We start from the raw sequence: 72,089 nt of genomic DNA on the forward strand, positions 1-72,089 counted from the left end.
CTTTTACTGCATGGTGGAACGCAGTTTGCTTTAATCACCGACTTGACACTAATTTTGTTTCTCCTATCTCCTTAGCAATCAAACGTGATCTCTTATGGCTTCCCCTCACTGACTATCTATCCACAGTTGCTAAACCTCCTCCACCACTTCCGATTCGTACTGTTGAAGTTTGTAAACCTCCATGAATGCATTACCTTAATTTATTCGTTTAATATACTATCTGTTACAGCTAGTATTTTATCATATTTTTTATCCATTCTCATATTTTCAGATATCTCCTCATTCCCCTATGTTCCTCATATTCATTATTTATTTTTTCATATTTTATGCTTCAGTTTCCCCAACGTAATTCACTATTATGTAAGATTGGTCTCATTTTTTCATAACTCTTGATTGTTTCTTCATTTTCTGTCTTTGTTTCTTTATATTTCAATAAACTTCAAACTTAAAAAAAAAAAAAAGGTGCACTTTTGTGACTTTCTTTAGATTTGTCCCCTAATTAGGTCTGGATTTTACCAAGATCTTTTTATTAAAATTCTATTTCTTTCTTTAGCCATCTATTGGTTAACTTCAATGTGAATGATTGCAATCTGCTCTTCATAAGAAGCATATCAGCATTTGAGACCCAGAAATATTTTTTCCAATGTTTGTTATAATGGTGAGGGCTCAGCAGCTCCCACAACAATACAGTTTTACAAAAACCATGTCAAAATATTGACAAAACCTAAAAACTGACCACCAATGTCAACTTATTGGCTTTGTCAATGCTTGTTTATTTTTTAATGTTTCCCATAATCTTGTTGAAACTGGTTGCACTGAATGAATGAATTTTTTTGGGGGAAATGCTAGCATACATCTACATATTTTATTAAATGATGCTTCAAAGAAAGTGTACCTAAAATGTCATAGTAGTTTAGCAAAAAAAGGTTTTCCTAGTATCTAATCATACAGCATTCTGGGAGAATTCTGCATAACCTCATATTGTTAAACTTTGCAAATGTGTGTACACATTGTTTGTTACTGGAACCACTGATAGAAGTGCAGCAGAATCTTACAACATTTATTTAGAATTTCTCACCCTAATGATAAAGGCTTTGCATTAATGAACCATGAATAAAAGTTCAAACTGCATTAACACATCAACACAAATATTACCTCAACCGCAGACAATACCCATCCCTGCTCCATAATGTGGCACGGTAAGTTGACAGCCAAAGGGTTTGTGTTGCAGGGGATTTGGACTACTTGTCCCATGGAAAAAATACAATTGAAAACTTGTTGTCCTTGACTCCGAACAATATGTCCTGGGCATTTTATTTTTTATTTATTTGAAGAGTTTTATATAGCGCTGGCTAGACCCAGAGGTATCAGAGCGCTTTACATGAGAAACGGTTGTACAAAGCTACATACATTACCATAGCATAAAATAAAACAGAAAAAGTCACTTGGAGTGTAGAGGATGGTTGGGGTAGGGGGATTGAGACAGGGTGCAGTATCAAAATAACAGACAAAGACAGGCAAACAACAATGGAAAAAAGAAAATTGAGGGACCCACAAAATCAAAGTCCACATGCCCAATAGTCCAAAGTGGGTCACGGAATTTAATCGTCCAGTGCCAGACTGTCTATCTGTGCCCGAGCACATAGTGCCAATATCGGCCCACTCACCAGCCCTCCCGCAGCAACATACATGTAGCATAAATAAGCAGACAAGACAACTTTTTGTTGGGAGAAAATTGCTGCAGGTTTATTAGCATACACATATTCGAACATGGTGGGTTATCTTACAGGCGATCCAAAGGCAAGCCGCCCCTCGCGGCCTACCACCTGATGGGCCAACTTGCATCGTGGCCTTAGCCAATTGTTGCTTAGCGGTTGTGGTGAGGGGATAGCCACTCCAAATTCCGGTGAACCATCGGTCCACCCTCTTGCTCACGCCCCCCCCGACGAGGGGCGGAGCGTTCAAGCGACCCCCGGTTGTACGGGTTTCCAACCGCCCGTAGGATAGATGGGGCGCCATCGTACCCCAGGGTCCACCGCACAGACTTCCTGGGGATATTAGGCCTCAGCACCCTTTGTGCTCCTGAAGAGGGTACCCCTGAGAACCTTTCCGCCTCTGGATCGCCCTGTAACTCCGCCTGCAACATAAATAAAAAAATTAGAACATATTTTCCCCGACCCTGAAAGCGCCGGGTACGCGGTAGGGAGCGAAACGGGGACAGGGTGAGGGGACAAAGAGGCCGCCAGGTGGGCAGGGGAGGAATATATACCTCTCCCTGCCCCCCACCCCGGCCGGAAGTGACGAGCAGGACCATAACAGGGGTAATGGAACACTGGGCTGCCCCGTGTGCCATCTTGTGGCACTAAGGGGGCCGCACTCTTATGAGTGTCCCCTGTGGGGATGAGTCGGTTGGGCCGCATAGTGCCAATATTGGCCCACTCACCAGCCCTCCCGCAGAAACATAGATGTAGCATAAATAAGCAGACAAGACAAATTTTTGTTGGGAGAAAATTGCTGCAGGTTTAATAGCATACACATATGCCAACATGGTGAGTTATCTTACAGGCGATCCAAAGGCAAGCCGCCCCTCGTGGCCTACCACCTGATGGGCCAACTTGCATCGTGGCCTTAGCCAATCGTTGCTTAGCGGTTGTGGTGAGGGGATAGCCACTCCCACTTCTGGTGAACCATCGGTCCACCCTCTTGCTCACGCCCCCCCTACGAGGGGCGGAGCACTCAAGCGACCCCCGGTTGTACAGGTTTCCAACCGCCCGTAGGATAGACGGGGCGCCGTCGCACCCCAGGGTCCACCGCACAGACTTCCTGGGGATATTAGGCCTCAGCACACTTTGTGCTCCTGAAGAGGGTACCCCTGAGTACCTTTCCGCCTCTGGATTGCCCTGTAACTCCGCCACAGCCTTGGGTGTGGCGAATGTCGCAGCCAGGGCCCCCCACCAAGGCCGGCATTCCTACTTACATCCTGCTATTCCTAGGGCCTCTCCAAAACCAGCAAGAACAGGTCCATGCTTATACTGGGCAGAAGTACCACATTGTCTTCCAAACACCCCTAGCATTTGGAGTGTAGCCCCCCAAGTCTAATGACGCCCAGTCTCCTCTGCCCATGGAATTTACGCATAGCCCAGAGGAACTTTCTGCGTGCTGGCTCCATCGCCTCCCCAGCCGAGCGCCTTGACTACAGAGCCGGGAGGGATTTCCGACCACTGAATTTCACCTGTCCCCCACTGTTAGCTAATTCCCACCGTATGCTCTTTGTGGTCTTCTTTTCTGGTGTAAAACTACGCCACAATGACCAGACAAATTCATAGTTATCAAATTATCCCTGGTGCACACAGCAAGGTGTCACAACAGGTTTGACGGAATAAGTGTATTATGCCCGTCCTTAGACACTGCACCATTTTGTGAAGTGTCAACCTACGCAGCCTACCCTGCTTGCTGAACCTTCGACTAGGCACATATGCCCGGACCCTGCTATCCGCTTGTGACCCTAGATACATACACCAGAATGGTGTCGAACTTCAAAACTGTGGGTCACAAGTTTCCCTTATTGGTCTTTATGGTGGATCCGCTGGTACCCATCTGGGATAGAGTAAATTCTGTGACACGCACTTCAGTCCTATAATGCCCTTGCCCGTCCCTCAAAGACACCTACAGCCCGCTGCCCCCCGCAGCTCAGGCGAGGGTTTTTTTGGCCCAGTACACCCCAGTCTGAGTTTCTAACATTATCAACTCTACAGGCTCCAGCTATTGTGATTGGCTACCCCTGTCCAGGCAAGACCTGACAGAGGCCAAATCCCCCCCCCCTTAGGTGACTATCTTGCCATGGGTTATGTGCCCTAAGCACGGGTGTCCACGCATACTTGCCGTGAAACAAGAGGGTAAACCCACGAATTAATACTTGCCAGATTAATCCCTGCCCCCATGCTCCCCTCAGCATGTTGCACCCCAACCCACAAAATAGCTGGCCGCTTCCGCCAGAGCCTGGCTATAGGACGGGACTTATTGTCTGTCTTGGTGATCTTGAGGATCCATCTCATGGTGCATGCTTGCAACCCTAAACATATTACATTAGTTGGACCTCCCACTGTCTGGCCGCTAACTTCTCCGTCATGAGTATAAGGCCAGTTTGTGTTTAGCTTAGGCACGTCCCTTCTAACACTGTGTACAGAATCTCCTCGTGTTTATCACTTGTACTATTCGTCCCCCTTTGCCTGGCACTCATTGGACCCTATGAAGCTTTTAACAAGCACCCTATACAACTGTATATACGTGTTGTGCAGCTAGGGGAACTGTTACTTCATCACTCGTACTTCCTGGTGTGTGAAAACTGCAAGATGAAACCTTACTTTAGTACCTGAATAACCATCAACTAAATTACTGTCTAGGTGAAAGCTTACCAGTGGACTTGGCCAAGGGCCCTCCACTGCGTGTCAACCCAAGTTGTTGAATTTTTGACTGTTCGAATTTGCCTGCCCACATCCGGACCCTACAAGTAAAATAAGTAAAACAATTGCCTACATGGCCAAAAACACCAACCAGTGTCCAGAGAAATAGACAAGTTAGGTCTTATTGTATCAGCCAGACCCGGAGCGGAGCCAGACTAGAAGGTACTAGTGGGGTCAGACCGGAGGATGTATGTGTGGCTAAATCAGGCACAAAATTCTCTGCAAATTGATCCCGCATCACCATAGTGCCAATGTGCCTGAGTATAAGAAACTGGTGATGCTGTGATGCAACTTATGTGAATGTCACAGCGTGGGCCAAAAAGTCGCACTTACGGAAGTCTAAACTTGACAATACCTTTGCTCCTGATCACCTGGACAGGCCCTCTCCCCTGCTGTGTGCCAACACTATAGTGTGTCACAAGTACTGACCTACAGATAACTTCTGGAAAAGACCCCTGGGCACCCCCCTAATGATTACCATACCAGTCTTCTGCCAATCTACCCGTGTGGTTATCCCTCCTGTCATCTATGAGTTGAGGCCAGTAGTTGAATAGGAAAATGAGCAAAACTGAGCTGAAGTGTAAGGAGTCATGGAAATTGCAAAACCGCTACACTTAACACTGCTTCTACTTCTCCCCTACAAGAAGTCTGAACTGAGTTGCCGCCTTGCCCCCCAAGAGCACTTAACCAGGAACAGCATTCAGGCTCTTGGCCCGGAGCACGCCCTGGCAATTCCTGCTTCCGTTCCCACCTGTCCTTCTAAGAGTGGTGCCTGTGTACTTGATCTGATTGTCCTGAAATTAGAAAAAGGTTACACTCCAATCCTGGACGTGCTGACCCAGGAACCCACACACTGGCCCCAGTGTGTTCTTCCCCTGTATCTGCTCCAAGCCCTGGCAGGCCGGTGCGTGGTTTGACCATTATAGAATGAAACCCGTGCGTTTCTGGAAGAGAGAACAAATCCATGAAAACAGCCCCTAACCAGCACTGACCGGTAAGCCTATTGCTACTTGATCGCAAGGATCAGAGCCCTTTACTTGCGCACCAGTTGCTGTACAAAAGAACACATTCCATTATTGCACACGGAATGCATGAAATGCCCAGACCCACCATTTGTTAAAAAGAAAACACATTTCAATTTTGTCACAGGGGATGCAAGATTTGCCCACACTCTGCCATTGCTTACCGAGCGAACACCCCAATTAATTTCCTAGTAAATCAACAAATTGCCCAGACTCATCAGTTGTTTTAAAAGAGAAAACATCCCGTTATTGCACAGGAACCACCTGCTCTGCTCTGATTCACTAGTTGACTACCAATGATTACTTCAATGGGGCGTAACTTGCGTGCCCCTTAACAGGGACAGTAATGACTCCTGGGGAGAACCTGGGGTCCCAGACCCTAGCTCACTGCCCCCCCCCAGTGTGCATTACCCTTATACCTGTTGATAGTCCAGGTGGCTCACCATGTGGGTCGGGCGGTTCTCCAGCGCGGTTCATGCATGTGAGACATAAAACCTCCATTAGAAGCCCTGCCCCCCTCAAATACCAAATATATTCTCTGCAATGAGCCAGGGGCTAACAATGCCCCCCACGCTCCCAAGGCCAAGCCTGTTTGTCAGCTACGAGAACTAGTTTGTCCATATTACATTCTCGGAAGGAGTTGGGTGGGGCAAACACTTGCGTAGCACCGGAGGCAGTAGTGTAGTATTGTGTCTTGAAAATAAGTCCATTATTCAAATGCTAAGTCTGATGATGACCATTGCACTTTGGTGTGTGTGATTTAGAATCACATCTTTAACTCGTCCCCTTACCATTCTACCTAGGAACACCTCCTCATCCCAGGCCTTCAAGCTGACCTCAAAGTTTTTCTCATTTAACGACACTTACAAATGCCAAACATGCCCTCACTAATATCTAAAGGAAGACCTTTTATTATAGCAAGTTCTATTCTCCTTGACAATGGACGTATGGCAAAAGGAGGGGAAGTGGAGTATCAATTATGATCCAATAGGGCTGTGATAACCACTCAAGGGAGATGAGTGGAAGGTCCAGCCACAGTCGTAGCCCTGAGAGTGATGGACAGCAAAAGGAGGCTGGGCTGTTCCTAAAAGAGGAAGAAGGGGACGGTCACTAAGGCGAAAGGGGTAGTGCTCAATGGAGAGCTAACCCTGGGTATCCATTATGTTGGATATAATGGCCTCACACACCCTTGCGAGTGTCATGCTTCATCATAGGCAATGCTCCTCGTTGGGTAGGCGGTGCAACACCCAACGGGCACACCTCAAAGAGGGGCTCTTTATCGGAGATCTTTTATCCAACTGCCTATGGGTGAAGTGTGGGTGAGGGGCCAGGACAAGGTAGACAGTGTGGGTGGGAATAAAATGAGGCACAAGGTACCGGAAAACAATTTTATTCTGGTGGTCCTCGGCCGCAATTAAAATCAGGATTAGTCTGTACTCGCTGGAACTTAAGTTTCCAAGAGCGGGACAGTACTAAAGGGTGAAAAGTCAATCAATCAATCAATCAAAGCATTTATAAAGCGCACTACTCACCCGGTGGGTCTCAAGGCGCTAGGGGAGGGGGGGTCCGCTACTGCTCGAACAGCCAGGTCTTGAGCTGCTTCCTGAAGGCGAGGTGGTCCTGGGTCAGGCGGAAGTGGGTCGGGAGGGAGTTCCAAGTCTTGGCGGCCAGGTAGGAGAAGGACCTTCCCCCTCTGGTGGCTCTTCGGATGCGGGGGACGGCGGCGAGGGCGTGGCTGGTCGATCGAAGCTGGCGTGTGGGAGTGTAGAAGTTGAGGCGGCTGTTGAGGTATCTTGGGCCTTGGTTGTGCAGGGCTTTGTGTGCGTGGGTGAGGAGACGGAAGGTGATTCTCTTGTTGACCGGGAGCCAGTGCTGGTCTCTCAGGTGTCCGGAAATGTGGCTGCGCCGGGGGATGTCCAGGATGAGACGTGCTGAGGCATTCTGGATCCGCTGGAGTCTCTTCTGGAGTTTGGCGGTGGTACCGGCGTAGAGGGAATTGCCGTAGTCCAGATGGCTGGTGACGAGGGCCTGGGTGACCATCTTCCTGGTCTTGGTGGGGATCCAATGGAAGATCTTGCGTAGCATGCGCAGGATGTTGAAGCACGACGAGGAGACGGCGTTGATTTGTCTGGTCATGGAGAGGGAGGAGTCCAGGATGAAGCCCAGGTTGCGTGCGTGGTCTGTTGGTTTGGGTGCGCTGCCCAGGGCGGGGGGCCACCAGGAGTCGTCCCAGGCGGAGGGTGAAGATCCCAGGATGAGGACTTCCGTCTTGTCCGAGTTCAGTTTCAGGCGGCTGTTCATCATCCACTTGGCTACGTCTGTCATCCCTTTGTGTAGGTTGGCTCTGGCAGTGTCGGGGTCGTTGGTGAGGGAGAGGATCAGCTGGATCAGCAGTTTGGTCAACATGTTTCTCGCTTGAAGTTCATTGACATGCGATTCTTCGGGACCTAAAATAAATCTACTATCTACATTAACATGACCTATGGAAAGTGTCAGTTTACATAAAGCACACAAGTTGTACTACCTGTTTAACACCTGCTCTTGCCTAGTATCAATAGTTAACAGGTGTCAACAGTACCCGGCAGGTTTGACATCAGGGGAGAACCGTAGTGGAACAAGTTCATTCAGCCTGTGTCCGCGTGTGATGCCTACCCATCGCTGCTGGGTCCGGATAGTCAATGGACGTGTCTTCCCAGAGTGTTCTTGTGGTTAGAGAGTGCCAAATATTGCATTATTATCCTTCTACCTCTTTTAGGTACTCTTTTGAAACATGCACACGTCACCTATATCTTGTAACACACTGTTTGCTACCTCTTACATCGTGTTTGCTTCCGGTACTTGCACAAGTGTCACCATTGCTTACGTAACATTTTTTCTTGTGTTTGACTGTCTGCCATATATTGTATTCTTATACCTCTACTTGTACTTTGTACGCTTTGTAACTTGCACTCATGTCACTTTCTCCTCCTGGAAGGCACTGTTACCTCCTTCTTGTATTATTTGCCCGTGTTTGTCACTATGCTTCATGTAACTTAGCGTTTGCTTTCGTAAGGTGTTCACTTATATTGCTCCCATGTATCCGTTCTGTTTCTATTGTGAAGCACCTGAGACCTTAGGGTAAAGTCCGCACTAAATAAAGGCAACATTTACAGTGGGAACGCCAGCAAGAAGATTGCTGCCAATGAGGTGTGTTGCCAGAAGTGACCTTTCCATGATTTCAGAGTGACAGTGTCATCGACTCGAGAGACACTTTCTCGTTAGGAAGCCCGAGAGAAGGCGGGAAAAACTCATGTAGCCATCAGACAATGCCCCAATTGGAGAACAAAACCCTTCCGGCAATGTACCACCGCTAAAAAGCACCATCAGGGGAGGGCCCTCATGCCTTTAAGGTTGCAGGGTTCTCAACTCCCTCACTCTATTTATAAAACGCTATTAAACTGAACCCAGTGCTGACCTGGAAGACTGCCAAAACAAAGCTTTATCGCCCCGGCCTATCACGGACATGAACATTCCAGCCGAATTACAGCTCAGTATCTAGGGCAGCATCTGAGAAGTAGGTCCATGCGAAGTGACGGACTAATGAACCAGTGAGGTAAGTACCGGCCAAATGGAGTGAGAAGCGCTACCTCAAAACAAGAACAGCCACGCCCCTGGCCGAGCTGCCAACACTCATACCCCCCAGCTCCCAGGTCTCTGCAAGCTGCCAAGCACCCTCTGTCCCCCGTGTCCACCCCACACCTGGAAAACACAGGAGATGTGTTGATGTTTGCATTCACCTCAACAGACTCAAACTAAACGTGCACGGATACCAAGTCCCACTTAATTACAGATAAAACCAAGTGTGAAAAAATCCAAACAGCATAACATTACACATAAACACATGGCATAAAAGTGAACATTGTGAAATGGTTGCACCAGGATGAAAGCTGAGATGTTTGTCAGACTTATTAGTCACGACCTGACGTGCCTGTTACACACTCGCACAACTCTGCAGGAGCGTACAGTTCCTCTGTCTGAAGGAGCGGGACCTGTGTGTCTACTCGCCCCTATTCTCCGTGGTGAACTCAGTGCTGATTCACAGGAAGTTCAGGGGAGACCCTGGCACTCAATCCTGCTGCTCTCCATGCTGGCTCCCTGCAAGGGTGCCGTGGTCCACGTGTGAGACTGCCCCTTTTGGGCGCTGCATTCGGAGAAGCCGGGACACGCTGACACCAAGTTTGCTGTGAGGGACAGACAGGGCCATGTAATTGCCTAACATAAACTCTCCTAGTGGCGCCGCAACAGTGCACGGGACCCTCCTCCACACAGTGTAGACAAGTAAGCTTCCACTCCACTCATGTCAGCGGTGAAAGCGGTGGTCGGAATGATTGTGCATAGGCGAATCAGACTGCAGTATACACGTTCCTATAAAACACATATTAAACCTCAGTCAATACAATTACCATCCCCTACCCCTTGGAACGAGGATAGTGAAACACCGGGAATAGAACCCTTCATTGAACTGAGAGTCCGCGCTCTATCCCCAGGCCAAAATGACTCGAGACAATCATTGCCTCCTGTGTGCACTGATGGATGATCGATCTCCCGTCTAACCCCCTGGTGCACTGCCCCTCGAGGAGACCCTGGGCCAGCCCTCCTTCTAACAGTCTTGAATTCATGCTTACAGCACTCCCAGCATGATATCAACACTCCCTTTATAGCCGTTGTAAAGCGCTGCCCTTACGGGCCAAAAGACGCTGTACCCGATGCCTCGCCCCCCCGGAGAGGGCCGCAACATAGCCGACAAATAAGGTTTGCAAAAGGGCTAAATAATAGAGTTAACCCTCAGATAAAATGCTACCATAGCGGGCCACAAAGCACCTAAGCATGACACCTAGCCCCCCCCAGCAAAGGCCGCAACATCGCCTCCTGGGAGAAGAAGAGACCGTAAATCAGCATATGAAACAAGGTGCCGCCCACCGCAAAAGACACGCGCTACGGTACGGGCCTCCAGGTGCTGTAGAAATGACCTAACCCTTTAGCGAGCGCCCAGCGCATAGGTGCATGCGGTGTTGAACAGTCTGAGAGTTGTCCTTAATTGAAAAGCCCTACCCTGATTGCACCCTGTCCCCGAGGCTCCTGAACGGAGGGTGGGCCAGGGATAACAATCGTCCCTTCGTGGCCCGAAAGTACCCGCTATGTATACCGGGGCCTGTTGTACGCCACAAGACACACTCTCTGCGGCCGCTCGAGAGACTTGGCGGGGGGGGGGTACCCATTGCCCTAAAACTTCCTACTCCCCTACCTGTGCCTGTTGTCGCTGCTTGTCTAGATAAAAGAGCGCTACTGTAATCAGCAGTGTGCAGCGCCATCACCCTTTGGTGCCATCCGGCTCATGACCGGGCGGATGGCTATCTAATATCCCACATGCCGCCATCGTTGGAAGAGCGAATGGGGGGGGGTCGGTGGTGGAAAGCACAGCCTTGCCACATACACACGACCCCGGGGCCCCACCTCCAAGTGATGGAAGTCAGGGCACAGAGAGAAAGGCCTGTACTATGTAGTTACCCCCACGGGGTACCGAGCGCGCTGAGGGATCAAAAGGAGAATGAAGGGCACTGATTGTCTCCCCAGCATTAAGGCCCAGACAAATAACATCGTTTGGAGATATCCAGGCCCAATGCACACTGTCCCTGAGTACCAGACCCAGTGCTGCGTGTCCCGTCTGCCCCACCACCGCTGGAGAAGAGGAGCGCCCAAGTCCCTGGCACCGGAGACTAGCGTGCAGGACAAGTGGGCCAAAAAACCACTTGTGTCCCCTGGGAACCCACGGCAGGCGCCCCCGCCGACCAGGGGCAGCTCGGAGAGATACCATTCACGCCCAAAGGGTGCTGCTCTCCCCCCACTCCCGGCTGCCTACAGCACTGGCCAGGCCGCCATGCCCATGCTCCAGCCAATGGGCACTCAGGCAAGGGGGGGCTTGGGGCATTGACGCACTCACAGTGCAATGTATACAGCAGCCATGTATACAGCAGCTCCCACGGGACACGTCCAAAATGGCGACAGTGTGAGGGGACAAAGAGCCCGCCAGGTGGGCAGGGGAGGAATATATACCTCTTCCCGCCCCCCACCCCGGCTGGAAGTGACGAGCAGGACCCTAACAGGGGTTGTGGAACACTGGGCTGCCCCGTGTGTCATCTTGTGGCACTAAGGGGGCCGCCCTCTTATGAGTGTCCCCTGCGGGGACGAGTCGGTCGGCCTACAGAGGGTAGTGGAAGGGGCAACACGGAAGGAGCGGATCAGGAGTCTAACTGTAGCAATCCTTAGTAGAAGGGCGGGTGAAGGGAAGTCCCGATGGGAGTGGTCCAATTGATGTTATGTAAAGGCAGAGGACACCAAGACGTGGACCGGCAACTTAGAGCAGACTTTGTAGCTGGTTGAGTCCATCAAGATTAGGGATCGGGACACAGACACATTAACCTCCAGCACAAAATGGAAGGGTTACAACACAACAGAAAGTCAGGGGAAGTCAGCTCGGGTGCAACAAGGCAGCAGCTCCGGAAGAAAGGGCAGCTTCAGCGGGGACCAGGAGGGCACATCTCCCCTCTGAAAGTCAAATCAAGCTCAGGTGTTGCACCACTTCGCCACGGAACTCACCGCTGCTGTGACCCAATCATGGGGGAAACAAAGACTCACGCGGTCCAGAGGCACCACAGGAGGCGAAGCAAAAAGTCCGGTAGCAGAACAAGCAGCAGTGGCCAAAACCCGGAAGGCAAGGGGATGGCCAGGTGGGTCAAACCTCAGCCCAACACAAATCGACAGCCATCCAGAGATCCGGACCAGGTAGTGACTGTGCCGAAACAGACTCCGTCATCAGTAGATCCTTGAAGAATAATCTGAAGGACGGGGAGGAAGGAGACAACATTGGAGAGACGAGGAGAACCATGCACAATGTCCGGCTGGGTAAGTGACGGCCAAGAGAAAAAACCAGAGCCAGTCTCCTCTATAGCCAAACAAAACAGCTGCACCGGGAATTGGCCATGTTGACCCGGACTCCATGGTCAGAAACACTAATCACGGTTTCTGGCCAAAGAACTCGATTTCAGTCGCGGGAGCTGGAGAAACGAGGACCGCCGTCAACATAATCCTAGGTGAGTAGAAGGGTCCAAGGAGTGGGCAGTTTCCAGGGGACCAGAGCCAAAAGGCAATCCCTGGCCGGGGAGCTCCCGGCCAGAGCTCCTCACCTGTCAGTCATCTTGAAATTAATCAGGCTTGGTGATGGAAATGTCTTTCCTTCATGATTTTCAGAGCCATGGTTTGGTGAGTTTAGAAACTAGTCTGGTGCTAACAATATTTTCTGTCTGCCTCACTCTGTTGTGCATGTAGTACAGTATCCTGGCTTTGGGAGGGGGTGACTGCAGGCTGTACGTCTTCCTGGCACTTATCTAATGTCAAGGTAAAATTAGATATGATATTCCTTGTCTATTTGTTTTTTACTACATGTGGGTGTCTGAGTCTCCTGTCTGTGAGTGCGCATCTGGGCCTGTTTTTTCTCGTACCTTGTGCATCCTATTGCTTCTTTTAGTAGCCTTTTGATTTCTTGACTTGGACCCACTTTATCTCCCTTATGCATGGGAGGTGGTGCTGTAGTTGGGGGAGGCCAACTACATTCAGGGGGTTCTCTACCTTGTCAGGTTCAAATGCTTGCCACAATTTTAAGGTTACTATTCTCTTTTTCAATTTTTTGCCTTTATACTCCCCATAAATATATGTTTGTAAACGCCCCAATTGACATGGGTCAAAGGATCCCTCTTCTGGCCAAGGACAAGGACTATGTTTTGTACCCATATACCATTCCTTACAATATTTCTTTAGCATATTTTGAACACCCTGAAACACTTTGATAATATGTTGCAAAGAAGTGTCAGACATATTTACCACATGTTTAAACATATACTGAATACCAGTGAAGTCATAACATATACAGTTGTTGTAAATAGCTTTATCTGTTTAGTCTGTTTTCTCTGTTTCTTATGTGGAACTTTAGTGTGTTCCTGATGTCATGATTCTACTTAGAATTGTTATGCTGGCAGTTGGTGCTTGGCCAGATGGTGATCTGCTTGTTTATTCTGTGCTGCGAATAAACTTGATATTTACAAGTTCTACCTGCGTGATTCATCTCTACAACTTTACTACATTTTGGCGACAAGGACTTCAACTCGTATCTGGCCATTATTCAGATGATCAGCAGCGCAGCGGCAAAAAGATATTTGGTGTTTACAGAATAAACAGAGCTATCACTACTAAAAGAACTCCGTGTGCAGCAGAAAGACATTTCTACTTTGTTCACCTGAAGGACTGACATCGCGCGTCTATTTCAGCAAAGGTGAGCGCTTTTGAAACATTGGCACTGAACGAGCTTGGTTTTGAATACATTACCCGCGTTGCTTGGTTACCGTTCAGTCATAAATAAAAAACGTTAGGCATCCTAGACTTCTTAATGTAATCTAATATTCACAACATTTTTGAAAATCTACTATCAGTGAATGAAAAACATATATATTATGGACTTTAAAAAAAACGCTAGAAATGATCATACTACTGTCACTGTTATTTTAGTGACACTTCCTTCCTGTTTGGTTACCAAGAACCAGGATGGATACAGCACTATTAAACTTTTTACTTAATGCAGACACTTTGACATTCTTAGCCACATCTAACTAATTGAAATTGTGCTTTGTGCACCTCCTGAGAACTTCAAGAGGGAAAGACTATTTTAAAATTGACAATCATCTGTTCGGATACTGTCTAAGGCTCACCTGCCATCCTGAAGGACGAAGATCCCCTACTCCCCCTCGGAGGCAGATTTTGTACTACACGGGTATCTGCATACCTGTTTGAGCGATCTTTAATAAGCAAAGGTGAGGTGGTGGGCTTGATCCTGGAGGTCTGGCAAGCTGACCGCAAGAAGTCTCCCATTTGGGGTGCCTATGTCAAGTGTGGTAATGTATTTCCCTCTGCCCAAGAAAAACCATGTCAGTCTTCTGTCATGGCTTTTTATGATCACCTTTATTCACCGCCGGGAGGCCTCCTGAAGTATTTCATGCAAACAAACATTCAGAAAGTCTTAAAGCATTTCTGATTGCGAATAGCTTATTTATATTTATTCTGACATATGATACTATAGTTGCCTCCTGACCCCATTCTGTTGCTCACCCAGAGCACATCTGCTGATCATAAAAGTCACACCATCTTGATTGTGCTGTGAGCAGTAGCGGCTCCTGGAGGGAGTGCTGCCGGGTGGTGGGTCAGGCAGGGGCAAGGTGGGGGGTAGTAAACTCTGACATACAGCCGTTCAGAGTTAAGTAAAGAAATATTTAAATAAAATGAATTACATTGTGCGCGCTGCAACACCAAATGTGTTGCAGCGTGAGCATTTTAATTTGTTTTATTTCTTTATTTCTTTATCTAACTCCGATCGGCCGTATGCCGGAGTTTACTACCCCCCACCCTGACCCTCCCCCGCCTGCTCCACCGCCCCACAGCACTCCCTCCCGGAGCTGCTACTGGCTGTGAGTTTCTTCTATTAATGTCTGAGCTATTCCCTGACTACAAAGGTCAGTAGGTTATTTCTTAGAACTGTTTGTGTTCTTTTACCAAAGATCACAAACCGCCCCCAACCCCCCGCCGACTAGCCCACATATTGAAACTCTGGTTTCAGTGCACATTTTACTGGTGTGTCTATTGCTGTCTTACATGTCTCTTTTATGTGAAATGGAGTCAGTTCACAATATGGAGTCACTAAAGGTATTTCTGTTTCCACAATCGTTAGAGACAGAACTGTATAAGAAACCAATGGCAAGAAATACCTTACTTTCTTGTACAAGTTACAATCCAAGATCTCTGAAAGACAAACTCCCTTTTGGACAATTCTTGCGACTGAGGCGCAACTACTCTGACTTTCAGAAGTATAAATCTCATGCCGAAATTCTATCCTTCCAACTTATCTCTTGTACATAAATCAGCAAAGAGAGCAAGAAACAACAATTACGATGCACTCTTAGAGGTCTGTCCACCAAGAGAGTCTATAGGGCATTTGGTTTGCGTATACACTTTCTGCAGTTTCTCTGGTATGATTAAGAAATCTGGCAACAAATATTGGCACATTTTCAACAAAGGAACTAGATCTATGCCCACTGTTTGCCTTCAAACGAAGTGCCAATTTGAAAGATAAGCTGATGCACACTAGGCCAAGACCCACCAATAGAACACACTTTGGGACCTGCCACCTATGAAAAGGCATTTCCCCTGGGGATACTATGGGGGGTTGTATGACGTTACAACGCAGGCCTTTACCCCGCATGCCATTACAACGCGGGGATTACAACGAAAGTCGTTACAACGACTTTCGCTGGAGGGCGCTGGATAGTGGAATAGTTTAATTTCCTATTCCAACTCCAGCCCACGTTGACAGTAGGGAAGGTGTTAGATAGAAAATTAAACTATTCCCTATCCAACAGCGCCCTCCAGCGAAAGTCGTTGTAACAACTTTCGTTGTAATCCTTGTGTTGTAATGGCATTGCGGGGTAATCCCCGCGTTGTCATGGTTGTTCTCCCTATGGGGTCTATGCCCAGATCTCACATTCCACACAGATTGACATGAGCACCACCCGAACCCTGGGAATAGAGACAGCACACAAATTGTACACAGTGAGAGATTGATTTACCTTATCTCCTGCGTTTATGGCATCAAGTACTTTGGAATGATGACACGTAAAGTTAAGACTCAGCTCAAGGAACACAGGTGCACGACCAGATGCAACAACCAAGCTACCAAACTGACTATGCATTTCATTGCGAAGGGTCATCCTGCAGATGACTTATGTTGGACAGTCCTTGACAAACATCATACTCCACCATTTGTCACCAATATTGCACATTATCCTTTTGTGAAGGAACACAAGTGGGTATACAGATTACATTGTGATGGGGATGGTTTGAATGATGACATCCCATGGTCTTCTATCCCCTAACTATTTGCGGCTGACCCATTGTGTGGAAGTTTCTTTCGTTTGACAATTCTTTTGACACTTGTGTTATCACCTTGCTCCTTCTTAGATCTTGCTAGATCACGTTTTCAGACTGACTTCAAATACTCTCACTGTTCCCTTAAAAACCATAGTAATCATTGGGTCAGCTGGGATTTTATCTCCTGCAACAATGTAACCCTAGATCGTATAACTCACCAGAATTTCTTATGGTGTTGTGACATATACAAGGTACACCACAACATTCGACAAAGCATCATCCATTACTTTATTTCATGCTACCTTGGGTCTGGTATGACAACACAAATACCCATACGTATGAGGGACCACATTACCTACTGGCATTTAGACTGTAACATCATGTAAAATTAATATAGCTTAAATGTGGATTTTTAAAGTGTTTAGTGTAGTTCAGTTTTGTATTAATAACGGACGCATTGGCGTATCTTCACCATGCCGCACGCAGGTATGAAAAAAATCATAGGTAATGCTATAAGCACAAAGACTACATTTCTCAGCACTGCCTGGACACTTCCTGTAACACGAATATTCTATCTCAGACTTCTGACTACGAATACTATGCCATATACATGGTGGTAAGATTTTGAAAATATCACCCAGCTCACATGCTCGTTAACCATATGCTAGTTTGTGAATGGACACACATGATACATTAAAGGCACGGCTACAGCTGCCCTTTGTTGAACTGATCGGATGCCTTCATAATGCCTTCAAAAAGATGCACAACCACTCACCTCGGGTTATGTCATCCACGCGGCATGGCTAGCTACAATAGGCCGATTCACAGAACTAATCTGACACAAAATCCTAAACGTACTACTTTTGGTGTTCACAGAAGGCACTTACAATTTATGGTATTCACAGAAATCACTTACAACTGGTCCACACTCGGGCCGTAATTTCTGCACCCGGAATGGAATTTCTGCACCCGGAGAGGAATTGCAGCACTCGGGCCGGAATCTCCGCCTCCGGGCCCGAATGCCCACATTTGGGTCTGATGATCATTTGAATTGCCTACCATCCTCCACCATGATCCAGCTGAATTCGATTAACACTAACTGCAAGACCAGCACCACAAACCACATAAAAGCAGCACACATTCAAGGAACAGGTTTGGCCACAGAGAGTTCCTGTTTTCATTTGCTGTTCATCGCTACTGTAAATCTTACAAAATGAGGAGGAAGAAGAACTTCACACCTGAGGAGACCACCATGATTGTAGAATTCTTTGTGAGGCACCCCAAACGCCTATATGGTCTCCCACCTTACTGCACCAGTGGCACAAAGTAGGCAGCTCTATGGAAGCATTTAGCCACTGCTGTCACTGCATTGGGGAGGATAGGCGCACAGTCCAGGACATCAAGAAGAAGTGGCAGGATGAAATTAAGAGGATGAAGGAGAAGTACTCCAGGATTGAGTTTAACACGATTCTCTCTACCCCCCCCCTAATCTGGAACCAACCTACGTCTCACTATACTTGAGGAGGACATCCTCACTATAATCCACCCCCGCCTGATCCATGGGCTGCCTGTGAGTGATGTCCGCAATGTGGTACCAGATAAATGGGATGGCAAGAACAAGTGTACAAAATGAATGTCTGTGTTGCACTTCCATTGTGAGTAAGGAAGTTGCCCAAAGTTCATATAAAAATATAGTCAGTCAGAGGCTCATGTGTTTCCCTCTGTTTGTTGGACCACAAGTCCCAGAATCCTTTGTATTAGAAATGGCAAATCCCTTTCCCACTATTCAAAACAAGGGTCCAGTACTGCAGCTGTATATACCTAACACTGTTAATTAACAATTGTCAAAGTGCCCCTTCCACTTATCCAGACGTGGCTGGGTCAGTCAGGAACGTAAGGGGGTGTGGTTGTATGGTGCAGATGAAAATAAACAGACAATAGAATAAGGAAAATAGTTACAAATTATCCTACAATTAACTCACCTTGGGCATGCCACAATCACAAAGCAGAAGGTGAGAGAACCCTTATTTTAAAACATTTCATTTCCATATTCTGTTGTCTATTTCCCACCCTGCTGTTGAAAAATAGAAACCTACTCAGGGGCCTCACTGATACACCTGGTCTTTTTAAACCAACAAAGAAGAGATTGGCACAGCAGTTGTAATATAAAATACATATTTATTAACCTCAGATGAGGGAGACTACGTCACACAGTACCCTCAGGAACTGCAGGAGGCATTCTAATGAGTACAGAAAACAGGGGCCTTATATATGCTTAGGTTACATTAGTCAGCATAAAAACAAGGGGACGTCCTGGCACATGTAAGCATGCAAAATGACTAAAATGGGCATACAAGTTTTGCTTGCTCAACAAAGTGGAAGGAGAGTCATTCTCCTTACATCAGCAAGAATAGCCTGACAGTTCTATACTAGGAGCAGGTGCATTCTACTAGCTAGGCCCCTCTGAGCATGTGCAAGGCTCTGGAATAGGGAAACAGCACATGGCTACCTAAAATGGCTGCCAAGTACAAAATGGCTTTCAGCTCATGCTAACAGATCCCTGCAATCTTCAACAGATAGTCCTTTTAGCATGAGGTAAAGATATTCCTATTATCCAGTAGGAACATAGAAAATATTTGCACATTAATTTTAATAAATGTATCAATATCTTAATTCATTGCTAGGTGGGCATTTTCCATTCTAAACATTTCATTAAGCGGGTACATATAAGGTATAAGTAGGAGTACAAAGGAAACAGAGCATCGGGTCATAATTAACATACAGATAGCAGGAGAGAATAATGACCACTATCACAAACAGAATTATCATTTTTTTCTAGTCCTAAGCAAATCCTAGAACCATCTAGCAAAAACATTTTCAGGGCTCCTGTGCATTTCAGTGACCATCCATTTCAATTTCAGAATAGCCAACAGCACATATCTAATAAAAACATTTTCAATTGACTTTTCCATTTTTCTTTTATGAGGCTAGAACATCAATTTAATACATTCAAGGAAAGGGCAAAGTCACATTTTTCAATTGCTCAGAAAAACTTTTTTCGTGCAGAATGAATACAAATAATGCAAATATCAAAGCAACTAAACAGATTATTACAAAAACAATCCTGCTCCAAGGGACCAGGAGGACCACACAGGGCCATAGCAATTAGGACGAAGAGCTGCAAAGGGCTGCTCCTCCTCAAAAATGGGACGACCAAAGGGGTACATTATTGACGAAAAAGAAGAAGTCCTTGGGGAAATTGAAGCCGCTGTACAACCAGCCAGAGGGGAGTCTTCTCCCTGTGTCCATTTGAGCCTCACAGGCAGGGTCTTTTTGTTTCCACGGTGGAGCTGCACAACTCGCAACTCAAGAATCACGGCCAAGTTTCAAGGAAAAAGTTTCTTCTTTCACGATAGGGCAGTCACCCACCAGGCAAATGCTCTCAGCGAACCTGTCCAATGTCTCAGGCAGTGCACCAATTTTCTTCACTTCAATCTAACAGGCACCAGAGACACAGCACCTTTACCCTAAACTCAAGTCCTTCCCTAACTCCTGTATTGCTCTGCTGGCGCACTGCTCATTCAGTGGGGCCACACATTTGCATCCAGTGTGCCCAGGCACCTCTTGACCAACAAAAAGCAAAGGCGCAAACTTGCATTCACTTTGGGACCAGGATTCAGAGGCCTGATGCTAGGATCATTTGAAGCAACCCTTGTTTCAAAAGGGGTCACCGTAAGCAAATCCTCCTTGCTGTTCTGGTCGGTCTGTGACTCTCAGCTGAGCATCAAAAACTTGACCACGATTTCTCCTTTCTGATGTATGACCCCATCTTTTTCCCAAGACAGTGGAAGGGGTACACACTTTTACATCCCAATGCTTCCGCTTTCACTGAGGTTCTTGCTGCCAGCAGTGCCTGTGCTGGTTACCTTCACTTTGGCTTTAAGCTGGACTGGTGCTGGCGCTGACTCCCCAGGCTGAATCTGATGTCCGGGCCCCTCTGGCAATTGTTGTAAGGCAGCAAATATCTATTGGTGGACAGAACAAAAGGTCTTTAGACAAGGCACAGAAATGGTCTATCAACAGAGAGGATAGTCTCGGAATACATCCTTGTCTTGGGACGCCCCCCATATATAAGCAAGGCACCCAAGAACCACTTTTTTCTCTGTCAGAGTAAAAAAAACAGCAACCAACAGTTTTGTACAGAGTTCCCCAGGGGAGAATCAAGAAAAAACTTTTTTTCTTTTTTTCTCAACCTCTCTTTTCTCTCACTCAAATAAAAAATGGGGGTTTAGTGCATGAGTGTAGACCCTCTTCAGAATGTAAGGATACCTCACACAGGCTCACGGCAGGACCACAACTGTTGTCCCAGCCGATGACCGTCCAGCGTCATCATTGGTATCCTGCTCCTACGGCAGGCTGGCGGTGCAATGCCCGTCGGGCAGCGAGTGAAGCTGCACTTTAGCGGAGATCTTCAATTCCGAGGCCAACGGGTGTGTGGGTGTGAGGGGCCTATAAGGGGTGCAATAGTGAGCGTAGTGGGGTGTTCTTAAAAAAAGTCAGTGGAGTCCTAAGTGGAGAAGGTTTTAATGGTCAGGCTCACTGCTTTATTAAAAAAGGTTAAGGGGAATTAAGGAGTGGAGAACAATGAGACCAAACCTTTATTCAACCCTTATTGTGACAACGGTCAACATGTTTCACGCCCTAAGGGCGATTCATCAGGACCTAGTGCTCATATGATTGCTAGCGTCCCCCGGTTTGGGAGGACACTGGTATACGACCTGTGTTTTGTCGTTCTCAAATGATTCCTTCAGAGGGACCTCCTGGAAAAATGAGAAAAAATATAAGCAAACAACCGATGATGTCAAGATAACGATTGACAGGGGTACATCATAATTGTGCCTATATCCTGGGTGTCAGAGCAAACGTGCCCAGTGGCTAACGTTGTTTTAAGGTGGTGACAGGGTCGGGTGGTGGTGAGAGTGAGAGATATTTAAAAATGTACCCAGATATATATACACATATCCACAGTGCGCTTGGGTGAGTCGCTCTGCATGATGATGCCATTCCGGAAATCTATAGCATGCATCTACGTGAAGGCGTCATATTCTCGCCTGTGTGAATAGTACACGGAAGTAGTGGCACATCCTCACTGAGTCAAGCGGTGAATGGCGCCAACAGTGAAGTGTTTCACGTGCATCTGTAAACCAAATATTGACCCACAGACGCTATTAAAAGCCACACAAACCAATAGAGGTAATTTGACACTCTGTTCCCAAGACAGTGGAAGGGGTACACACTTTTACATCCCAATGCTTCCGCTTTCACTGAGGTTCTTGCTGCCAGCAGTGCCTGTGCTGGTTACCTTCACTTTGGCTTTAAGCTGGACTGGTGCTGGCGCTGACTCCCCAGGCTGAATCTGATGTCCGGGCCCCTCTGGCAATTGTTGTAAGGCAGCAAATATCTATTGGTGGACAGAACAAAAGGTCTTTAGACAAGGCACAGAAATGGTCTATCAACAGAGAGGATAGTCTCGGAATACATCCTTGTCTTGGGACGCCCCCCATATATAAGCAAGGCACCCAAGAACCACTTTTTTCTCTGTCAGAGTAAAAAAAACAACAGCCTGGACCTTTTGGCAAGTATAAAAGGAACTCTTTGGTGAACTGACAAGAGTAATACATCACCCAATCCCAAGCAGCCAAGGAAGTCTATGTTCATTTAATAAATTCGGAAGAAAAGAGAAAATACAATACAGACATACTCCACATCCTTACATCTGTGTATTCCTAATCTGAAGACCCTCAAGAAAAAAGGAAATGTTCCACACTTTTACTCATAGATTTTACATTACTTGTACAGGACTGAAGACACTTCTAAAATGATTTATCGTAACAAAAGCACCTACATTGTACAGACCCTCCAGGATTTCGCGATTTCGCGATTTCGCGATTTGCCGCGAAATCGGCACTTTTGTAAAAATGCCACGATTTTTACGAAAGTGCCCGCGAAATCCTGGAGGGTCTGCCTGACAGTAACACTATAGTGCAGTGCAACTCCCCATTCCCACCCCCTTCCTGCGTCATCAAAGGGGAAGTGTTCCGCAGTGTCCTATGATGATTGAAATAGCAATGTCCTCCTCTGTTCGGATCTCCATGAAGTGTAGATATCTTAGGCGACTCAATACACTACGGTATCGTGCCACTATGCAATGAAGCCCATCAAATTATTTCATGCTCTAAACATGCTCTAGGCGCACCTTATATATTTTTTTTTTTTTTTTTTTTTAAAAGGCAGCTTGTCACCCTCTCATATGGCAGTACTCAAAAGTAAACTTCTACCCTTCAAAGTAACTCCAGTACAACCCTGACACTGAGGTGCAGTGCGACTCCCCCTCCCGCGTCATCGTGGGAGCAGTGCTGCGCAGTGTCCCTCGCATTCTGGTTGGGAAAGAAAAGGAAATGGCTCACCAGTCAGCGCCCCCCTCAAACTCTCGAGACTTCCAAATAGCCCATTTCTTCCCGAGAAAGCTTGAAGCTTTTATTGCTCGCCGGTGGGAGGAGCCTGTTTGCATGTTGACAGGCCACAACAAACGCTCACAAAAGCAGGGAGCAGTGGCACCGTGACCCCCTGCCTTTCAATAAACAGAATTTGAGAAAGGCAGTGTTGTTTTTTTTCTCTGCATGTTCTACAGCGGCTCCGTTTCAGCTGATTCAGGAAAAAAACAGCTGAAGAACTTCATTTTAAGCACGAGGGTCCGTCCAACGCAGAAATCGGGGCATACGGCCGGGAGTCAGAGGTGATTAATTCCTTACACTGTATTTAGTTAATTGCTTAAATAATGCTGCAGCTGTACTTTTTTCTTTGGATAAAAGCACATGGAAATATTTTTGACGTTTTGTTTAGTGCATGATTTATTATACTGTCATGTTTGCCAAGTTTCAGATTATTTATGTGTGACAGTTCCATGGTTTTAGTGTGCTTTTGTGTGTCATTCCATGCTTTTTGTGTGACACTATGAGTGAAACTTAATTGCGATAAAAACCAAGCAGAAAAATACACGACAAGATAAATATCAAAAAGGGCCTCACTTGGTGCCATATGAAGAGGTAGAAGTGCCAATTGCTTTTGATTCAAAAGTGCATGCACTGAGGTAGTGCTGGTAACTTGCTGCCAGGGTTGGATGGAGATGCAAAACAGGCCTGGGCACCCTAAAAAAGTGGCCCACATTTGCGGATTGCACCTTTGGCAGATGCACACAGTGCAGTTGATGAGTTTCATTTCAACCAACGCTTGCATTAACAGATCTTCTTGCTAAGTAGAAGCTGGTACACATGTTTGCATATATTTATCATGAACGTGCTGTAGCCCTACTAGCTCGTGACCACACCCTGGCACACATAATTATGCACGTGTGGTACTAGACACTGTTCACAGTCTGGGTGGAAAATCTACTCTACAACACTCTATGCCAACTCTATGCTACTCTACAATACTATTCCACTCACCACTACTCTAAGTAATTCTGCAGCGTGCCCAGTGTGCGGCGGGCCCTGGAGGGATTGCTTTTGGGGCATTTATTCATTAGTTTATGTCCTATATGCAGCCTTGAAGCCAAACAAAGTGTCTACATTGTAAATAAACAAAAAATACATAGCTTCATGTTGTTAAACAACTAAAAAAACGAAGATATCTGTGTTTGTTGTAGAAAAAAACGCCAAATAAAATGCCGCTAAATTGCCGCTAAATTTCCATATTTGTGCCGCTAAATTTCCATTTTTGTGCCGCTAAATTTGCTAATCCATGCCGCTATATCCTGGGGGGTCTGATTGTAGCTTAGGACCATGCTCTCATGTTATAGGTGCAACAGGAAAATCTAAAACTGCCAATTTAACAGGGATTATTACCTATTAAACAATATTTCCTTCAAAAATGTTTGCTAAGGATCACATGGGCATCTTCCCTGCATTCTACTTTTCACAATCTAAACTATGCAAAATCAGCTCTAATAAGGACTGTCAGTTTATTTTCATGTTATGTTATGTTATGTTAATATATATTTATTAAGCGCTCGTACGCCCGGGGGCTTCATGGCGCTATAGGAAGGGAACACAACACAACAATTAAAAGTGAAATACAACTCAGCAATAGGCCAGCATGAACAGCCAGGTTTTAAGAGAATGTCTGAAGCTAAGAAGGTCTCCACTCAATTTCAGTTGTAAGGGAAGCGAATTCCAGAAGGTGGCTGCAAGATGGTCAAAGCAGCTGCCACCAAGACGCTTCCTTTTGAAAGATGGAACGATCAGTAAAGATTTTTGAGCAGAGCGAAGATTTAAAGATGGATTGTATCTAGAGACCAAATCTTTTATAAACTTCGGGGCTGAGTTTTGTAAGGTTTTAAAAATAATACACCCGGTTTTAAATGCAATTCACTGCGCAACAGGTAACCAGTGTAATTGTTTCAAACCAGGTCTAATAGATTGCCACTTTGTAAGTCCAAGAATAAGCCTGGCAGCCTGATTCTGGGCCAACTGAAGCCGTTTTAACTCTCCCGCTTGGAGCCCCAAGTAGAGACTGTTAGAAAAATCCAGTCGGGATAGGACAAGGGCAATTATGACCTGGGTGAGAGCGGCCTGCGTAAGAAAGTGAGCTATTTTCCTTATTTTTTTGAGTTGAAAGAAACTGGACGACACTACTGTACCCACTTGTCTCTTCAAAGAAAGGTCCTCGCTAATTGTTACTCCCAAGCTTTTGACTGAGGACGATCTCGTAGGTGGAGCCCCCATGCTAGAAGGCCAAAAGCATGGGTTCCAACTTAATTTGCTTTGCCCAGGCAAGACCAATTCAGTCTTGCCTGGGTTAAGTTTCAGATGATTAAGACTCATCCATCCCTGAATGTGTGTCATGGTGTTATAAAATTCTGCCACAGAGTCCTTGGTGTTCAAAGGGAAGATGAGTTGTAGGTCGTCGGCGTAGTTGTAGATGGTAACTTTAGCATTTCTTAAGGAGTACAGTAGTGGGCGCAGGTACAAATTAAAAAGCAGAGGTGACAAAGATGAGCCCTGGGGTACTCCACATGTAGTGGAAATAGTGGGAGCTGTAAAAGGGCCCAATCTTACTGATTGAGTGCGGCCTGTGATAAAGGAACGAATCCAACTCAAAGCGGGCCCCCTGAGGCCAGCTTGTTCGACACGGTTGACCAGAATGGAATAGTCAACCGTGTCGAATGCTGCCGAAAGATCGAGTAGTACCAGGGCCTGGTGGATTCCTTTATCCGCATTCCGCCTCAAGGTGTTTTGTACCGCCAATATTACAGCTTCCGTTGAGTGACACAAATGGAAGCCTGCCTGATTGGGTTCAAGATATTCCGTTTGTTCTATGAAATTAGACACGTTTGCACAGACGTGAGCTTCCAGTAATTTAGAAGTATAAGGCAGCAGTGATATAGGCCTATAGTTTAACGGATCAAGTGGATCTGCTCCAACTTTCTTGATCAGAGGGATAAGCGAGGCCTTCTTAAGGCTATTGGGAACTTTGCCCTGTAAAAGTGATCCATTTAGCAAAGGAAGCACGCCCTCAGGAATGGCTGTCCCCACCTCTCTCAGGATGTACAGAGGGCAGGTATCATCAGGCGAGCCAGATTTAACCCTTGCAAACAGGTTGGACAAAGTCTTACCATCAATAGGGGGAAAGGTTTCTAAAGTGTGAGGATTATAGTAGACGTCATCCATAGGAGGGGGGGGCAAGGTATTTAAAATATTCTGTTTTATGGTGCAAATGTTGTTAAAAAAAAAAGAATTCAATGAGTTGCAAAGATCCTGGGTGGGGGTAACCGATGGAGTGGTTCTGTCACTACTGCTAAGATTATTCACAATATTGAACAGGTCTTTTGTCTTATTACGAGAGTTCAATATTTTTTCGGAGAAGTAATCAGTTTTTTGTTTTAGGACAAGTTTTTGGTAGTCTTTACGGGCCTTGCAATAATTGGCTTTATCTTGTGTCGAATAACCGATTCTCCACTTTCTCTCTTTTTGGCGCACTTCCAGTTTTAAAGACTTCAGATGTGGAGTAAACCACTTATGTGCGTCATTAGGACGGGAGCGGGGGATGTTTATACAAGGAGCGTGGGCGTCAGCTGCCTGACGTAACCAGTTAGAATAGGCTTCTTCAATGGCATCGATGTTCTTGGCCATGGGAGGAATGGACAGAGCCAAGGTGTCCAGAAAAGCTGAAGTATCAATGTCCTTCCATTTTGTAATGTTCCCGCCTGTTTGGAAAAGCTGCTTTTTGCCCTTCTCAATGGTAAGTGTAAAGTGTATGAGAAAATGGTCCGACCACATACAAGGAGTTATAGAAGAAATAGAGAGGGGGATATTCTGGGACCAAATTTGATCAAGGCTATGCCCTTTTTCATGGGTTGGCAGATGGATCTGTTGTATTAGGTTCAGATCTAAAAGTAAATCCTTAAGTTCTGCTGCCTGAGCATCCAAATCAGTAGCATCAAACCAGAGGTTCAGATCACCCAACAGAACAATTTTAGTATGATTAATTACAAGAGAGGCTAGTTGTTCTGCCAATGAGGCAGCAAAAGTGGACATGAGTTGAGGGGGGCGATAAATTAGGACCATTAACAGTGTTCTACTGTCCGTGTCCATTTTAAAAACGATATTCTCTGAGCCTGTAAGGGCAAGAGGCGGTAGTAGGGAAAACTTGTGAGCATTATGAATAATGGCTGCAACTCCTCCACCTCTTTTGTCGGCAGGTCTATCAGCATTTAAAATGTAATAGTCCGAAGGAACAGCCGCCAAAATATCTGGTAATGAGTCTGCGTTAAGCCAAGTCTCCGTAAGGAGCAAAATATCGGGTTGCTCAAATCGCAACATTAAGAATATGTCCATGTGATGTTTGGCCATCGACCTCGTATTCAAATACATACATTTAAGCTTAGTCTGTGAATCTAATAAAAATTGAGAACAATTGCGGGGGCTGGGGTGAGTAACATTTCCGGCTGTGTACTTGGACTTTAAAATACCATAAGTGGCAGTGCGCTTGAGTACATGAGGTGATAATGGCGGACATAGGTTGTCTATAGGTCTTAAAAGCATCAGATCATGAGAGGAGTATGTATAAATTTGACATGGGGTTTTGGCCCCCGGCCCCAATCGGCCGCGGACGGGCGCAGACGGGCTTACCGTAGGCGAACCTTCGGCGCGCCTTCGTCGCGCCCGCTGCGCCCGTCCGCTGCGCTCCCAGATACACATTGAGTTTTAAGCCCTGCCTCCCGGAAGAACTAGACCGCTAGCTCCGGTCCAGCCCCACCCAAGATGGCGCCTCGCCTCGCCCTCCACACAAACGGCACCAGCCGTGGTGGAACGGGGCGGGGTACAGATAGGATGGACCACAACACAGTGCGCAAAATTAGTGAGTGCTATTAAAATTTTTAAATTCAAATTCAAGCGTAAAAAACAGCGCGGACATCTCAATCGTGCCAGTACTGTCTGCAATCACTACAGGTATCTGTGCGTGGTAGGTCACTAAATAGTGCTGACAATCGGTTCCCCAGAGAGCAAAGTTGCTGCCACCAACCTTCAATTCTCGAGGGGCCCTGGGCTCTGGATCGTTTTAAACCCTGCCTCCCGGAAGAACTAGACCGCTAGCTCCAGTCCAGCCCCACCCAAGATGACGCCTCGCCTCGCCCTCCACACAAACGGCACCAGCCGCGGTGGAACGGGGCGGGGTACAGATAGGATGGACCACAACACAGTGCGCAAAATTAGTGAGTGCTATTAAAATTTTTAAATTCAAATTCAAGCGTAAAAAACAGCGCGGACATCTCAATCGTGCCAGTACTGTCTGCAATCACTACAGGTAACTGTGCGTGGTAGGTCACTAAATAGTGCTGACAATCGGTTCCCCAGAGAGCAAAGTTGCTGCCACCAACCTTCAATTCTCGAGGGTCCCTGGGCTCTGGATCGTTTTAAGCCCTGCCTCCCGGAAGAACTAGACCGCTAGCTCCGGTCCAGCCCCACCCAAGATGGCGCCTCGCCTCGCCCTCCACACAAACGGCACCAGCCGCGGTGGAACGGGGCGGGGTACAGATAGGATGGACCACAACACAGTGCGCAAAATTAGTGAGTGCTATTAAAATTCTTAAATTCAAATTCAAGCGTAAAAAACAGCGAGGACATCTCAATCGTGCCAGTACTGTCTGCAATCACTACAGGTAACTGTGCGTGGTAGGTCACTAAATAGTGCTGACAATCGGTTCCCCAGAGAGCAAAGTTGCTGCCACCAACCTTCAATTCTTCTTCATAGACTAGCTAATAAAAACTAGTAATGCCCTTGCAAAAATATGTAGCATGAGAATAACATATAATAATGGTGTTATCACCTGAGAATTTTAGAACAAAAACTACCACATCTAGATCACCTTAAAAGTCAAATAAGGGAACAGTAATCTAGACTACTCATCCTTTCATAATGTCATCAGACAGGATGGGCATTAACATAGCATATATATTTTATTCATTTTATTAATGCTAACAATGTTTAAAACAGAATTACTGAATGTCCAATTAAATGTCTCATGGCTATTTCACAGACAGCTTAGACAGGCTCAAAAGAAATTGACAAAAAGAGAGAGAAAACATAAATGCGTCTACCCCTAATTTGTAGAGGAGATAGCCTCCTTCCCCCATTTTAACAGTAGGAAACCTGAAACAGGTTTCACTCTGTCAACACTATCAACCCCTATTTGTAGTAACTGGGCATAAACAACATTATAGGAGGTAAATAGCACATTTGAGCGAGCTAAAAAACATGAAGAACCAACCACCAATCCATTTAGCAAGTATACTAGTTGTAACATGAGGGCACATGAAGTCAAACTAAATCCCATTTCCTCAGCCCTTGTACAGTAATCGCCAAACTAAAAGCATTATTATTGTATATATGGCAAAGCTATCTGTTAATCAAATATCACATATACCATGATATTGCTGTTTATTCATATGAGTGCATAAGAACTTGCTTTTGCCAAAAAAAAGTAAGCAAAACTTCTCTTCCTCTCCCTGCGCTGCCATCTTGTCTTTCAAAAAGTTTTAGAGGTCAAAATGTCTAAGGCAAACCTTGCTCTCAATGTAGAAACAACCTTTAACCCATTAGCAGCTGTCTCATTTTGTGTGCAAGGCTTTCCATGTGGTTCCCCTAATTCAAAGTGACCCTGGATACTGATAGCTGAACAGCAGACCTGTTCCCCTGTTTGCCAGTTTAGAGGTAAGAGAATAACTTCTGCTAGTTTTTTATATTGATTTTCAATTGTAAGCAGTGTGCAGTATACTTTTCTAGCAGTATAGAGGTCAGCTATTTGTGTTATACCTAAATGTGTGCATTTACTAAAGCCTGAGAGCAGTTTAAAAGCTGCTCTGAGAGGCAGAGTTGCTCTCAAATTGTGAATTATACCCAATTTGGACTTTGATATTTGAGGCAGTTAAAAATTAATATCTTACAATGTGTTTGCATAATAGTCATCCCCAGACGGTTCCCTACACATTCCAGAGATGGGGCAATAGAAATATATAATGTATACCCTTATACAAATGAGTTTTGTACGCCTGGGTAAAGTGACATTTCAAATGCTTGTTTCCTCATTATGCAGTACAGCACTGCTTAATTTTAATGTTAATGCTAGGAGGTCACAGTATGATGATTAGGTTTTATAAAGAATAAAAAACGAATTTAATGCACATCTTTTTTAATATTTTTTTTATATAAATGTTTTTTTTTAAATAAAACTAATCATTTTGATAATTCCACATATGAAAAGCAAGCTTAATCCCTTGCCTATCATATTTAGACGCATTCATTCATAAGCCTAAGCACAGAAGCCTGAATTGAAATCTAAAAAATGTTGCGCCACTTTTTAAAGGACAATCATTATTTAACATCAGAACCACTGATATGCTTATGTAAAAAGGCATTAAGAAAGGAAGGGGGAAGATATCTGCAGATATGTCATTGGGTTCTTTAGTGGTCACTTAAAATTCAGCGGGCACATAGGGTACCCTTTGTGCAAAAGCAACAAGTTAGAACAGGGTCGTTACCACAAGCTATATTGGTGTACTTTGGCAGCTTCCTGCTTTGACAGGCAGTGTTTGAAAAGGCAAGGCCCGAGGCAAAACGTACTAGGAATGGGGTGTCATATTTCGTCCGGCCTGACTTCTGTCACACCACTGTCGACATACGGTGGAGGTTGAGGCAGATGATTAAACCCTTCCAAGATAAAAGGGCTCAGGAAAATGTTATAGAAAACATTTGGAAAAGACGACAAATACATATATTAGAAATGGTAGGAACGGTCAGAATCAAACTGAGATGGGGAGAATAAACATTTGTTCAATAAATGTGGCAGGACTAAATGATGTAATCAAAAGGGGTAAATTCGGGGAGTTGGTAAAATTAAATGCATTTGATGTTATCTGTCTCCAAGAGACCCATCTTCCTTGGGATAAAAGGCACTTGATAATGATACAAGGTTATAATTTAATGGTAGTTACAGCACAAACATCGAATATCCGAGGGGTAGCCATTTTGGCAAAAATGTCACTGGGGCCAGCTAAACGGAAGGCAGCAGATAAATATGGGAGGTGGGCCATAGCTGAGCTAGGAGTGGGCTTTACCATATACTCGATCTATGGGTCAAACTACGATGATCCCCACATTTTTGAAGATCTCGAGGTAGAATTGGAACATGGTCTACACCCCTTATCTTATGTGGGGATTTGAATATTGCTCTAGATCCCCTACCTAGTGCTAATAATCAAGGGAGTTATCAAGGGCAAAAACCAAAGGTATATAGGGCACTCACATCACTTGTAAGGAGTGATGGATATGTGGATATGTGGCAGGCTAAGAATACATCTGAGAGTTTGGGTAGCACATATTACTCATTTCCTCATCAGAAGTATCTTAGTATAGGCTACTTCTTTTGTACATTAGAACTCCTCAATAAGGCAAACATAACTATCCTACCTAAGGTCATATTGGACCCCAATCCATTAGTTCTGGGGGTGGTAGTAGTAGATGATAGTCAGAAGAGGGGACATTGGACTTTTGATAAAAAGCTGCTCATTAATAGGGAATTTATCGAGCATATTAGAAAATGGGTATTTGACTATTTTGATACTAACAGATATAGTGCCTCGAGAATAACAGTTTGGGACGCGTTTAAGACAGGTGTGAGGGGAGAAACTATTAGCTATGTGGCCAGAGCACAAGCAATGTCCAGGGAAAGAAATAAGGAATTAATGGTAAGGCTGAAGGTAGCAGAGGATGAGCATGTACCCTCAATATGGCGGGGAGGGGTGATAATGCAGAGTTAGGAGCGAATTCTGATCCTTAAGGCAGAGATTAATGGGTGGTTCACACAAAAAGCAGCAGAGGAATTCCACTCCTGTCGCAATAATTCATATGAGAGTGGAGAGTCAGTAGGGAAGATACTAGCTCTTCGCACAAGGCAAAAGCTAGTACAGAACCAAATCACAGTTATCAAAAGGAGGGGTGTGGAATATACTGACCCGGATGACAGCCAAAACCTTCCAAGACTACTATCAAGTATTATATTCGGAAGAAGGTAGGAGTGAAAATATTACGCTAGATGATATTCGACAGGTGGTGACAAAAGAAGACTTGGGTGAAGTGTTAAACGAAGATTTAAAAAACAAACTGGAGGCAGAGATTTCTCTAGAGGAGACCGAAAATGCATTACAGAGTCTCGCTGCAGGAAAGGCCACAGGTCCTGACCAAATACCCCTTGAGCTATACAAAGCATTGGGCACCACAATAATACCCCTCCTATTAGATCTGTTTAAGGGGATTCAGTATAATGGTAATATTCCAGAGTCATGGAAAGAAACCAGAATTATTATCCTTCCAAAAAAGGGGAAACCTCCAGAAAACCCAGGGTCATATAGACCGATCTCTTTAATCAATTCAGATATTAAAATATACTCCAAAATTTGGTAATTAGGCTAGGAGGGGTCATTGGTCGTCTGGTCTCCCCGTGGCAACATGGTTTTATACCAGGAAGGCAAACAACTGACCATATTCGGAGAGTAATCTCATTGTTTGATATTATGTCGGAAACAGGGGGCCAGATGGCCATGATCCTTCTGGCGCCGAGAAGGAGTTTGATCGTGTTACATGGGAATTTCTGTGGGGGATCCTGGAGTTAAAGGGGTTTTGTCAGGGATTTATAAGAGCAACTAGAGCAATGTATTGCAATCCAAAAGCTCGGTTTCACGTAAGGGGTAGAAAGTCAGGAGAGGTGCTAATACGTAGGGGAACCCGGCAGGGGTGCCCCTGCTCACCTATCCTATTTGCTCTATATATTAATACGCTCTTGGAGAACTTGCTCCAGACAGGTATAATCCAACCTGTTTATACCAGGGAGTATCAAACAAAAATATCAGCCTATGTGGATGATGTGGCAATCTTATCAACAGATCCTGGGGAAGCTCTTGAGGAGATCACTCAAATAATAGAAAGGTGTGGTAGGCTATCAGGGTATAGCTTGAACAGGGAAAAACTATTGTAGTCTGCACACAGAATGTGGAATTTGAGGATGTGAGGCGAAAAGAATCAGCAGTCTATCTAGGGGTGCAGATCATGGCAAATATGGACAAAATAATTAAAGCTAATTTTGACCCACTAATTAAAACTATAGCCCTGGAATTGAAGAGGATAGATGGGCTTCGCTTGTCAATTATAGGGAGGGGAAACTTCTTGAAAATGAGCATACTGCCTAAATTTTTATACCTGTTTAGGTCAATGTCAGTAGCGCTAGATGATAGCATACTCAAAAATTTTCATTCTATGTTTTCTAATTTTGTCTGGCAGAATGAGAAGATAAGGAGGTCTATGAAATTGTTGACACTGACACAAGATCGAGGGGGATTGGCAATTCCAAACATTGTATTATATTATTGAGCAGCCTTTTTACATCAAATATCGTTTTTATTGAAATTGGATGGAACAGACTGCCTGACCTTGAGGGAGAGAATTGCTACAATATTCAAATTAGCAATAGGAAAAGATGCTGCAGGGCTCCTTTTAAAACAAGTGGAGCATAGTTATTACAACAAAGTCCGGTTTAAAATCATAAAGGGTGCATGGTGTATCTGGAAACAAATATCGAAATTTTTGGGAATCGCACGATTCACAGAATATACCCCCTTATGGCATGGCTCACTTTTTTCTAAAGATACCTATGATAATATCGGTCAGGAGTGGGAGGTTAAGGGTATAACCACGATTGGAGAGTTCTTCAGTGGAAAACAACAGCCACAATCTTTGGTTCTACAACAGGATTTTGGGATACATCCTAATCAGTTTTTTTTAAATTGTACAGGTTAAAAGCACCCTAATGGCATACAGACCTAGGGTGACGATTGAGAGGATTCCCTTGATGGAGTTAATTAGAATTATGTACCATGCCATGTAAAATAGGGGGCTTATATAATCATCTGTTGGCAGGGATGCCAGATGATCTAGGAAAAAATTAGGTATCCTGGGCAGCAAAACTAAATAGTCCAGATGTAGACATCTATAGGAGTCTTGAGCTATCTGCAGAAATCCTCTCAGCTTCCAATTTAAAAGCACAGCTGTATAAGACTATTTCTAACCTGTATTTTACACCGGCGAAGCTTTTTTCATGGGGGAAGAGGGAATATGATCGGTGTCCTAGGTGCGGGGAAGTATCAGCCACATTAAAACATATGTTCTTTGATTGTGATCAATTGACCCTGTTAAAATATGGGATCCTGGGCTTCTGGAGATCCTTATTTGCAATTCCGACACTTCCATCTTCTCGAATGATGAAGATATGCCGTGTTTCAAATCCTGGCCTAACCCAGCATGGAAGCCGGGGCCTCGAGTTCTAACCCGTCCGGGTTGGAGTTGAACAACATCGGCCGCGGAACTTGGGCGGCGTCCGGTCTCCCGAAGTGGAGAATATCCTGACTGATTTGGATGGCGATACTGGGGTCGGTTGATCGGCGGCGGCGAAGGTGTCGATATTGCGAAATTGAGAGCGCCCACTATTGCTATCGGCCCTATCTGTGCTTGTTACCCCGGGGTAGTCGACCCCCGGGGTTTCTAGACCTGCTCTGTCGCTTCATGAGAGGGGATGGAGCAGGTGGAATGTACGCCGTCGCTGCAGGTCATAATGGCCGCCATTGGGGTGCTCCACTCGCAGGTCAGCACCATCTCCCAGAAAATGGTCGTAACAGCCAACAATATCTGCCAGAGACCGGACCACGACCCCTCGATCGGATTGAGACAAGCTGTGCCACCCGCAGCGCACATTATGCCTGAGACTGAGGGCTCCGTGTGGCACCCGGAATTGGTGTTTTCTTTTGGTTCCCAAATAACGGCTGGCGAGCCTGAGACTACCGTAAGCTCCATATGTGCCATGCGGATACCGCCCACGATGGACATCGCCGATCTTGTATGTCATAATAAGTTCCTCAGTGACTATCGGAGTGAATCGTCATCCTTTGCTTCCCAGTTGGCTCAACCACGTTCTTGTATCTTCTCTTTGGTGGACAGTTATCTCCGTTCGACTTATGGTCTTCGAGTACAAATATCCTGGTTTCGATTCTATCGTACTGACTTTGACTTTTTGAGATGGCAGTTCGAGCTGAGAGGGCTCGCACGGAAAACCGGAGTGGCCAGGGTTGAATTTGACTGTTCGGGTTTGTCATGATGGCTTCATTTGATACAGGACTTGTGCGTCTCATGATGGGGGAGACGGGTGGTTCTCACGAACTCCCCCGGTTGGCTTGTACCTGTAGCTTTCAATTGTCTTGATTATATTCCGGGGTGGTTTGCTTCTGGCGGGGGTAAGGGAGACCGGGGGCCTGTCTGATATCTCCTCCTCCACTCTGTTCCTCTTTTAGGGTTAGTTCTTTGGCGACAGGCACACTGCTAGTGGGGTTAGGCCGTAGCCATTGCAGGGGTGCAGGGTGGGGGGTTTGAGTTATTTTTTTATTTTTTTATTTTGTGTTTGTTTAGTTCTATGGCCTTTCCTTTTTCTTTTTCTTTTTCTCCCCTTTTTTCGAGAGGAGGGTTGTCTATCCTGAATCGCTGCTAATCTCTTATCTGGGTGTCTACGCTGGTCTTAATGATCCTGATTGTGGACGGGTCCTACAGAACGCATCTTACTGAGGTTATAGTCTATACTGTTTCTCCTTTTCATATACCAATTGATGTTGACGTACCAAACTCCTGTATATTGATTTCTCTGCATTCGCCTATTCCCCTACATACGGTTGTAAAGTGTTTTATAGTATGGCACCTGATATATGTAATGTTTCCTCTTGTCTCTCATTAATAAAAAGAAATATAAAAAAATATAAAAAATCTTTCTTTTCCCTAAATCTATTTTGCATTAAATGAATAAATAAGTGAATAGATGCAGATCATGCTAGAAGATTTTCTTTAAATAAAAATTAGATACATGAAGAATTAAGCTGTTCTTGTTCATCCTTAGCCTAATTTTTACTAGCATATCCATTAACAAATAATGGTGGTGTGTTTGAATAAAATGTCTTGTTGATAAAACCATGGTAAAAACAATTTAAACTGCAGATGTATATATTATAAATAGTTAGTTTAATTTAGACACTCCGCTATGATCCAGCAGCTCTCCTTTGAGTCTCACCAATCCATGAAGTAGAGAGAAAGTGTGTACGAGTGACTCGCAGTGTTATGGGCCCCACTGATGAGTAAATGTATGATTTAATACTTCACGGAAAGGTGATGAGGTTCTAGAAATTATTTCCGGAGTAGCGCTGCAACAGTAATTAACTTGGCAGCAGAGCATAGGTTGCTATAGAATTAGCTAGGATAATGTATAAAGTGGAATATACAGGGTTTGATGTACAGAATTATGACTACCATTTGTTGAGTTCGTATTACGTTATATGTAGACTGGAAAAGGCTTCCGGAAAGTGTGGAAAGCTAGTTACTCAGTCTACAGGTAGAGGAAGAGTGGCAAGTGAAGTCGCACATCGCATAGTCTGTTTCAAGAAGTAGTGGTATTGTTGTATATCACAAGTTTAGGGACTTTGCATGTGAAAGGATGAATGAATAGTGAGGACAGTCTATGAAATCTTAGCCTTCAAGTACAGGAATCATTGTGTATCCTGATTTAAAACTTACTGCTGAGAGAGTAATAGAGCTTAACCGACGCTTGAGAGAAGGGTAAGGCAGAGGGATGTCCTACTTTATCGGCGAGTCTAAAATTCTGTGGTAGAGAAGAGGTAAGCTCTGTCTACTGAAAATACAGAATACTTGTGCGATTGAGAAAACTATCACTTTGGTTTAGCGAAACAGACGAATGGAGTTGTTTCATGTAGTTACTAACGGATTCAGTTGTAAAAAAGTGTAAATACGGCTTCTCGATAAACCTTGTAAAGGAGAGGTCAGTCGAAGCTGCAGAAGCCGGAGCAGAGCTGATGTCAAAAGTGTCACACAGGGATTGGTCCTTGTTACCAAGACAGAGTAAGGGCTGATTGGTGCATCAGCGAAAGCAGCAAAGTAATTGTTTAAGCACTAGTGAAACGTATCTTGTTGTAATTGGTGCGATAGTGTGAACCGCGCTGTGATAGGCTGGTGTTACAAAGCAGTTTACGGAAGAGTGCGCAATCTTTTGAAAGACAGGAAATTATCAGAAAAATTGAGTTTTATTACGGAGAAGAAAAGGAGAAACCTTCATAGTTTAAGAAATTGAAAAATGTATTCACAAAAGACAAGGCGATAGTAACAAGAGAGGGAAAATTACTACCTCTGCCAAAAAGGCCTGCTTCCTTCATGTTGACGAAATATGGCTATCATACATACATTTGGGTAGAAAATTGGGCTAGATAAACCAAAATGATGTTGCGCTAGCATTTCCAGAAGTAGGGTCTTTTAATTTGACAGTGTTACGAAATTTGAGAGAAAAGATGATGAAGCTTGAACCGAGACCTAGACCGACTCAATTTAGTCGAGTGGGAAGATGAGTGGCATGAGTTAGAACGAGAAAGGTTGGAAAATCATCGAGGACCAAGAGGTAGATTACGTGGATTATGGGGAGAAACGCATCAAAGTAGAGTGCGAAGATGGAGAAATGCTGACATGTGTGATGTAATGTATCCGGTTAGATTGGCAGATAAAATAGAAGGGCGAAAACGCACAGAGAAAAAGAATAATGTGGAAACAGGAAGAAAAAATTATGGAGATGGTGAGTCAGAGGATACGGTGCTGGAAGAGATATTAAACAGGAGACCACCACCATATCAACCGGGCTCTATATGGACCACACCAAATGCTCCACCAGTAGAAGATAGGTTTGCTGAACCCCCAAAACAATTTTCAAATTTTAGAGACCTTCCAGAAGAGTAGAAATGAGATATGATTCAAACGCCCCAATGGTAGAAACCAGACTTACTGGTACTCCTAAGCAAAATTATGAAATTGGAAGAAATGTAGCAAGAGTGGAGATACAAATTGAAGAACACCCAAGTACTTCTGAATATATACGTTCTCCACATGAATGAACAGAAAAGATACAGGAACTTACTAAAAATATAGAAGTTGTAACAGTCCCAGTAACAATAGGTCCTGTAATTCCCGTGTTCGAAAATCAGAAAATAAAAGAACCAACTTTTACGATTCCTTTAAATCAGAGTTTGCAAAAAGTAAAAGAAAAGGTTTATCCAGATTTGTCTGAAATTAGGCAAACAAGTAACATAGAACCGCCTGACTTGACTTTTAATCAGGGTCTACGATATAAGTTTCCAACTGTAGCAGAATCAGATTCTGCGACGCCTGAAAGAAATGTAGAGAAAATAGATTTAACACAAACCCCAGTAGGACCAACAGAACGAGAATTAAGTGAATGGCTTAAAACTCTGAAAGTAAAAGACAATGAACCTAAAGAATTAGATGTGGCTAGATTAAAAGTTGGCATGGAAGAATTAATTATTGGAACAATTGGAACAGATAGACTAAAAACATATCAGGATGATGAACTGATGCTCATGTGTAAAAGTATTACTTGGAAAGCAAAATCATTACATGACCAATTAAAAGGATTAGCTAGTGAAGTAGACGTAGATTTTTCGAAGGGTAAAACATTACAGAAACCCTACAGAGTAGATTTTAAAGAAAAAGACATTGAAAATATGAATACTGCAGGAAGATTAACTCAAATAAAAGAGCTAATTGTTTTATTAAGAAAATGGGGAGATGTGAATAAATGGAAAGCAAAATTGGCAAAGGAATGAGAAGAAGCCAGTAATAAATCTACATTAGCATTTCCAGTGAGAGACAAAGAGACAGTGGTAAGTGAATTTCCTATGAGAGAAATACCAAGAGGAGGATACGTACATGTTCCTTGGACTAGACAGGACATATTATCATTTACTAATGATTTCCCCAGGTTGAGAGAAAAAACAGTAGAATGGTATCGACAGGTGGATCGATTTGTTAAGGTTTCAAAGGTACTATGGGAAGATCTAGATGGATTTTTTGACATAGTAGTACCGGCAGATCCATGGTCTGGAATGATAAATAACAGTAAACTGGCCGAAAACCGAGTATCCTCGAGACAAAGTGACAGGTGCTCCTTCACCTGAAGTGATGCGCAAATATGAACAAGTAATAGTGATTTTGAAAAATAAAATTCCACCAAAAGAAACAGATTGGGTAAAAATTGACAGGACTTTACAAGAACCGAAAGAATCTGTACATGCATTTTATGAGAGTCTGTTGTTAGTGTTTAAACAATACAGTGGATATGAGGCGCTGAATGAAAAGGATACGAGTCATTTTGTATATCGATTTGTATTTGGATTAAGACCAGAAATAGGAGACATGATTAAGCATAATTTGATGGGATGGCAGTCATGTTCTATAGACGAGGTATTGAGACATGCAAAATACTGTAGTGATGAAATTGAAGTTAAGCAGAGAAAGCTCAAACAGAAAGCCATGTGGGCACAAGTGAAGGTAGCAGAACATCAAGTGGCACAATTGGAAAATAAAAGTACAGACCGAATCAAGGAAAATTTCAATAAACCTAAATTAGTAGGAAACATAGAGGAGCTTAAAAAGAAGTATCCATGTCACAATTGCGGCAGGATAGGGCATTGGAAGAAAGAGTGTAAGTATCCACCAAGTGTTAATCCCGAAAATACATCATTGAATCCGCAGGTGCAGAATGAGGTAATTCAACAACCATCGCAACAGCAGCAGGTAGTTACTCAGCAAGGTCAGGTGCCACAACCACCACTACCACACAGTGTAAATCTGCAGAGATACAGTGCAGAGACAGGATTCAGCAGAGGCGAGCAGGTAAAACAATCGCCCAGAGTGAATGTGAGTCCTCAGTATTGGTTACAAGAGGATGGCGGGAGTCGAATGATAGCTTATGACGGTGCCTGAGAAAGGAAGAAGAGTGTGTGCTTAGAGCCACTCTTGAGGTAGATCAGTCTGGTCCATTTGTGAATGGAAAAGTGAATGATGTAAAAGTAACTTTCCTAGTGGACACTGGTGCTACCCGTTCTACTGTTAGATCAGTGGAAGTTCAAAACCTTCCGCTTCATGGAGAAAAAATCCAAGTTGTGGGTGTAGCTAATACACAGAATAAAACTTCCTTAACAGAACCAGTTGAAGTGGAAATTGGAAATTTCAAAGACATGCACTGATTTGTGGTGTGTGACAGTAGTCCAGTTAACCTGTTAGGCAAAGACATTCTCTGTAAAATGAACAGTGCCATATATTGTTCACCAGATGGCATAGAACTCCAAACCCCAGATGAAGACAGTTTGTATAAAATGACCATGTCAATGATAGAATCAGAAAAGAATGAATTGTTTCCTGTGTTGGATCGAGAAAAGCTACCTACTGAATTGAAAGACACAGTGAAAGAACAAGTGTGGGATTTAACAGGAGAAGATATTGGACTAATGAAAGGTGTAGATCCTGTGAAAGTTTCTGTAAAAGAAGGAGTAAGTTACCCAAACATTCCCCAATATAAAATGGCAGCAGAAGTAATTGAAGGAATAACACCAATAATAAACAAGATGATTGAACAAGGCATTTTAAGAGAGATTGAAAGCAGTCCTTGTAATTCACCGATATTGCGATTGAAAAAGCCTAACGGAACATTTAGGATAGTACAAGACCGTAGAAAGATTAATTAGTTCATTGTCCCATATTGTCCAACTGTACCAAATCCAGCAGTAATTCTATATCAAATTCCACATGATGCAGAATGGTATACCATGATTGATTTATGTAATGCGTTCTTTACTGTTCCATTACACCCAGAAAGCCAGACAATATTTGCGTTCCGGTTCAAAGATCGCATTTTGGCATGGTGCCGAATTCCTCCAGGGTATACTGAGAGTCCATCCATTTTTATTCAATTACTGAAGAAGTCATTAGAAAGTTTGAGCGTGCCTGGAGAATATGTATTGGTTCAATATATTGATGACCTGTTAGTGGCATCAAAGACAAAAGATGCACGCATATCAGATACTGTTGCATTGTTGAACCATTTGGCAGAGGAGGGACATAAAGTATCTCCCTCAAAATTACAATTTTGTCAGAAAGAAGTGCAATACTTAGGTCATAAGATTGCTAAAGGAACTAGACAAGTCACTGCAGAAAGAATCAAAATGATACAAGGAATGCAACCACCGAAAACACAAAGGCAAGTGAGAATGTTCCTAGGAATGGTGGGTTACAGTAGACAATGGATTTGTGGATTTTCGCTCATAGCAAAACCCCTACAGAGACTAACAAAAGCAGATATCAGAGACCCTATAGTACTAAATAAGACTGAAATGGAAGCCTTTGAGCAATTAAAAACAAGCTTATGTTAAGCTCCAGCTTTGGGAATGCCTGAGTATGAAAAAGAGTTTGAACTGTATTGCAGTGAACAAGAAGGATGTGCATTGTCAGTATTATTTCAAAGACATGGTAAACTGAGGAAACCAATTGCGTATTTCCCAGCTGTTTTGGATCCAGTTGCAAAAGCTTTACCAGGTTGTCTGAAAGCAGTAGCAGCTACAAGTGTGAGTTTTGAACAGAGTGAAGGAATAGTGATGGGATTTCCTGTGAGGGTATATGTACCTCATTCTGTGGAGATTCTCCTCACTAGGACAAAAACACAGTACCTTTCTAACAACAGAATGACAAAATATGAGAAAACAATTCTAGGTGCAGACAATGTGACGATCTCGAGATGTGTGAACGTAAATCCATCCACACTGTTACCTGATGTTATGGAAGCTGAGGTAAGAAATGAGGTTGATCACAAATGTTTAGATGTTCTTGAATATAGTACCAAACCAAGGGCTGAGATCACAGATGTGCCATTGCCTGAATCTGATTATGTAGTGTTTTTTGATGATTCATGCCTGAGAACAGAGGAGGGTGCTCTGTGTGCTGCATAAGCCGTGTGTACAATGGCAGATGTCCTGGAAGCATCTTTTCTGAAAGGAATTTGTTCTGATCAAATAGCAGAATTGATTGCTTTGATTCGAGCAGGTGAACTAGGAAAAGAGATAAGAGTTACCATAGTGACTGACAGTCAGTATGGATTAAGGGTTGTCCATGACTACGGGCAATTGTGGTCCCAAAGTTTATTTAACTTCTGCAGGATCCCCCATCAGAAACGCTGAGTTTGTGAAAATGTTGATTGATGCTATTCAGTTGCCTGAAAAGATTGCAGTGGTAAAATGCGCTGCTCACAAGAAAGGTGATGACTATGTCACCAGAGGCAATAGATATGTTGATTCCATTGCAAAATACTGTGCTAGAAATCTTGCATCCATAAATCGGGACAGAAAAGAAGAACATGTTTCAAGTCCTTTAATGCTAACCACATTAGTTGAGACTTGGCAGGAAGTGAGACAGATGCAGGAAGAAGCTAATGAAGATGAGAAAAACATTTCGCTAAAAGCAGGGAGTAGACAAAGAGAAGAAGATGAAATCTGGGCTTACAAAGATGAAAGGCCAGTAATGCCTGATAGCATGATTTCAAATATGGCCCGAATGTACCATGATCAAGCTCATGTTGGGAGGGATGCCATGATTCGCATGTTCAGACAGACATGGTACAATCCTAAATTCAGGATGATCGCTGAAAGTTTGTGCCAGAGATGTCTAGTCTGTCAGCAATTTAATCTAAGAAGAAAAACAGTTGTGAGCTTGGGAACCATAGGACGGGAGGGAGGTCCATTCACACGAATGCAATTAGACTTCATTTAATTGCCACCTTGTAATAGACTCAGATATGTGCTGGTAATCATTTGTCTGTTCTCTCGGTGGGTTGAAGCCTTCCCCACCAGGAGAAATGATGGAGTAACTGTTGCAAAATTGCTTTTGCGTGAAATCATACCCCGCTACGGTTTCCTAGTAACTATTGAAACAGATCGTGGAACCCATTTTCAGAACGAGCTGTTACAAATGATTTGTGAAGCACTGGACATTTCTCAGAAACTACATTGTGCTTACAGACCAGAGGCTTCAGGGGTAGTTGAACAAGTGAATGAAACAATAAAAACAGAATTGCAAAAATTAGTTTGGCAAAAGGACTGAAATGGCTGGACGCTTTGCCATTGTTTTGATGACGTTAAGGAGTATACCTGACAGAAAGACTGGACTAAGTCCACATGAGATTTTGATGGGCAGAGTGATGAGACAAGCATTTATACCAGTTGATAAACTGTTAACTATTAATGATGGCATCATACTGGATTACTGCAAAAATCTGTCTGACGTGGTAATGTCTGTGTTCCATCAGGTGGGAACTGAGTCAAACACAAAAGAAAAAGATCCAGCTCATGATCTAGTCCCTGGAGATTGGGTTCGGATAAAGGTACATCGAAGAAGAAACTGCTTAGTGCCTTGCTGGAAAAGACTGAGACAGGTTATTTTGGTCAGCACGACTGCGGTTAAATGTGACGGAGTAAAGAGATGGGTACATGCCAGCCACACAATCCGTGTGCCTGAGCCAGAAAATCCACACGAGGAGGGTGAAAGCACAACTGATTCTGATTCTGAAGGAGAACCAGAGAGAACCCCAGATACTGAAGCTCGACAAGAACGTCGACATCTAGAGGTATCGGATGCTAGGTCTGCATCTGAGGCAGAAGGTGAATCTGTTGAAATACCAAATTTTGAAGATCAACCCGAAAGTCGAGATTTGGTAAGAACTGATACCAGTAAAGACATTGAGCAAAGTGAAATTAAAACTGGTAAACAAGAAAATACTGCAGAAAAGTCAGAAAGCTCTGAAAGCAGGAACCAAAATCCAGACAATGGAAAGGAGAAAATACCTCACGACAAGGATGAGATTCCAAGTACCAGTTATGGAGATGTTCCTAACAGAGTGAGAGTACTGGCTAAAGAGAAAACATACTCTGAAAAAGAAACAGACATTTTAAAGTTCATCATAAATGATACTGTCGAAGATACTGAAAGTGAAACTGATGACAGTGCAGATGAAGCTCAATTAAGAAAGAGTTTGAGGAAAAGAGCTTGGAAATTGGAATATAACACTACAGAGCCAAAGACAAAAAGAGCTTGTAAAGGAGATAATTTGTCTAAAGAAAATGATGGACTGAAATTCAGACTGGTGAACAAAGCAAGAAAACCAGAAGATCAAGTAAATGAGATAACAAGTCAGAAAGATTTGTTGGAAAAGAAAATAGAGGTTGTTCAAAGGCCAAAAAGAGTAAGGAGACCAAATCAAAAATATAAATCACCTGAATGGACTTACATGTTTTGCCTCCTATTGAGGAAGTAAATAGCAGCCAAGAGAACTTGAATTTCCCATGTCATGAGAAAGAAAGTGAGTAAAAACTGAGACTCAAAGAAAGAAAAGAGATATTTGATCTGAAAGTGCAAAAAGAAAAAGGGCAAAACCTGAAACACCTAAAAGACGATTCAAATCAATTTGAGTAAAAAGAACTGAAGTGAAAAAAGCAAAGAAAACATGGCTACTAATGATGTAATTATGAAATGTTCTATTTTTAGAAAATGGTGTAGAATGTGGTTAATATGTACTGGATTATTAATGTTAGTATGGTTGGTTTTAGCTAATATTATTCCATTTAGAGAACATTTTGAGAAATTGCAAACAAATGGGACTATGAATATACAAAATAATTAATTGAAAACTGATAAAGTATAAAGTATAAGCCAGAAATCAATCAGGATAAATCGATTAGTGATTTTTCAAAGAACACTTTTTCAAGGTTATTATCTGAGTATGTTAAGACCATGGATGCTAGTGACCGCTATGTTTGTGTGAAATTGGCAGCATCAGTGTCAGAAGGGGTGACCTATCACCACCTTCCACTTACATATGGAGTTACATGTAGTGTGATAGCAAGTTTGTTTTATAAAACAGGTAAATTAGACTATTATTATTCAAATTCTGATTATATTCTCACAAATTTGAAAGTTATAAATGAAATGAACAAAGTTAAGCCTGCAAAAGTTATGGGAGAATTTTTCTTAGAAACTCAGGAATTGACTCATGATTATGCTTTAAGACATATTTTGACTTGTAAAATGAGAAATGAAGAAAAAGTATTTTTAGATGTGGTTGAAGAAAGAAGGAGTGTATACAAAAGAAATGAAAAAGTGAAACATGCTAAATCCATATTCTGGGAATCTGAGGATGAAAAGTATGATGGATGAAATGTTAATTTGGCCATAAGCATAGCTACCCCATTATTAGGGAAATTCTGCATTCGTAGAGACAACACTGTATATGACAATTATTTTGTGGGAGCAAGTCAATGTAAAGATACTTATCGTATAATAGGGGGTTGGGGATTTAAAGGTGGTAAGGACCCAGTCTTTCCTGGAATTTATTTCATTTGTGGGAACAAAGCTTATTACAAGTTGCCTGGCCACTGTTATGGGACCTGCTATAAAGGCCTGCTTTCTCCTCAAATTTTCCATGTAGGTAGAGGTACTAATGGGATACATGAGATAGGTAAACATTTAAGTCGTAGAAAAAGAGAGAGTGTAATAGAAATAATAGGTGATATTTTCGGAGCACTGATACAAGCAGTGGGGATATCTTTTAACGCAAACAGAATTCGGAAATTGTCAACGATAGTAGATCGTTTGTCAACGGACACTGCAGGTGGATTTTTTATGGTAAACACTGAACTGGTTGCTATGAGAGCTATGGTGATGCAAAATCGTCTTGCTCTTGATATAATTTTGGGAGGAGTTTGTGGAATTTTGAAAGTACAGTACTGCTGTACTTACATTCCAGATAAAAGTCAAAACATTGAGAGATATATTACAAATCTTACAGAATTGCATAAAGAAGTTGAACCACTGGAGGTTGATGGTGTCCTTGAATGACTTGGTAGAAGTTTTTCAGCAGTTAAACATTGGTTACATGAAGTAGGTAGTTCTATTATAGGTAAAGTGTTAATTCCAGTAACAATAATAATAGTAGTGATTTTGATTTTAAGATCATCTTGTATGATTAGAAAAATAAGAAATATAAAAAGATCTATAAAGAAAGCGATTCAAGAAAAACGAGAACGTGAAAAGGGTGATATAGAAATGGAGGAGTTCCAAGAGAAACGCTAACAAGACAGCAGAAAGATAGAAGATACTAGAGTATAATCCAAACTAATCAAAAGAACTTGAAACATGTTAAGATAAAATTTGCTTAATTTTGGGAGTTATTTGGTGATAAATCACCAAAGGAGGGAGTTGATGGAGCGAGGTGAAGAAGCAACCCCTCCTGAAGTCACTTTCTCATAACAGTAACATGAACTAATAGTGTGGTTTTGAAAATTAATCAACATATAATAGAATGCACACACAAGTACACATGGGAAACTAATTTGCTTCTGTGGCAAACTATAATCGACTAACCAAGTGATGTTGTCACGTTCAAAATGAATGCAACAGCTATAAACTTACCAAAAGCAGCATGAATGTGCTTTCTGTTTGTTTAATTGTGGCAAAGAACATGAAGACAGGTGAATAAAATACGCATATGTGTTGCTTTATTTGCTAGGTAATAACTAAAAAGGATACCTTAGTAATGGCGGAGGTAAACAGAAGGGCTATAATTCATCAATTAATGTTTAATTGTGTTTATTTCTATAATAGTTACCGTTCTGGCCCAAGAGGCCTAGAACAAAATGGATGTTTTCTGTGACTCCGAGATTGAAGCGCGGTATGCATGCGCCTGATGGAATGAATCGCAGACAAGTATGAGCTGCCTGTGCCTGCGCAGAATGAGTTAAGGACAGCGTGCCCTGAAAGTTCAATTGAGTGCCAACAAAATGGACATCCGTGCTGAGAAAAGTGGGAAAAAATTGAAAACTTGCAAATTAAAGGACATGAGCGAAGCGGATATAATAAGGACAAAGACCATTTTATTTGAACTGATCTTGCAGAAATTAAACAATAAGATGATGAGGTTATGCTCATCCACCTCTCGGATTGACCAATCAGAACTGTTAAAGACACTGATAGTTACTTTTGTAGATAGATAAAGTAGGGAAAAAAGGGTATAAAAGAGTGTGTCCGGACTTAAGAAAAAACTCTCTTCTTCGATTTCCATCTGTGTATCCTAACATGCTGTCGGAATACTGAACTTTTCCTGAGGCGTACGAACTTTGAATTTTTCTGAACTTTAACTTTACTTGAGCGAGTACGGAGTCTTTAAATGAGGTTAATAGCTAGAGAGAATATGGAGATAAACTTTGGGAACTATTATGTCCTTTGCTAATATTTGTGTCCTATAATCTCAATACTAACATCTTTATTTCTGAGCTTTGAATTAAAATGAATATAAATGTATGAATTCAAATTCTTTCTTTTCCTTAAATCTATTTTGCATTAAATGAATAAATAAGTGAATAAATACTGATCATGCTAGAAGATTTTCTTTAAATAAAAATTAGATAAATTAAGAATTAAGCTGGCCTTGTTCATCCTTAGCCTCATTTTTACTAGCAGATCCATTGACAAATAATGGTGGTGTGTCTGAATAAAATGTCTTGTTGATAAAACCATGGTAAAAACAATTTAAACTGCAGATGTATATATTATAAATAATTAGTTTAATTTAGACACTCCGCTATGATCCAGCAGCTCTCCTTTGAGTCTCACCAATCCATGAAGTAGAGAGAAAGTCTGTACGAGTGACTCGCAGTGTTATGGGCCCCACTGATGAGTAAATGTATGGTTTAATACTTCAGGGAAAGGTAATGAGGTTCTAGAAAATATTTCGGGAGTGGCGCTGCAACAACTTCAGGAAGTTACATTTAAAAATCTCTTGGCTGAAAGGCCCAACGCAAATCCAGTGTAGGCGGCAACCATCAAAGATTTGCAACTTACCCACAATGTGGGATCCTAGTAAAATGTTGCATTCTGCTTGCCCCCTCTTCTACTGTATCCACCTATATTTAATGAGTGTATAATATATGAGGTAACACCATACTCATGAGACATGTTACTCTTAACAGTGAAGGTGTAATCACTGTAATGTGGTGGCATCCTGATTATTTCTCCCCTTCCTTCATATATCAGTAACCTTCTCTTGTACGTTTGTCTGTTGATATGTCATCTCATTGATGTCAGTGCTGTGTGGTGGTAACAGCTGGCAATTGCTGCATGTGAGCAGGGGCACACATGTAAAGTCTATAAGGTAAACATGCTGCACATTGTCCAGAAATATCCCAAAAATGGTTATTGAGAATGACATATACATGTCAGCTCATAGCTACCATATGGCGTACTGAAATATGAACATGTATGTCTCTTCACAGCTGCTGACAGGATCACACAAGTGCGGCGTACAACACCATCCCGGGTAATGCAAGACATCCTGGCTGCAGCAGTGAAACCCTCTCGCACATGTCCATCAGGTAAATGTGGCGAGAAGTGTTCCCCTATAAAAACCATGACAAAGATCAAAATCCCCTTCTGTATAGAACCTTGTTTACAAACTTACATACATATCATAAGTGTCACATGTGCCTGTTTGTAAATAAGTAATGAAGATGATTGAGAATGGTGTGACTTCCCTCTGCAGGTGCTGGATCGGGGACCACTTCGTCAACAAAACCTATGAGCATGGTTCATCAGTTGACATCAGGGGGATCGCAAAGGGACACAAATTTATGGATGAAGCTGGTGAGTTTGCTTGTTCAATGTACATCTCCATTTCACCCCTCAGTGCTATGGTGTGAGCTGTCACTTGTAGGGGTACCCAGAAAAGGTCACATGTGCGTCATCTGTTGATGCAAAGTGCAGTAGAACCAACCCTTGTGTTGCACCACAGCTTATACTAGGTCAATTACTTATTCTGTTGCAACCTCTGTGTTCCAGGTGATGATGACGATGAGGAGAATGGACCTTCCACCAGTGTTGGGCGACTGGCAATCATAGAGGAAAATCCACTGCTCCTCCAGGCAGTTATGTCGGCTGCAAGTCCTGCGCAGGAGGAGGAGGAAGTACCAGAGGAGGATGAATGAAGAATGAAGAATCTGATGCCATGGACAGAAATTTTCCCACATCGCCCACATTTTGCAAGGCCTCACACCCTCCGCCCAGCAAAGTGCCTCAAACTCCTCCCAAAAAAAGATTACCTGTCCCCAGCATAGAGCTAACCAGCCACAGCTCACACACACCCCAACACAGACATTACCTCCTCACAGTCTTCACATCCAGGACAGGTATTCTCTTCACCATATGAGGGAAGTACGAACCCTGTTGTGGTGCAGGTATCCCCATGGCACCATTCTCCTATCCACAGGCTTCCACATGTCTCCCTCCCTCCTGCTGTTGGACCTCACGGTCTCATCCATGGCCGAACCCTGCAGAGAGGGCCTGCACATAGCCCTGGTGGCCAGTGGGAGACAGACTTCTTCAGACAGATGTGAGGCAGAACATTCGTGCTATAGGGGCTACCCTGACAGACATGTGTGAGGCCCAGCGCAAATCCCTCGGGTGGTGGACAGATTGACACATGTTTTGAAAAGGATGGATAGATATTGGCAATATTTAGGAACAAGAGAGGGAGTGAAGAGGTTGAAAAAGTGGTGGACTCCCCCCTCTGTGTGTCGTGAAAAACCAAAAAGAATCCACCCTTGTAAACAGAATAATAGTACCCTTCTCAAGTCAGTTCGACATTTCCAAGAACCGTGTGTCCCTTAAAGATGTATAGGGAAACACTGTTTTGTCAAAATAACCCTCACCCACCAAAAGGTCCCTTTGTGGCATCTTCATCATTTGGTTCTTTCCGCACGCTGCGTGATGGGTTGTGTTACAACCGACGGAGATGTGGGAGCTCTTAGAAGTGAAATGATATTATATGTAGCCCATCATAGCATACATGCTTCGCTCCCCATTTTTAACAATAACAGCTAGAAGGAGTATTACAATTTAGTTTCCACATAGCCAGGTATTTTTTAATCAAACTTTATGTAATCTTGTTGGACTTGGCCTTGTTGGATAAAGTTCACTTAAACTTTTTGCTTTTCCCCCAGACTGTTTTCCTGACAGAGAGCAGTGAAGTTAGATGCTGTAGGTACTTGCCACTGCTAATCAGTGTGCAAATACAGATGTTCCCTGTATAAACTGTAGTGGTGTTTGGCTCTCTCTGATTGGTATGTTTGCCTTGCTAGCAAGATCCCTAAGTGATGTGCACTGTGTGCGCCAGAGCTAGTACTAAAGAAATGCGCTGAGAATTGAACACAGGTCTTTATTGTAGGGCCAGCGCTCATTGTGCTAAATTAGCATGTTGTCCTGACAAGTGCTACCACTTGTCAGTCCTTACTTGCCCTTTTGCATACACATGGGGAACCCCTGTAGGACGTCCTGGGTAACCCCCAGACAGGGTGCAGTGTAGGTAAAAGGCAGGACCGGTGCCAGTGTGGGTGATAGGCCCTGACAATGAAAAATGCTCCAAGGAGTTTGTCCTTTAGACTTTTTTGCGTGTCAGAGCAGAAAGTGAATTGCCTGCCTGGATCTGGGAGAGGTGATAAAGGCTGAGGTAGGTCGTGCTCCAGGGGAGGGGTGGAGACGGCGCCAGGCTACCCTGCACCTGGAGCCTGGAGAATGAGAGGCTTTGCGAGGTGAAGAGGCCTAGTTCAGAGCTATAATACAATAGACCCATCTCCCTCTAAGTGATTAAAGATCCAGGCCCCCAGTATCAAAGAGAGGACGGTGACCCTGGGGGGAATTTACGAAAGACTGATTTAGGGAGGGGTCGGGGACCCCTGAGCACATGGATACTTCAAAGGCAATGAGGGGTATAACTGGAAGAACTGTAACCCCAAGACACTGGGTTTTGGTCATGTTGATGATGTCATCGAGAACAGTCTCGGTATCATTCAAAGAAGTGCTGGGAGCGCTTTGAAGACACGTGGACTGGTCGAGCCTCCGGCGGCTTTGACCTGTCCGCGATCGGGAAGAAAACCTCTGCCTCAGGAAGAATTGCTGAATAGGCTGCGGGACACACTTGACCCTTGCATGGTGATCTGGGGCTTGTGGACAGTTTGTAGCTCTTGACCGAGGAGAGACTGAAGGGGCGCTGCAGTGGGTCGTGCCCCCCTTCTTCCTGAGCAGGACTTTTTTGCGCTGCGTCCTGTACCCCAAGGGCCTGAGGTGAGCTGGCTCTCTGTTCGGAAACACAGGAACATAAAAGTTTCCAGGAAGTCCCAAATGGTGCGGTGGTTGGACCGTTTCGTGGCAGCCTGAGACCTCCTGAGGTGATCGTGGGCACCCGAAGCGAATCAAGACTCCGACGCACAGGGGGCATGTCTTGGTGCGGCTAGAGGTGTTGGAGTGCCTGTGGAGTGTGGGCATAGTGGAAGAGAGCCGAGATTCGGGATGCGCCGGGGCTGCGTGTCGCAGCGCAGTCCAGCCACTGGTGGAGAGTGCCGGGACATTGTGGGCACTAAGGAGGAGTGAGTCTACGACACGTGGATCAGCCTGTGGTGGAGAGGTGAGACTCAGATACGCAGTGTGCGTGTCGTGGTACGACCCGGGCGATAGTGGAGAGCGCCGGAAGACTGGGTGCACCAGGAGACGGAATGAGTCTCGGACGCACCGGGGGTGAATGACGAAGGGTCCCCCAAAGGTGCTGGTGAGTACTGAGGTATTGTGAGCACCAGGGAACGAAGAAGTCCTAACAGCACTGGAGAGGAGGGCCAAGCGATCGGGCCCTCGAAGGCAATGTGAGGTAGCACAGCGTTGTGTGGAAGGTGCTGAACGTTGGTGGCCTGGACCGGCAGCCCAGCAGGAGCTAAATTACCGGCCGAGCCAACCTTGCCTGTGGTGACAAGGTTCTGGAGTAAGGCCATGCCACTGTGGCAGGAAAGGAGAGTCGGGTCGCGGCCCACCAGGTAAAGTGGATCATCGCCTGGCGCTGGGTGCCTGTAGCAATCACGTGGCCAAAAGGACTATTACCATACCATTCACACAGGTACTGTTGTTTCCCTGGTCGCTCCACTAAAAAGGGTGTCGATCTTAAAGACTGCAACTACCAGCATGCTTAGGGGCAGGAACTGTGAGGCTTAGGGCGGAATTTACATAAGCACCTCCTTTCCATGCTGAAGGTGCTTGTCAATCAACTTTGTATCAGTGAGGAATGGCGGATGGTGTTCCCCGCCGGATCTCAGCTGGAAGATTGTAGCCCCTGGAGTGCGGGACATTAATCAGGAGATTCGAGAGCAGTTACAAACTGTACCAGGTATTTTCACGGTAGGAGCGCGGGCTCGCCTCCTCCGTGCTTCGTTTCTTGTTCAGAGTGCCTTTGTTAAGAAAAGCCGCGCTGCAACGTTAAACGCGAGGCTTCGCGTTTAAATTGCAGACAGCGGGTAGAACTCGATGTTGCTCTGAACGCGACTTAAATCAAAGACGCGTCTTGAGTAATCTCGCTTGTAGTGCAAAAGGGGAATAGTTCGTGACTCTTCTGCCAACCATTCAACTGCACGGAAGCGACGATTTCAGTTCTTTGACATCGAGGGCAGGCCGGCTGAGGAACAGTTTGTTTTCTTGCGTTGTGTCTTTAACAGAGCATGTCATCAGCATAAGACTTTTGCCTGAAAATTGCGATTACGAGTTGCTGGGAATCCTTCTTGGTTTTGTGGATAACAATATTCATGTACTGTGTAGCTGTTGAATCCACCAACAGAGGAACACTTTGAATTGGACAATATTTGTGTTTCACGATTATTTTTGATTTTTGGTGAAGGAAAAGGGAAAGAATACCCTTGAGCGGCTGTATTACCTCTGGTGAGTCAAGGCCACAGTTTCCTGCATTGAGTTGTTGAGAATAGGATGAAACTGGTATTATATTTTTGTATTCTTGTTCCCTTCTGCAGTGTGGGAATCCTTCTCGGTGCCTCGCAGTGCCTTTAGACCAGACCTTGAGGGAACCATTGGAATCACAGCTCTTTTTATTATTTTGTCCACTTCCCTTTTCCCCGGAGCACGAGTCCACGCAGAGGGTGTTAAGATACCTTTGTTGGGAGTCGTGCTGGGGTGGAACTGGGAGGCCTTTCGCCTGACATCGTCTCTGCTGGTCACAAAGCTGAGGTTAGTGGCATTTCTTATCCTAGAGCTACTGCCAATCCTGACAGATTGACAAGCCCAAGAATAGACGCCCACCCTGGGCGATGGATATGGAGGTCATGATGGCTTCTTTGGTAGCAAGCATGGCCGCCTTACAGCAAGAGGTGCAGACATCTAGATCTGAGTCCCAGGTACTATACAAAGAGGTGGGCAGCTTACGGAGAGAGGTGGCAGGGTTATCACGTAGGGGTCCTGGAGGGGTTCCTTATATCAAACCAGCAACACTAGCACCACCTGTTTCCTCCACTCATATGCCCTCTGTAGGAGCTGAAGGGGGTGGTTTCACTATACCCCCTCCTGTTAATGTTCCCCCTACTGACCCTACCCACACTGTGCATATTGTACAAAATCTGGGAATCCCATTAGCACCCCCGAACGATTCTTTGGGGATCCCCAGAAGTTTGAGACCTTTTTGAATCAATGTAGATTACATTTTTTATGCAAACCTGGGGTATTTCAGGACGACTCAGCAAAAACGGCATTTATGATGTCATACATGAGTGGAAATGCTGCGAGCTGGACGGTTCCCTTGTTGGAACGGAATGACCCTGTCCTACATAATTTCACTAATTTTTGTTTAGAACTCCGGAAGCTTTTTGATAGGAAATCCCATATGATGACCCTAGACAGAGAGTTGTTAACCTTACGTCAGGGTTCCCAGGATCTGTTGACTTATATTACATCCTTCAACAGACTGGTGGTTGAAACAGACTGGCCTTCTAGTAAACGTATTACTCTATTCTATCAAGGTTTGAGAGGGGAGCTTAAAGATGTCCTGGCCCAAGTAGTGCAGCTTCCTAATACCTGTGAAGAACTAATAGATTTGACTGTCCAGCTAGATCATCGACTCTTAGATCGAAAAGGGGACAAGAACAGGGGTGATGGTCGGTATATGCCTCCTCGTTTCAGAATTCCCCTAGAAGACCGTCCCAAAACGGCGGAAGGAACAGAGCCTATGCAAATCGGAGGCATCCACGGCCCCCTTTCACAAGAAGAAAAAGAGAAGAGGAGAAGACTGAAACAATGTCTGTATTGCGGAAAAGGGGGGCACTTTATAAAGGACTGTAGAGCGAGAAACGCAGTACCAGGACGTCCTTTTGTGCCTCGTGTGCAAGCAATGGTGCCAGCAGGAGAGCCGGCGGAAAACTAGGAAACCCAAATCAGGAAGAGGTCTCTGCCTTGGGTTGTCAAAAGTCCATGATCTCACCCGTCCTTGCTAATACGCTTCATCCAGCGGTTGCCCATATGAATCTCAAGGTCACATCATGGGTCACTTCCAAAGACGCAATGGAATTAGATGCCTTAGTGGATTCTGGTGCTACGGGTAATTATATCGATCAAGAATATGCCATGAGGATCGGGATCATCTGTGAAAAGAAGGAGAAACCTGAGTTGGTAAAGGCAGTCGACGGCACTGTTCTTTCATCTGGTCCTGTGTCATACCATACGTGTTCCCTATTGATGCAGACCATCCAAAAACATGAGGAGTACATTCAATTTGATCTCATCGACGCACCTCAATTTAGGCTTATCTTGGGAATGCCCTGGTTAACCCTTCACGATCCTAAAGTTAGTTGGGCAGCACGTACCATCACCTTTTCATCTGACTATTGTCAGGAACATTGTAAACAGAACATTACTATACGTGACTCCCTTCTCAATACACCATCAGTGTGTCTGGCAATGGAAAGCCCCCCTGCACATTTCTGCTGTGCCACCGTCCTTCCCGAGGAGTACAAGGAATATCTTCCGGTGTTTAATCAACAAAAGGCTACCACCCTGCCTCCGCATAGGGTATATGACTGCCGCATCGAACTAGTGCCAGGAGCAGATATCCCGTGCAGTCGAGTGTATGCCCTGACGGAGAAGGAGACGCAGTATCTCAAGACTTACATAGAGGAGAATCTGGCATCTGGGTTTATCAGGCATTCAACATCTCCAGCCTCATCCCCAATGTTCTTTATTCCTAAGAAGGATTGCGCTGAATTACGACCTTGTATCGACTACAGAGCGATTAATCGTATTACAATCAAGAATCGATACCCTCTCCCCTTAATTCCAGTATTGATGGACCAACTCAAGGGAGCCCGCTTCTTTACCAAACTTGATCTGCGCGGAGCATATCATCTGGTCCGAGTACAAAAAGGGGATGAGTGGAAGACGGCGTTCCGAACCAAATTTGGTTTGTTTGAATACAGGGTGATGCCCTTCGGGTTGTGCAACGCCCCTGCCGCGTTCCAGTTTTTTATGGACGAAGTGCTGAGAGGATGCCTGGAGACCTTTTGCGTCGTATATATTGACGACATACTGGTTTATTCATCTACCATTTCGGAGCATGTCACTCATGTGAAAAGAGTACTGGACAAACTTCAACAATATTCGCTTTATGCGAAACTTGAAAAATGCTTGTTCCATGTACAGGAAGTAACATTTCTTGGTTATGTCATTACTGAACACGGTTTTCAAATGGATGTGTCCAAAGTAGAAGCCATCACTAATTGGAGCCCTCCTCGAAATGTCAAATCGGTACAAAGCTTTCTTGGCTTCTCGAATTATTACAGAAGATTTATAAAAGACTTCTCAAAAATAATACATCCTATTTCGAGCCTTTTGAGAAAGAACACTCCCTTTGTTTGGAGCAATGAGGCTGACTGTTCATTTCGTTACCTGAAGAAACAGTTCACTCAGGCTCCAGTCCTTCGTCATCCTGATCCACAAAGACCTTTTATTCTTGAAACAGATGCGTCTCAAAATGCTGTGGGAGGTGTGCTATCCCAAAGACATCCTGTGACTGGCCAAGTACATCCTGTTGCCTTCTTCTCGAAAAAACTTACACCTGGCAAAAGCAATTATACTGTCACAGACAAAGAGCTTCTTGCAATTAAACGAGCATGTGAAGAATGGCGTCATTGTCTACTGGGTGCAGCTCACACCGTGGAAATATTTACGGATCACAGGAACTTATTGTTTTTGAAAACTGCCAAGGCTCTCACTCCTCGGCAACTGAGATGGACCTTGTTCATTTCGGACTTTGATTTCATTATCAAGTATAAACCGGGGTCCCAAAACGGAAAAGCTGATGCCCTTTCCCGCATCGGAGAGACAGAGGATCAGATGAGATCCGATAATTCCGAACTGCCGTTCATTCTAACAGAAGTGAGTGAACCGACCCCATCGGTCGCACTATTGTCATCGCAGGACTTCTTGGAAGAGGTGAAGGTGGCCCTAGCACAAGAGAATCTACAGGAATGGGTCCTGGAAGATCCGGAACATCGTGTCGAAAAAGATGACCTTGCCTGTCATGACACTGCTCGTTTTTGTTCCAACAGTGGCGTTACGTCTGCAAGTGCTGGCATGGGTCCATGATTCTACACTGGGTGGGCATGTGGGAACGTACAAAACCATCGCCCATGTGGAACGCTCCTTTTGGTGGCCCCGAATGAGGGAGGATGTGCGCCAAAATGTTAAGAACTGTGCTATCTGTGCACAAGGAAAGGCGATCCATACAAAACCTGTAGGACTCTTAACACCTTTACCTATACCTCCGCAACCTTGGCATACGCTGTCCATGGATTTTATAGTCGAGATGCCACCTTGTGACAAAAAGACTGTGATCTTGGTTGTGGTAGATCACCTGACAAAAATGGGACATTTTATACCGTTGTCAGGATTACCAACAGCTGCGGAACTGGCAGAGGTGTTTCTCCAACACATTGTACGAGCTCATGGTACCCCTTGTGTTCTAATAACAGATAGGGGGTCTCAGTTCACTTCCCGGTTCTGGAAGGCTCTTTGTAAAACACTGAACATCGATGCACGACTCTCCTCCAGTTACCATCTCCAGACGGATGGTAAAACTGAACGTCTGAACCAGACCCTAGAACAGTACCTCCGTTGCTTCACACTGCAAAATAATCTGGAATGGACTACCTTGTTGTGGATGGCAGAATTCGCCTACAATATTGCTGTGCATGCCACTCTGGGTTGTTCGCCTTTTTTCTGCCTCCAGGGTTTTAACCCCAATGTTCTTCCTTTTGAGTGGCCTGTTCGTTCCCCTGTACCTAGTATACATGAACATCATGCACACCTTAGAGCAGTGCTCATAGCAGCTAAACACCATCTAGCTGAGGCCCAATCCACACAGAAGACATTTGCTGATAAAAGGAGAACAGTAGAACCAGTCTACGAGGTGGGGGATAAGGTATGGCTCTCTACGAAACATCTCCATCTGAAGGGGGTCTCTAGATTGAAACCGAAGTATGTGGGCCCGTACAGTGTAGTCGAGGTTATTAACCCAGTGGCTATTAAGCTCTCCCTTCCAGTTTCTTGGCAGATCCATCCTGTTGTTCATGTTTCCCTGCTCCGGCCATGTCCCGTTAGTATGAGACTTCCGGATCGTCCCCTTCCTGTTGAAGTGGATGGTCAGGAAGAATATGAGGTGCAGGCAATCCTTGACTCTAGGATGGTGAGAGGCAGGGTTCAGTATCTGGTGGAGTGGAAAGGTTGTGGGCCCGAGGAAAGGACCTGGGAGCCTGTGGTCAATTTGCATTGCCCTGATTTGGTGGCTCTCTTCCATGCTACACATCCTGGTCGACCTGGGCGACCGCCGGGACGGCTGTCCTCGGGAGGGGGTTCTGTAGCAATCACGCGGCCAAAAGGACTATTACTATACCATTCACGCAGGTACTGTTGTTTCCCTGGTCGCTCCACTAAAAAGGGTGTCGATCTTAAAGACTGCAACTACCAGCATGCTTAGGGGCAGGAACTGTGAGGCTTAGGGCGGAATTTACATAAGCACCTCCTTTCCATGCTGAAGGTGCTTGTCAATCAACTTTGTATCAGTGAGGAATGGCGGATGGTGTTCCCCGCCGGATCTCAGCTGGAAGATTGTAGCCCCTGGAGTGCGGGACATTAAACAGGAGATTCGAGAGCAGTTACAAACTGTACCAGGTATTTTCATGGTAGGAGCGCAGGCTCGCCTCCTCCGTGCTTCGTTTCTTGTTCAGAGAGCCTTTGTTAAGAAAAGCCGCGCTGCAACGTTAAACGCGAGGCGTCGCGTTTAAATTGCAGACAGCGGGTAGAACTCGATGTTGCTCTGAACGCGACTGAAATCAAAGACGCGTCTTGAGTAATCTCGCTTGTAGTGCAAAAGGGGAATAGTTCGTGACTCTTCTGCCAACCATTCAACTGCACGGAAGCGACGATTTCAGTTCTTTGACATCGAGGGCAGGCCGGCTGAGGAACAGTTTGTTTTCTTGCGTTGTGTCTTTAACAGCGCATGTCATCAGCATAAGACTTTTGCCTGAAAATTGCGATTACGAGTTGCTGGGAATCCTTCTTGGTTTTGTGGATAACAATATTCATGTACTGTGTAGCTGTTGAATCCACCAACAGAGGAACACTTTGAATTGGACAATATTTGTGTTTCACGATTATTTTAGATTTTTGGTGAAGGAAAAGGGAAAGAATACCCTTGAGCGGCTGTATTACCTCTGGTGAGTCAAGGCCACAGTTTCCTGCATTGAGTTGTTGAGAATAGGATGAAACTGGTATTATATTTTTGTATTGTTGTTCCCTTCTGCAGTGTGGGAATCCTTCTCGGTGCCTCGCAGTGCCTTTAGACCAGACCTTGAGGGAACCATTGGAATCACAGCTCTTTTTATTATTTTGTCCACTTCCCTTTTCCCCGGAGCACGAGTCCACGCAGAGGGTGTTAAGATACCTTTGTTGGGAGTCGTGCTGGGGTGGAACTGGGAGGCCTTTCATCTGACATCGTCTCTGCTGGTCACAAAGCTGAGGTTAGTGGCATTTCTTATCCTAGAGCTACTGCCAATCCTGACAGTGCCGGCCCGGAGAGATACTCTCTCGGCCTCTCACTGCTAGCAGCTGTGTGCGCATGTGGCTCCAGCCCAGATTCCGGTCCCTGCTGGTCCCAGACGGGGCAGTACAGGGGCCCGGGCCCAGAGTGAAACTTGGATATCATCGTTGATCGGTGTTGGGGGCAACCGGTCACACACTTCTAAAAACAATCATATAACACTTTGCATATTTGCTGCTAGCAAACTATCGAACTATGTCTGACTCTAGAGGTGCTTAATGAACTCAGGGGTTAGTTTGCTACGCACTACAATATGTTTCCATTGCAGGATACAGGATCATAGCATAGCGCACTGCATTGACTGTTTATTGCACTGTACTGAATTGCACTGTGACGCATTACCTTATTCCTTCCGTGCACAGTGCATGCTGGTGGTGATACGCACTGCATTGTTTTCCTATCGCACTGTACGGAATTGCAGCGTGATGCTTTGCTGTATTCCTTCCTTGAACAGTGTATACTGGTAGCTAACCAAGTTGCATTATCTGGTGTTGACTCAGTACATGATCTTGACGCTACGTATTGCATTGTTTCACTGTGGTACTGTACAGGAACCCATCGTTAAGAAGGGCAGTATTCCTTGTATTTTACAACATGTGTGAATCTAGTGATACGACGTACCTAACCTGTGGAGAATAGTTAAAATTCAGTGTAACTGTTGGTTAGAAACGGTGGTTGGCTATTAGGACAGCCCGATCCACCGGAAACAATATTACCAAGTGTATATGTGTGGGAGTTGTATCGTGTGGTCATTTCGTGTATCTTTTTATATAAAGTAAACACTTTTTTTTCAAACTCGTGTGGAGTCCATTTGTGGTGACATCATTGGGATTGCTGTGGGCGTGGTTGCACATACTGAACACTCATGTTTTGGAGATAAGCCTGGCTGCTCGTGTTAAGCTACTAAGGGGGTGAGCAAGGCTGTCTCGGACGTTGTCCTTTCTTGGCCTAATGTGGGAGCAGGGAGGTCTGGGTCAGGCACTTGACAACAACGGTGCGCACTGGAATTCATGCTTCTAACAACACTGACCCTTCCACTCTCACATTACACATTCCCTGTGTGGGAAGCTAGAGATGAGATAGAAATCCCTAGCTGCCCTTTGTCTACTGGACAGTAAATGGGGCATTTGTATGTGGAAGTAGGCTCTAGAATTGATGCAGCTCAGTATCTGATTTTAATCACTTTAACACAGTGTTTGCTCGAAATGATTACTTTTTTACTTTCGCCCAAGAATTTTTAAAAACCAATTTTCATTGCCATTGCGCACTTGGCGCTGCATTTTATAGATTACCTGTCCGTTTTGTAGCGCGGTAGCCCCCACCACAGACGATTAAGGTCTGGCTGGGCTGACTACTGTGGGCGCCATCTTGCGTGAGGCGAGGAGCCGGCGAGCGGTCTAGTGCTCGGCCCCTCCCGCCCCACAAGCTTAAATGGTTCCCCTGGGCCGGAAGCGCAGCGGACGAGCGCAGCGGGAGCGCCGACTTCGCGCCGAAGTCGTGCCAAAGTCCTGCCCGTCTGCGCCCGTCCGCGCCATGCCGGGCCCAGGGGCCACGTGCTCTGATCCTCCTCACATTAGATACTCACGTGTGGCCCTATTGAGTCTCCAACCATCCCCTTGCACTTCTGGCCCCAACATGAATTGTCTGGATGCACCACTAAAATGTCCTAAATGTGCTCTGACGCTTGACTCGGTTCCCTCGGGCACAGACTCCTCTTCATCCTCTTTCTGGGACACTCCGTCTACCACTTATCAGGTCCCTTTTACTAAATCGAGATGCCCTGATCTGAATTTTATGAGCATCAATTGCCGATCTCTCCCTAGGCACAGGAGAGATATTTTTGACCTCCTTGAGTCATCCAGCCCAGCAGCCATGTTCGTCACAGAAACATGGCTAAACGAGAGCTCTGGTCCTGACATCGCCATGGCCCTCCCCAACAACTACACCTTTGTGGGGAGAAATCGTGTTCTCAAGGAGGGTGGAGGGATTGCTGTTATCTTTAAAAGAGAGTTTTCCTGTTCATGGGAAGACCTGGACTTTCCAGGCTGCGAAGCAGGTCTCTCTCCCTCTTTCACTCTGACAGGTATCCTCATTTATCGGCCCCCTGGGTCAGCTTCAGCATGGGCCTCTGCTCTTCCTGAGCTTATTGCCCCTTTGATTTTACAATCCACTAATCTCCTCATAGTGGGAGATTTAAATATTCATTTTAATCAAGCATCTTGCCCCATAAGCACACGTTTATTACTGGACTTGGATGCATTGGATCTCCACCTACTCAACTCCGGCCCTACTCATAAAGCCGGTAATCTATTAGATCCTCTCATCTCGAATCTTAAATGCATCACTTATCACTCTTCCTCTCCGGTTATTTGGTCCGATCATTTTGTTATTGATTTTTCAATTAGGATATACACTGACAATTCTTCTTCTGGCCTTGACCCCCATAAGGCCAGCAGGAATTGGAAACGACTGGACAAGGATAAGCTGAACATCTACCTTGACACCTCCAAACCTACGTGCCCTATCATCAGCACGCAGGATGTGTCTATCGTCAGCTCCTGGTTGACATCAGCCCTAGACTTATGTCTCCCAATTCAGAGAAATAAATCACAGATTCACCATCCTCCGGCTCCCTGGTTTAATGAGGCACTTCGCCTTGAAAAATCACGTTGTAAGAAATTGGAGCGCATTTGGCGCTCTAATTACTGTGCGACTAGTAAAATAAAATACAAGGACGCTTTGCGAACCTACCACTCTGCCTGTGATACCGCCAGAGCTAATTATGCCAATACTACCATACTTAATGCTCAAAATCGGCCAAAGGCCCTGTTCAAAGTGGTAAAAGATCTTTCAGGCATGTCTTCTGTGCCTAAAGACCCTAGTCTGGACACAACCCAATGTAATGCCCTGGCAACCTTTTTTCTTGAGAAAGTTGATAAGATTTATGCTATTCTCGATGCTTCTCCCTCGGTTCTCTCTGCCTCCGTGTCTCATTTGCCTAATCTTGTTTCTACTGATACTGTTAATCTAACCACCACTGTTCCTTTACTGCATTCTTGGGAGCCGATTTCGCTCTCACTTTTCCAAAACTATCTTAAGGAAATTAAATCCGGATCTCCCCTTGATTCCATGCCTCCACAAATTCTGCGTACTCTGGACCCAGCCATACTTCAGATCATTTTAAATCTCTTAAATGCTTCTCTGGTTGAATCTACTGTCCCCAATGAATGGAAGCATGCGATGGTGGTTCCACTGATAAAAAAGGCTAACGCAGACCCAAATAATCCTTCTAATTTTCGCCCTATTTCTTTACTTCCCTGTTATTCCAAGATTTTGGAAAAACACGTCAACTCTCTTCTTACCTCTTACGTTGAATCCTCTAATCTTTTACACTGCTCGCAATCTGGGTTCAGGGCTGGCTTTTCCACTGAGACTACACTCCTCGGTGTGTCTGAGACCATCAGAAAACAGGTGGACAGCGGGGAGACTGTGGCACTCATTCTATTAGACTTGAGTGCCGCATTTGACACCGTCTCCCATTCCATCTTGCTGTCTACCCTGAATTCGGTGGGTATCTCTGGCCCGGCCCTGGCCTGGATTGCTAGTTTTCTTTCTAATCGCACTTTTCAAGTTTTTTCTTCTTCGTCTGTCTCTTCCATCTTTTCATCTTCTCATGGTGTTCCCCAGGGGTCTATCCTCAGCCCTCTTTTCTTTAATCTTTATGTGAGACCTCTTGCTTTTTTGGCTGAGCAAGCAGGTCTCACTATATACTCTTACGCAGATGACACACAAATCATCTATTCTTTATCTACCAATAAACATCTTCCGACGTCCTCTCTTCGGTCCGGGCTGGAGCAAATTGCCAACTGGATGCTCAGTCATAAATTAAAACTGAATGGTGATAAAACTGAGCTACTTTTATTCGGTCCTCTCACCTCTCTTTGGGGCCCTCAACATTGGCCTCATCAGATGGGTCCCACTCCCACCCCTTCAGCCTCAGTTCGCAACCTCGGGGTTTCTTTTGACAACCAACTATCATTTAAGCAACATGTTGTAAAAGTCTCGGCCACCTGTACTACCATCATAAGATGGCTGAGAAAAATCACATGGATGCTTCCAGCTGATACCCTGAGGATTGTAGTCCAGGCCCTTGTCACCTCTCGCATGGACTACGGGAACATTCTGCTTCTGGGTGCTTGTAAGGAGGTAACAAGGAAATTTCAGGTGGTCCAGAACATGGCAGTCCGCCTCCTTTGTAGCTTGCCGGCCAGGGCATCGGCTTCTATCCATCTGCGCAAGTTGCACTGGTTGTGCATTGAGAACCGAGTTAAATTTAAAGCTCTATGTATAATGCACCACATTAAAATGGGTAAAGCTCCCAAATATCTTTCCTCTTTAGTTCAGCACTATGTCCCTTCCCGTACTCTGAGATCCTCCACTCAAAACAAATTTTTGATTCCTCGGGTCAATAGAGCTAAAATGGGCGGCCGCTCGTTTGCTCTATTGGCACCGTCCCTATGGAACTCCATGCCTCAATCTTTACGATCTGAGTGTTGCTACCTTACATTCCGCAAAGGAATTAAGACCTGGCTGTTTAATACTTAGTTGTGTCCTGATTCTTCGTTTAAACTTATTCACTCTCAGTCTTTCTCTAGCGCCGGGAAACCTTCGGGTAGCTGTGCGCTCAACAAATGTAATTATAATAATAATAATAATAATAAGGACGGCGACTGGCTTGCCTAGGAGATGCCCACAACATCACTGGTGACCCTTTGGAATGACCCAGTTGCAAATAAATGGAGAGTAGAACGGACCTTCAGCTAGGCTGGAATGGCATGGGAGCAGCAGGCCACAGAGTCAAGTTCCTCCTCCCAATCACATACCATCTCCAAGATGACTTCTGGAGGGAAACGATATTTGACCCTGACATCTTGGCTGGACATCCCAAATAGGTTGATCTTTTGTATGAAGATCCTCTCTACTCTCCTCCTCCTCCTCCTCAAGTCTTCTTGCCGCATGGCATGGGGCAGAGCAACAAACACATTCAGTGCCATGTTGAAAGAATTTGTGTGTGTTTGCTCTGTTTTCAAATGTGCTGAAGGACTGGGATTGGCTGCAGTGTGTCGGCTGATGCATGTTGGGGGATGGTAGGCACTTGGACAGGTGTTTAGCATTTTGGGTAATGCTCAAACAGCCAAAATGCGGGTATTCTGTCCCGGAGGCAGAGATTCCGGCCCGAGTGTGGGAATTCTACTCATGGGTGCGGAAATTCCGCTCCGGGTGCAGAAATTCCAGCCCGAGTGGGGACGTACAGTTAGTTGTTGTAAGTGATTCCTGTGAATATCATAAATCGTAAGTGCCTTCTGTGAATACCAAAAGTAGTACGTTTAAGGTTTTGTCTCAGATTAGTCCTGTGAATCGGCTCCAATACCTTTGCATATAACAAGATAAGAGCACTCACTGGTGCTGGCAGTGATAGCGTTCCCTACAGGGATTACAGTATGTTTTTTGGGCTCTTTTTTTAACAAAGAGCTCTTCACATTCTAAATTGAACATTATTTTCATTGCTTTTATTGACCACACATATAAACTACACAGAATTGCGTGCATTGATAAGAACGTCCAGTCCTTAGCTTCGGGCTGTATCTCTCAGCTCGGAAATTCCCCCCTTCCCCCTCCTTTTACCCTTAATACGGTTGGAACACTGTCCAATGGCACCAGCGCTATCGGTCCCCATGGGGTCATGACATCACCACTTTGGGCACCCGAGTCTATGCATCTAGAGTTTCGTATAAGGGTAACTGCACTCCATATTTAAATGTATTGGAGGTCCAACAAGCACACCAGTCCTCCTGAACTTCCTTGCATTCGCCCTTATGTAATAAGGGCGAATGCAAGGATGGCATATTATGATATGGCATTTTTTGTATTCAGAAAGGAGGGGGAAAAAAACTTGTGTTGCCACTTCTAAATGGCAACATAGGAAGCCAGTAGAGAGGAATTCCCTCATTAATAAAGGTAGAACGGCTTACAATCACAGTTCTAAACTCACTCACAAATGAAAAAAATCAATTTCCTGTGAAAAGTCTTTACACCAGTAGCAACATTTCTCTGATGGAAAGGTCATGTAAGAGTACCAAATGGAGTATTAACAGATATATTCTCTTACACTCCTGGGCTTTCTTATTATTTGTGTTCTCCCTAGAGAAAGCACAATTATACCCTAGTCTAGATGCAGGGGAAATCTAAAATATGGTGCCAGAACCATGATTTAGACTCTGACATATATTGAAGACAGCCACAGTCTGTAGTGTAGTGTACAGGGGTGTGCCACAAAAAGTTAAGCCATGAAGTCCAAACTCCTAAATCAGTGGTAATGTCTGGAAGTGCAATAGTTTTAGAATAAAAAGAAGTATTGAGGGATAAAAATTAGATTTCCCGTGCATAAGGGGAATTGGACCTATGTTATGTTAGCATGATGTATCTATATGTATACTTTCTGCTTGATATGTATGTGTTTTTGCTAGGAAGAAACATTCTTTTCCTTCTCTGTAAATCTGCTGCTAGAAGAGAAGGCCAAGAACCATATAGATGCCATTTTCAGCACACGTGCTTGAGCACGGGATGCGATCACGTGCTGATCAAGTGCTGTATTTAAACTCCCTGTTCATCTGAGTTACTGGCAGCAGCTGAAGGTAGCCTGTTTACTTTACTGTTTTAGACTGAAGGTCGCATCTTGCTTTCGTAGTGATTAGAGCATTTCTGAAGGTGCCGCCTCTTCTTTCCCAAGCACCGAGACGAAAGGGAGTCACCCCTCCTGACCTCCCCAGTAATAAATAGTTAGGCTTTGAACTAATCATGTGTGCCATATATGGTCCTTCCCTGGAGCTCTAAGGCCAACTAGTGTTTTTCCTTTTACAGTGATTATGTGTGTTGAACTGAAAGTATATAATGACCTGTTTGAATATGAGCCAGCAGTCTTCTCTGCGCACCTGATGGGTGAGGGTCAGAGAGGCTCCTCTATAGAGTATTTTGCTAAATAAACGGTTGAACCTTCTTCACTGCCAACTGACTGGTTATTTGGTAATGGGATTAGGGCTATTGGTAGGTATAGCCCTTTATGTTATTTTTGTAAAACTTCAGTATCTGATAACACAGAAAATTGTTTACAATGTACGGTAGCATCGTAATCGGTCAGTCGGACTCGCAGAACCTGATTCGGATTGAAACGATTCCAAAACCGATTCGGTCGATAGAATTTCCGAACGCCATTGTAAACAGCCCTTTACTTCACTAGCGCCTGTCATTCTTGCCAAATGTTCTCCTCCCGACCTGACTATCTCTAATACACAATATGCCTTTCACTGACTATGAGATCATATGTACCCACCTGCTAAAGAAAGAGCATTGTAGCGCAAGCAAAATATTCATGTTCAAGGTTAAACATTAGGGACTACATGCTTAAGGCCTTTGGTTAAGTTAACTTAGGGGCTCATTAGGATGGCGGATGGACTGGATTCCGTTCGGCATCCTGGTGTAAACCGGGACTGCCCGCCATGCATGCGGCGTTCCCTCACACTGGATGAGGATGCGACCACCACCGTGGTGGTCGGATCCTGCATTTTAACATTGCGGCGGACCGCGATGCTAAAATGCCATGTTGTGCATTTCACAGCACTACATGGCAGGCACCACATGGTGCCTGCCACAAAGTGCTGTGAAATGTAGGGGTTACCATAGGTACCCCCAGGTGCACCCTCACCTCCCCCAACACAAATGGGGTCCATAAAGGACCCCCAAGCCCAATCCCCACCAGCGTTTCCTTGGCGGTTCCACTGCCGTGGAAAGGTTGTCTCCAGCCATCATTCTAATTTGGCGGACGGTGCCTGCTATGTACCGCCACCATTTTACCTGTGAAGACAGCTCCGCCAGGGAATTATAAGGATTGCCAGTGGCAGTTCCAAGGCGGAGTGTTTTTGCGACCACTACGGTTGCGGTTAGATTCCCCCCGCCATCCTAATTTGGGGTGTGAAACTTCCGCCATCTTAATCTACCCCTAAGTAAATCTGCCAGTGCACACTTTGAATACATGATTTGATTATATATGCACCTATGATCGTAGAATATATGCAAAACATTAATAAATGAATATGTGAGTACATGAGAATGAGATTCCTGTAAAAGCAATATGGAGGTGTTGAAAGAGACATATACCTGAAAATTACAAATGTATTGCTTTATGGGTAAAACATTTTGGTAGCAAAAGATATCCAACATTTGAAAGTAATCAAAATTAATATTTGGAAGTTGTGGCTGGGTCTCCAAAGGAGGTCAGTCAACTGATTATTACGTTGAGAATTGGGTCTTAAAAATAAAAAATTCAAACATTTTCAGAGACTACTAAATTATTGTGAGACAATTACAGAAGCAGTAAATGGTATAGTTAGGAACCTGCTGAAGTCCCACCTTGAGGGAGAGTTTTGAAAGCCATGGATGGTGATCCAGCGAGTTTTACCAGCTTGGTTTACTCATATTCTACCATACTCACCTGGGCCCATAACCATTCACACATAAGCCGGTAATTACTGCTGCGATCAATTTTGATATTCCTGTGAGCTGAATTTACCTTTACCAATTCTTACCAACCATAGGACCTTGGGTCTTAATTTCCTCTGGTCAATAGATCACTTTGTTAGTAGAATAGCTAGAAATGTAATTAACTTGATTCTTCGAATGACTACAGAATCGAGAGAGTTTTACATTTTTTATCTAATCAATAATTTTGTGAGTCAAATACCAATACATGTCATACACCGTTTTCTTGAGGAAAATAATCAAGAATAGAACAAATAAGTCTTAGTTAAAATCTCATGATCAAAGTACCTGGAAAGGGTGGAAACAAAGAGCAGTACAAGGACATACTACACAGAATTATATTTACCTAGAATGGTGTGAGGACCAACCCATGGCTAAGCAGCTCGATAGGGACCCCTGAGTCAGACAGGAGCCCAAGGATTAGGACAGGTTCAGGACAGGATAGGTGACCTCTTCTTGATGCAACGCCGGCTTTGCACCCCTCTCTGGCACTACTCTCTTCGATTCTTCCCCTTCCTTGGATGTGCCTCCTTGATTTTTCTTCCACGCTCCCCTTCTAGGTGATTGGATTCTTCTCCGGCAATATCTCCAACTTTTTCTCTCTCTTGGGTCTTCTATCAGAGTGCTCAGAGAGCATCTCGAACTCTGTGGCGTCCGCTGTCATCTGCCTCGGTGATGGGTCTGTGTTGGATCTGTTTGGAAGAACGAGAAATTAGGAACAAGGATATCGAATGGACAGGGACTGACATCAGACAGAAATGACTAGTTATAGACAATATGCATGGTACAAAAATTATTTATATATTTTATTAAGCAATAGTTTTTAAAAAATAAACAATATTTTATACATTTTTTATATATATGTCTCCTATATTTTTGTGATATGTAATCTACAAATGCATATTGTTGTACATGTTCATTCTAGGTAGATTATAATACATTACATTGCATACGTTTATCGTATGGAGACTTTTAGTGCTATTTAACTAATTTTTCAGTCTAAAAACATGGCTAAAGGTTACTACGCGCGTTTCGGCTCTTAGCCTTCATCAGGAAGCCATGATGAGTTTTCAAATGTACTTATGCAAACAAACAAAAAATAGAAAATAGAAAAAAACATTTATATCAGAATTCATGTCAGTGTCAGTATGTTGTCCTATCATATATAATAACAATACAGAATTAAATTATTTGTATAAACATGATTAAAATTAGAATTAGAAATAAGAGACCAGTACTAAAGTAATTACACACAGCTTTCCTATTATATACATATATTTACATAATCAGAGACATTTATTTACTTCACATATTGGCGCATCTCATTACATTTCTAAACCTGTCAGTAACTTTCTAAATGCTTAGGGTGATATAAAACATATATATTCTCCATAACAGTTAATAAAGTCATATAAAATAACTATATTGACTTGTGGTGTCCTATATGGAGTCCGATGGTGTGTGAACTGCGATCTGAAAGGATAGACTGAAATGGATGTGGAATGGGGAACTGAACATGGGAAAGTAACGGTTCAAGGAGTGAAAGGGAATGTTTAAGCAAACAACTGAGTGGGCAAGTTGGGAATTATGGGCAGCTGAAAAAAACAGTTTTAAACAGATGGAAATGTGTGCTCACGATAGGCTGTAGTTGCAGTATCATATAGTGTACTGCTGTAATGGATACTGTGACTCTTCGCTCGCTGGATGGGACAAGTTTTCCCTCTATTGGGGTGTTAAATACAGACAAGCAATTACTATTTATTAGATGCAAAAGTATGGAACAATGGTTGAGTAATTACAAAGAAAGGATACCTGTGTAGACTAGTGTTGGATCTGTGTCATCTAACTGACTAAGCCTACCTTAGTTATAATATTCTATGTGTATGTACCTCCCCCAATGTTTCAATATTTGTGAAAACCCCTACTTCTGATTAGACAAGGAGATGGGGAGATGTCATCACACCATACTAATGTAATGCTTTTCTTTAGTTCTTTGTTCAATATTCCCGCCCCTTAATTTACTTTTCCCAAGCTTTATTCCCACCCGCATTTCATATTAGGATCAATACATTGTAAGCAAATTTTGACTTCTTTTGTTCCCCTCTTCGGGTCGAGAGGTGAGGTTCCGAAGCGCTTTTTTGCTAGAGCGACCCAGGCTGAGTTTCAACTGATTCATCATGGTTCCGGACGGGTTTGGGTGCGCTTGCGCACAAGTCAGGTGGTGTAGGGATTTCAGGCACCCTCCAGGCCCAAATACGAACTAATAACAAAGTTATAGAAAGACATGTTAGAAAACAAAAATAAATAAATGCAGTGTATACCACTTATTTCTACTCTAATCCCATTAACTTATTTTAACCTTTTGCATTAGCTATTTAATAAAATGTGAGAGGTTTAGTTTAGCATAGCATGCGCATTAATATGTGAGTTTCAAGCAGCCATCTTAATAGCTATTGCGCAGCTGCAAAGTTTTCCCACCAAAAGCAAATTCGTCATACTAGGTAGATGCAGTAGACGCATGCGCAGAAAATTCCTGCGTTTTCTGCAGCCATTTTTAAGTCATTATGGTTATTTATTAGTAATAAACATAGGCAGGCTTCCCCTAGATTCTGTATAGAGAATGTAATGCAGTATTAATATTTATGAACATGTTGGTTACAGTGTTACACGTTATTTGAGAGGATTGCATCCGAGCAAGTCTCTTTCATACGAAACCTTGCCCCATCAATCCTCTCTCTGATGGTATTTTATTCCATCACTAATTTTAATCACTAATTCAGTTGCCACCTTTAGCAATTTTCCATTTCAATTTCTTCTTCAACTCTTTTAATTTGTTCCTCCTCTTTCTTACATTGTAAACTTTTCATTCTTTTGTAAATATCTCCTTTTATCTCTTCAAGCTGAATTTCATCATATTTTCTCTTCTTTCCCTTATCATTCACTTCATACCATTTTCTTTTCCGGCAACATTTGCACCAAAACATTATTGCTAAAACTAATAAGGTTATTCCCATTTTTGGCATTATTATTTGACCTATAATACTTTTACCGAGGTTGGAAAACCAACTGCCTATGGTGGAAATAGCATTTGTTGGTTTCTTCCATACACTGTCAACTTCCAGTGGTTTTAAATCTTTTTTTTGATATAGCCTCCAATTTCAACACTTTTGTCTGGAATATAAGTGCAACAATGTTGCTCTTTCAACATTTTACAGACTCCGCCCTCTTTAGCCAATAATATATCAAGAGCAAGTCGATTTTGCTAAATCATAGAACTGACTGCAACCAATTCGATATTAATCAATAAAAATCCTCCATCGGTGTCAGTTGATAACCGATCAACTACTGTAGACAATTTAAAGATTTTTTCTGAGTTCAAAATACCTCCCACTAAAGGTATCAATATACCAAATATATCACCTACTTTTTCTGAAAAACTAGCCCTTCTATTGCGTGTTAGTCCGTTATTATCTTTATTGCTTCCAGCGATCCTTTTTACATGATATACTTTAGGGAATACTATTCTGAAATAACAAATCCCATACCAATGATCAGGCAGCTTAAAATAAGCTTTGTTTCCACACACATAATAAATTGCAGGAAATACTTGATCTGTACCACCTTTTAATATCCATCCCCCAATTACTAAACAATTGTGTTCACATTCACTGGAACCAAGAAATATATGGTTATATTCTGGTTTTAACCTATGGAGACAGATTTTCCCTTTCTTCTCAAGGTCCAGGGACAAAGCAGCATGAGTCTTGCCAGTTGCAATTAGATCTTCTTTCTCAGCCCATTTATGTATCTGGGGTTTCGGTTCAGAGGCCCTTCTTTGGAAATCCTGTCTCCTTGCTCAACTAAATTCAAAAAAATATGTTCTTCTTCATGTAACTTACATGTTAAATTGTACTTATGTGCTTCAGCTATATCTATTGTTTTCATTGTGAGAAAATATTCACCCATGAATTGTGAGTCTCTACTACTAAGAACAGGGTTCATGTTTTTTCGCAGAGGAACTTCAGAAAAAATCACATCTATGTTAGAATGATAATATTGTAATTTTCCAGTTCGATAAAATAAACTAGCTAAAACACTACATGAAATACCATATGTCAACGGTAAATGATGATATGTTACACCTTCTGTTACTTATGTTGGCAGTCTCATACACACATAACAATCACTAACTTCCAAGGTTTCTACATAGTGTACTAATAGGTTTGCAAAACATTTAAATATGTATCATTTTTATTCACAGTGTGATGTAGATCTGTCTCATCTGGTGTTTCTAAATCTACTCTGTCCTGTTTGATGTTAGCCACTCTTTCACATGTATTAGTGCTGTTCTGTTTATTCATAACCATTAAATAGGGGATGGCTACTGTTAGTACTAACCATACTATAAGAACTAAAAATATGCTTCATATACAAATTCTA

This window comes from Lissotriton helveticus, chromosome 4_1 (assembly GCF_964261635.1).
Source record: "Lissotriton helveticus chromosome 4_1, aLisHel1.1, whole genome shotgun sequence".
Taxonomy (NCBI): Eukaryota; Metazoa; Chordata; class Amphibia; order Caudata; family Salamandridae; genus Lissotriton; species Lissotriton helveticus.